The sequence below is a fragment of the Thalassophryne amazonica genome, chromosome 5 (genome assembly GCF_902500255.1).
Source record: "Thalassophryne amazonica chromosome 5, fThaAma1.1, whole genome shotgun sequence".
NCBI lineage: Eukaryota > Metazoa > Chordata > Actinopteri > Batrachoidiformes > Batrachoididae > Thalassophryne > Thalassophryne amazonica.
In genome coordinates, this window is record NC_047107.1 from 97195271 (window position 1) to 97267359 (window position 72089).

A 72089-nucleotide genomic window follows, 5' to 3' on the forward strand; every position below is an offset into this window, starting at 1 on the left:
CAGCACAAAATCACAACCAGGTACTGTTCTGCCAAGACAAAAGGTCTTGTGGGCATCATTCTTTTATGTACCTGATCATGATCAATCTTCCGCCCTGGTAATTGGTGATATAAAAATTCCTATTGTGATTTTATTTAGTCATTGCCTTTTTTGTGCTTATGCAATGGTGGCATGATGGAAACCAATGAGCTTATTGTAGAGGGAAGACAAGTGGCGATATCACACTTGTGAATCAGTACATGCAACATGTACAATGGTGGCTGATCAGTTCTCTCCCAAACAAAAATTTGAGAGCCATGTAATAAGAACTATACATTAAAATTCTAAGTTCTCATTTTTTAAAGCTGTCTGTACCAGTTCCTTAACTGAGCAACTAATTTATACATAGTTAACATGTACATGCTCACTTGCTCAACTAAAACTGACAAAATGTTTAGTGTAGCTTTAAAATAAAATAAATGACACAAAGATTTCATTCAGTCACTTTACTTGGACATTTACAAATATCCCACCTCGTTCATACAAGACCGTACAACACTTAAGTCACCACTGACGCTCCCAGAGATCACCTGCAATTCTCCCTGCTCATCAAGTCAGGTGTGCTAAGACAATCAACTGCTTGGAAACACCTTTGGCAATCATTCAGGTGCAGTCGCAACAGGTACATGGAAAATATGCAGGTCAGGTGATCTCCATGCATTGGGTTGGTGACCTCTGCTCCAAATAGCCCACAGTCAAAATAAATATTATTCAATTCAACTCAAATCCACCACCCTCCCATTTTTATCTGAAAATATTCAGTGAGCCAGCACAACAACAAAAAAGAAAGTTTAATATGATTTGGATTTGTGCTTTCATGTGTGTACAATCGGGATATTAATTTCCAGTTATTTTTTCAGTTTTCCATCTTCTTTGAGTTTCCATAGCATAAGCTCCATGCAGGCAGCAGCATCCTCAGCCGTGTCATGGCCACAAACTGGGAGGGGACAAAAATACAACATTTATACACAAGCATAATGTCAAGTATCAGCATCCAAATGCATTAAAGCAAAATATTGTAGTTTGACAGGTACAGTGGCTTCAGCTTTTTTCCAGAAATTTTCTAAGACTATAACCGATTATTTTATTGGATATGCTTTTGTTTCATACAGAACTTCAAAACTGCAAATTCTAAATGACAAACACTTGCAGAAAGTAGTTATCCCATGATGACCCACCACTCTCTTGGATGATCTTTCTGAGGTAATCTGCAGTGAGGCTGTTGAGGGTCAGCTTGTAGGGGGGACCCATACGGTGGGGAAAAACCACTGACGTATCCACCACTGTCTTATGTAGCAACTACAGTAAATAAGAACAGCACTTACTGGCAAGAGCGGGGGGTGCAAAAAAAAAACAAAAAAACAAAACAAAAACACACCAAAGTAACAATAACTCAGCTTTCAAATCTGCCATTGTAGGCCAAACTGATGCACACACCAACATGTGACCATGACACCTAAGCATTGGGTTCAGCTACTCAGCAATGGTAAGAAGCATTTTTAGAATCTGAAGTCTCGTAACCATGACCCTGCTTAAGAATCAAAGCATCATGTCCCTCTACGCCTACAACTTGTTCTAGCAGACATGGCTCAGTCTAGGCACACGTTTATAGTGTACATGTGGCAGTGGGCTGGGTCTGTACAAGGCTGATCCTTCTGCCATGACGTTAGATGCCTCAAATACCAGCATTTGGGTAACAGATCCTCCAGTTAACTGCAAACCAAGTGTTTGAGAGATCGCAAAGGTAGTTAATTAAGGGTAGACAAAGTATTGGAGCTGAAAGTCTCCAGGCAGGTACGCATTCTGTTCTTTTACCATTAGCAACAATCGGGTTTGCTGTGGGAGATAGATATCAGCTCAGTGGACTTAAGACTTTGCATTGCATTCTGGAAAAGGAAAGAAGGCACTATTCCCCAATTGCAGCATTGATAAACCCAGCAACTAGGGGGAAAAAAAGGCATGGAGACACCACCAATTTAACTTGGCTGTACGAGATTGGTGCTTTTGAGATGAAAGGATGGAATGGATGTTATTATCCAGGACTTGGGGTGGATCCAGTGACATACTGCATCAACACACGCCCACAGACCTGATTAATGCAAACATTGTGTTGTACAAAGTAATACTGTATTCAGCTGATGGTGGCAGGCTACATGTTATTTGTTTTAATGAGAAAATGTTAAACCCACCGGCTGTGACAGCGACACGCACTGGTACAATTCACTTCAAGTTATTAATATTCAGTTTCTGGCTGCTAAAAAGAGGGGCTTTTTTTTTTAAGCCTCAATGGGCAAAGATAGATTGCAACAGAAGACTCAAGCCCCCCCTCCCCCCCCCATCACCAACTGCACATTTGTGACATTTAGAGGTAGACAATGCTGCCAGGACATGGTGTGTTTTAGTCCTTGAGCTTCTTTCCTCACATGGTTGCAGCTTACACTCCAAATCCACGATAAAACAAAAGAAAGGTGATAAGACATGGGCCAGAAAGAAGCAGATAATTCTAATGCTACGTAAAATGCACCCAAATACTGTTCACATACACATGCGAGAACCGCTTTAGCTTCCATCTTACAGCTAAAATGCCATTTCATTGTGTTCATTAAACTTAATCATCCATCAAAATAAACGCTACAACGTTACCATCTATTACTGTAGTTTACAGGTTTTGCTGTAATAGCCAGTGTGATTCCCTCTCCCCCAACTGTCAGTTATGTTTGGGTGATTCTTTAACTATGGGCACTATTGGCCTTGTAAATGTAATTTCCACCACATCATTGCCTTACAATATAAAGTGCCTTGGGGCAACTGTTTGTTGTGATTTGGCGCTATATACATGTGCTCTGATGTCACTGTTTATCTCCATAGGAACTACCCAAACAATCTTTCAAACAAACTGTTTAAAGGGACATTACGGCAATAGTATGGGACAACTACATTTTGTTTTAAAAAAAAAAAAATCACAACAGTTGTATGACATTGAATACCCCAATTATGTTTTGATTATTTTACTGATATTTTAAAACATCAGAAAAAAAACATTTCTTTACCATTCATTTTTATCATTGAAGATCAAAAGTCTGGGTGTGGGACAAGCACAAAACGGTAATATTTGCATATAATGATGCTGAAAAAGGGTGAAAAAGCCATCATAGACTACTAGAACAAATTTCTTAACACACTTTCATTGTAAAGATAACTATAAGAGTATGAAATTTCCCCTTTTTTCCTGTTTTTCATACAATATGATCAAAGGACATAATAAGTGCCCGTAGTCTAAGAATCACCCGTTTATAAAGAGAAATTTGTTCTGTCAAAACATTCTGCATCCCAAAACCTGAGAATAAAACTAAAGAAATTTTAATTTTTATACATGAGTACTGGGATGTCAAAGCTCTTTGCCTTGCACAAACAAAATGCTGCCCACAAAAAATTAAAAAATATGATCATGCTTTTGTGACATTTATAAAATGTGTGGTTTTTTTTTAATATGAATTCTGAATTGCAAGTAAGAAATAAATGCTCACACTACCCGCTAAATAGTAACAAGCTGGTCAAATGTGCAGCAAGGTCAAGACTGTTTATTCATTTGAGAAGTTAACTTTAGGTGAAAATAAGATTGCTTTTTTGGTCAAACCAAAAAACTCAACTGACAGTTGTGCTACTTTGTTCCCAATTGGTCGTTTTGGTTCAACATGCGAGATACAACTTTTATGTAGCCCCTCTCCAAAACAAGACAGTAGCACACACTATTACACACTCTCGCGAGCGCCACAAAGTGGCTCTCATTATGGCCAAACAACTTTCCAGTTTCTGGGGATTCTGTGTTAGTACGCGCCTGCGGCCGACATGCTTGATGAATTCCTGTGCAAAAAGTAGTTCCCAGATAATTGTGATATATTCCAGTGAGATAATGGGTACATCTCATCTAAATCAATTCTAAAATTTACCAGTAATAAAATTATAAAGAGAACTGAAGTTTTGCAAATGGCCGTAATAAATATTTAAGAAACTTAAAGTTTATGAGCATTGTAAACACTGACACGATGGAGCTTGATGCGGAACAGTTCAGAAAGATACGATTGGAATGTTTTGATTACCATTTACAGCTGGCGATGAAAGACTTGGGTGTTAACTTCGTGTTTAAGTCAGAACAAGAAGCTGCATTTAAAGAGATCGATCTGGGAAGAGACACATTCGGTGTGTTGTTGCTCCAACTAGACCGGCACGCTGAACAGGGTGGTGAAAGTAGTCCGGCGAGGTCAATCTATGGGAGCGAGCCATCCCACAATACCAAAATAGCAGAGATGTCAGTCCGATGAGCAGGGTGACACTATTAGCTGATCATGTGACATGGTCACTTCCGCTTATTACTAGCTTGTTAGTTAGCCAACACTGCCTTGTATCTCAGCAGTCTATAGTATAAGGACAGCCCACATCACAGCTGAAACTTTGCCCAGAGCCAGTGACAAAAATGTCTATAATGATGAGCGAGTGTACAGCTTGCTTTGTGGTTTTCAGTATGGCAGCTGCTGGCTTCCATTAGGAAGACTATACTGGAGAAAAAGGGTCCAGTAAATTACTTAATGATCACCATGGTATTTACATACTTAAGAAGTCACCCAGAGAACAAAGCTTTTTCAAAACTCAATTGTATTTTAAGTAAAGTGCAGGTTCATTCATTTTTCTATACCCGCTTACTCCAATCAAGGGTTATGGGTTTGGGGCTGGAGCCTATACCAGCAGTCATGAGTCACAAGGCATAGTACACCCTGGACAGGATGGCAGCCTAACTCAGGGTAGTGCAGGTTCTATTTCTCCAATTTTAAAACTTAAGGTTTCTCAGTTTAATGAGATACCAATTCAACAATTTTGAAAGAAAGACTGTAAAAGCTACAGTTACCACAAGGAACTACAAATAGATCTGTACAGTGCTGTTTGTTAAGGCCCCCTTCACACATAGTACGAATTTGGTCAAATTACCGTGCAACACTTCAAATTAGCGAATCGCAAAAACATTGCACCGAGGGTCAGGCATGTACGATCCCACTGCGACGGTTTTATGCACGCTCGTGAAAGCAGCTGGAGCATGTGTAACCACATCTGGCAGCTGCTGTGGGGGGGAAAAAAACAAAAAAAAACCAGCTGGTACATCTGGAACCACATCGTGCCACTGCTGTGGGGGGAAGAAAGAAAAGAGGAGAAAAAAAAAAAATTCATGCCAGCCACAGGATTCGAACCTGCACTTTACTGATTGCTAGCCTAAAACCTTACCACTGCACTACCATCACTGGCCTGTAAATAATGCAGGAAAATGCCTGAAATCAAAGAGATTTGTGTATTAAAAAAATAAAACCACACATCAAAAAAAAAAAACCACACATCAAAAAACACAAACAAAAAAAAAACCCCACCACATTACATTGAATCCCTCTCAAGTATGAACGGTCTGTTCCACTGTAGATGACCCATGGTCACAGACGTACAGTCATGAAATGACATGGAGCAGTATGCTGTTATGTCCACATCTACTGGTCGAGCTGCAGGACAGACACTGCGTCATGTGGAACAGAGCTCACATGATGACGTGACATTCAGATCGCCCACTGTGTGGTATGATCTGACTGTCCACTGGGGCAGCCTGCCAATGTGCGCACACTCTCCGCAGCCCATCACAACAGCAATATGTTTTTATGTATGTCCACATGAAGACAGCAAGCAGACACGTCTCAGTGGACAGTTGAAACTTCATGTCCATCCACACACAGTACGTGTTTCCCAGCCGTAACATCCAGAAACAGAGATCCAACAGCAGTTGCTGTAGGCAGCCACACCCCATCAGCTCAGTGCACACACCAAATGTACATCCATACAGTAGTGTTCAGAATAATAGTAGTGCTATGTGACTAAAGATTAATCCAGGTTTTGAGTATATTTCTTTTTGTTACATGGGAAACAAGGTACCAGTAGATTCTCACAAATCCAACTAAACCAAGCATTCATGATATGGAAACTCTTAAGACAATGAAATTGGGCTATTAGTAAAAAAAAGTAGATGGATTTTGTGGACATTTGAATTTAATATTGAAAAGCCCATTTAGTGTACATTTTACATTATATCTCAATCAAAAGTGCCTCAATCACAGTCATTTATCTGTTATCAATTTACCTACACCACCAAAATTGGATGGAGGTTCCAATTTTATGCCTGTTTTCCAGTTATCAGTTGGAAACCAAGTGCCAAAAAGCAATGACAAATTGTACATAGCAAAGACAACCAATGTACTATGAAAATTATCTGAAATAGTAGTGCTATGTGACGAAAAAGATTAATCCAGGTTTTGAGTATATTTCTTATTGTTATATGAGTATATTTCTTATTGTTATATGGGAAACAAGGTACCAGTAGATTCAGTAGATTCTCACAAATCCAACAAGACCAAGCATTCATGATATGCACACTCTTAAGGCTATGAAATTGGGCTATTAAAAAAAAAAAAAAGTAGAAAAGGGGTGTTCACAATAATAGTAGTGTGGCATTCAGTCAGTGAGTTCGTCAATTTTGTGGAACAAACAGGTGTGAATCAGGTGTCCCCTATTTAAGGATGAAGCCAGCACCTGTTGAACATGCTTTTCTCTTTGAAAGCCTGAGGAAAATGGGACATTCAAGACATTGTTCAGAAGAACAGTGTAGTTTGATTAAAAAGTTGATTGGAGAGGGGAAAACTTATATGCAGATGCAAAATTTATAGGCTGATCAGCTCCAGGATGATCAAAGACAGTCTGGAGTTACCTGTAAGTGCTGTGACAGTTAGAAGACGCCTGTGTGAAGCTAATTTATTTGCAAGAATCCCCCGCAAAGTCCTGTTAAATAAAAGACGTGCAGAAGAGGTTACAATTTGCCCAAGAACACATCAACTGGCCTAAAGAGTAATGGAGGAATATTTTGTGGACTGATGAGTGTAAAATTGTTCTTTTGAGGTCCAAGGGCTGCAGACAGTTTGTGAGATGACCCCCAAACTCTGAATTCAAGCCACAGTTCACAGTGAAGACAGTGAAGCATGGTGATGCAAGGATCATGATATGGGCATGTTTCTCCTACTATGGTGTTGGGCCTATATATCGCATACCAGGTATCATGGATCAGTTTGGATATGTCAAAATACTTGAAGAGGTCATGTTACCTTATGCTGAAGAGGACATGCCCTTGAAATGGGTGTTTCAACAAGACAATGACCCCAAGCACACTAGTAAACGAGCAAAATCTTGGTTCCAAACCAACAAAATTAATGCTTTGCAGATGTGAAGAAGTCATGAAAAACTGTGGTTATACAACTAAATACTAGTTTAGTGATTCGCATGATTGCAAAAAAAGGAGTTTGAACATAATAGTTTTGAGTTTATAGTGTCAACAGCAGATGCTATTATTGTGAACACCCCCTTTTCTACTTTTACTAATAGCCAAATTTCATAGCCTTAAGAGTGTGCATATCAGGAATGCTTGGTTTTGTTGGATTTGTGAGAATCTACTGGTACCTTGTTTCCCATGTAACAATAAGAAATATACTCAAAACCTGGATTAATCTTTTTCGTCACATAGCACTACTATTATTCTGAACACTACTGTATATGCAAGTGCGCTCCCCAGCACGTTTATGGATGGGGAGGCGCAACACGCATGATTTACACACATGGCCTGTGTCTGCAGGGGGAGCTGACACTCTGGCACCTCACATGTGTTGCTGTTTTGCAAAGCCACACTCATAGGGGCACTTAGACAAATTTCACATCCCGCTCGAAAGTGACTGTCTGCTGACTGCTTTCATCCTAACAGTGTGACTGGCTGCACATTTTCTAAGTGCCAAGGGAGCTGTGTTGGATGTTCGTGTGTGTCAGCTGGAATTTGGCAGACACCTGCTGCGAGAGCGATTGAATGGGCTCTTACAGGGCACACTGTCTTTCAGCCGCTGGTGTGTGTGCAAATAGTTGTAGCAACATGTGTACGAGGCATTGGAGGCAGCTCCAATTTTACACAAATTGCATAAGTTTCCTGCTTCATGTGGAATTTGTCCACATTCGTACAATGTGTGAACGGGCCCTTAGCCATGTGATCTGCTTAACTTTTGTTAAAAAAAAAAAAAAAAAAAAAAAAAAAAAAAAAAAAAAGCAATCCATACTTCATATGAGCAACATTACACTTAATGGTAACAACTGCTGTGCAAATTCTGCAAACAGTGTAAGATTGAAAATAATCTTTTGTAAAGATCACCTTAAGGACACAGAGGTCAGCTTCCAGGCCATGTCCAATCAGAACAGTATCAGCATTGATGAAGGTCAGCAAGGTCTCTTGGACCTCTCTCAGTGAGACATGATTACCCATCATATCCTCCTCACAGATTCCTGAAAACCTGATACAGTCCCAGGTGTTGTCATGTCATTATCCCATCATTTGTGATAAGCATCAAATATTATGTAAGAGAAACAGTGACACTAACAGAATGCTTGGGGCAAAAGCAAAATTAAATTTCATTAGAGAACAACAAAAAGATATTTGTAGTAATATAGAACACTTGCTGTCTAAAACAGTTGTGGAAAAACATTATGTGCATGTTTGGGATAAAAAAAAAAAATTAGCATCTCAATACGTTACCTTGTGTTGTAGTCGATGACCTCATTGCTTGGTTGCACGAAGGTGTCATAGACAACATTCAGACTGGAGTTGACCACAGACACTCTTGATAGCTCCAAACCTTGAATAGTATAACACTAAAGACCAAAAACGTTCATGTACATTTATTGCCTCCCTAATTAATCAGTCTATAAAAGCCAAGACTGAAGAAAGACTAACATTCCAAGGGTGACAAATCATTTGTGTCAAGTTGAGCTAAGCTATTAATAAATCACCACTTCAGGGACACCCACTGTGTACACTTTCCATCTCTCATGGCTCTAATCACAGGTGACTGGCCAGGTCTGCTGTCTACCATCTGATTGGCTGAACAAACCTGATTGAGCCATTGAGCTGTGTGTGTTGGAAACACATGGGGTACTTCTCCGAGGATTAAGATTGAGTACAAGAGGAATTCTAGGATATCAAAGATTGCAATCAAACTAAACAGAACCACAGAACTACCTAAATCCTCCAGCTGGGTCCAATTTTTCTTTTCTTGAAGTAGAGAGTCTGACAATCCAAGGTTCCTAGGATCTGGTCTGAAATGGTGCCAATATAAATACATCAAATGGTAAATTGACGGCATTTATATAGTGCTTTCCATCTGCATCAGACACTCGAAGCGCTTTACACATCACTGACTCACATTCAGCCCGATAACAGGGGTGCAAGGTGCCCACTACACACCAGGTGCAACTAGGGGATTAAGGACCTTGCCCAAACGCTCTTAGTGATTTTCCAGTCAGGCTGGGATTTGAACAGAGGATTCTCTGGTCTCAAACCCAATGTCAATGTCAAATTTATTTACACTCAACAAAAATATAAACGCAACACTTTTGGTTTTGCTCCCATTTTGTATGAGATGAACTCAAAGATCTAAAACTTTTTCCACATACACAGTATCACCATTTCCCTCAAATATTGTTCACAAACCAGTCTAAATCTGTGATAGTGAGCACTTCTTTGCTGAGATAATCCATCCCACCTCACAGGTGTGCCATATCAAGATGCTGATTAGTGCACAGGTGTGCCTTAGACTGTCCACAATAAAAGGCCACTCTGAAAGGTGCAGTTTTGTTTTATTGGGGGGGGGGATACCAGTCAGTATCTGGTGTGACCACCATTTGCCTCATGCAGTGCAACACATCTCCTTTGCATAGAGTTGATCAGGTTGTCAATTGTGGCCTGTGGAATGTTGGTCCACTCCTTCAATGGCTGTGCGAAGTTGCTGGATATTGGCAGGAACTGGTACATGCTGTCATATACGCCGGTCCAGAGCATCCCAAACATGCTCAATGGGTGACATGTCCGGTGAGTATGCCGGCCATGCAAGAACTGGGACATTTTCAGCTTCCAAGAATTGTGTACAGATCCTTGCAACATGGGGCCGTGCATTATCCTGCTGCAACATGAGGTGATGTTCTTGGATGTATGCCACAACAATGGGCCTCAGGATCTCGTCACGGTATCTCTGTGCATTCAAAATGCCATCAATAAAATGCACCTGTGTTCTTCGTCCATAACAGACGCCTGCCCATACCATAACCCCATCGTCACCATGGGCCACTCGATCCACAACACTGACATCAGAAAACCGCTCACCCACACGATGCCACACACGCTGTCTGCCATCTGCCCTGAACAGCGTGAACCGGGATTCATCCGTGAAAAGAACACCTCTCCAACGTGCCAAACGCCAGCGAATGTGAGCATTTGCCCACTCAAGTCGGTTACGACGACGAACTGGAGTCAGGTCGAGACCCCAATGAGGACGACGAGCATGCAGATGAGCTTCCCTGAGACGGTTTCTGACAGTTTGTGCAGAAATTCTTTGGTTATGCAAACCGATTGTTTCAGCAGCTGTCCGAGTGGCTGGTCTCAGACGATTTTGGAGGTGAACATGCTGGATGTGGAGGTCCTGGGCTGGTGTGGTTACACATGGTCTGCAGTTGTAAGGCTGGTTGGATGTACTGCCAAATTCTCTGAAAAGCCTTTGGATACGGCTTATGGTAGAGAAATGAACATTCAATACATAAGCAACAGCTTTGGTTGACATTCCTGCTGTCAGCATGCCAATTGCAAGCTCCCTCAAATCTTGCGACATCTGTGGCATTGTGCTGTGTGATAAAACTGCACCTTTCAGAGTGGCCTTTTATTGTGGGCAGTCTAAGGCACACCTGTGCACTAATCATGGTGTCTAATCAGCATCTTGATATGGCACACCTGTGAGGTGGGATGGATTATCTCAGCAAAGGAGAAGTGCTCACTATCACAGATTTAGACTGGTTTGTGAACAATATTTGAGGGAAATGGTGATATTGTGTATGTGGAAAAAGTTTTAGATCTTTGAGTTTGTCTCATACAAAATGGGAGCAAAACCAAAAGTGTTGCGTTTATATTTTTGTTAAGTATATATAGCACATTTAATACAGAAAAACTGCCTAAAGTGCTGCACACACCCAAAAAATAGTAATAATGAAAAACACAACATGAACAAAATGGCTAAAATGATAATCATAACCAAATCAGGAATCGGCTAGCTTGAGTCAAAAGCCAGAGCAAACAAATTAGTTTTTAACCAAGACTTGATGTTTAAAGACGAGGCCATACGAACATTCAAAGGAAGCCCGTTCCAGAGTCTCAGCACTTCCAGAGTCAGTTGACTGGCCGATCTCATATTTCGACCTGGAGCATGAACCGACAGAAGCTCGGAGAGGTAGGAGGGAGCCAATCCATTTAAACATTTAAAAACCAACAACTTAAAATGAATCCTGTAACTGACTGGAAGCCAATGCAGAGAGGCCAGTACAGGAGTTATGTGGTCCCGCTTTCTGGTGCCTGTAAGCAACCGCACTGCAGCATTTTGGACCAATTGCAGACGATGAATGGACATTTGATCTAGCACACAATACAGGGAGTTACAATAGCCCAAACAACAGGTGACAAAAGCATGAATCACTCTCTCAAAGTCAGCCCAGGGCAAATAAGGTTTAACTTTACCCAGGAGATGAAGCTGAAAAAAGCTAGACTTGATTACAGAGTTAATTTCCTTTTCAAATTTACAGTAAAAGAACTGTCAATGATGACACCAAGATTCCACACAGACAGGTGGCAGTGGTTACTCAGCGAGCACAGAGCAGTGGCATCAAATGAGTTCCCAAATACCACAATTTCGGTTTTAGAGTCATTCAGATTAAGACAGTTACGGGTCAACCAGTCCTTCACTTCCTTCAAACAATTATTCAAAAGTTTAAAATTGTCTCTGCCCGGGAACAGCGGAAGATAAATTTGCAGATCATCTGCAAAGCAGTGAAAAGAAATATATTTTCAAAAAAAAAAAATGACCGAGTGGCAGCATATACAGAGAAAATAAAGGGCCCAAAATGGAACCCTGTGGTACTCCGCATTTTAGTGGGGCAACATTAGACGAATAAGGGCCAAGGTGCACAGCAAACGGCCGATTTTCCAAATAGGATGTAAACCAATGTAAGGCAGTACCTTTAATGCCAACATGGTTTTCAAGGCGCGACAACAGAATGTTATGGTCAATTGTGTCAAACGCTGCCGTTAAATCTAAAAGAATTAAAATAATAGAACGACCAGAATCAACAGTTAAAATTAAGTGCAGTTTTGGTGCTATGGCACAACTTAAAACCAGACTGAAATTTTTCAAAAATGCCATTACCCTCCAAGTAAGTTTGAATTTGTTTAAAAACCAAATTTTCCAATATTTTGGACAGAAAAGGCAACTTCGAAATCGGCCTATAATTTGCAGGGACTTCAGAATCCAAATTTTGCTTTTTAAGCAAGAGCTGAAAAACTGCATGCTTAAAAGAACTAGGGACACAGCCAGAAGTCTGATAGATTCATGATCTTCAGTAAATAAGGGCCAACCACATCAAATGCATATTTGAGCAGTTTGGGAGGAAGGCAATCAAGTGGACAGTTAGAGGGTCGGAGCTTCTGCACAGCAACAGACAGATCACAGAGTAATTTGCTCAAAAGCCATAGAACAGACTATGTTCATGGAGAGATTTGCCTCAAGAAGTAGAGGTTGAAGCCCTGATAGATATTTTATCAATAAAAAAAGTTAAGAAAGCTATCACACAATGTTTGAGAGTAAACAACACTGTTTAACTCCAGAGGATTCACTAATTTGTTTAAAACATTAAACAGGATGCGGGGTCTCAATATTTGACACAATTAAATTTGACATGTAATCAGCTTTCGCAGATTTGACTGTTCTCTGATAATTTGACAAACAGTCCCTTAAAATGTCCAATGACACACAAAGCTTATCCTTTTTCCACCTCTTTTCAGCCCTTCTACATTCTCACCTGGGAAGTGGTGTCATTTAACCAAGGCTCAGCTGCAGACTTAGTCTTTTGGATTTTCAAAGGCGCAAGCAGATCTAAAATAGAGATGCATTAAACATTTCCATAGTCTCTTCAACTGAGCTAGTTGACAAGTCCAAAGTTGGCACCATGGAAATAAATGCGCTCAAATTCCTCTGCCGTTGAAGAGTTAATTACGCGCCGTGTACGCGTCAGGGCGCACGGCACACATGGAGCACAAGACAATTTTACAGAAAATAAAACAGGAAAGTGGTCTGAAATCTGCGTTGTACAGAGGTCCTGAATGTAAACATTCATGCCATAAGAGAACAAGATCAAGAGAGTGCCCTTTCTCACGCGTGGGCCCAGTGACCACTGTGTAAGATTAAAAGAATCAACAGTATTTAAAAAGTCCTTGACCAGAGGCTTAGATTCACAGCAGACATGTATGTTAAAAATCACCAAACTATTAAAAAACGGTCACACATAAGTACAGTTTCAGCCACAAAGTCTGAGAAATCCGTAATAAAATCTTTGTTAAACTTAGGTCTATACACCAGCGCACACAGGACAGGCAAGTTACTCTAGCTCAATCAACTGCAACTCAAAACTGGAGAAAGCGCTTACCCCAAGTTGACAGCATTTAAGACTGGATTTAAACACCGAGGCTAACCCCCACCCTTTCCACAGGTACGGGGAGAGCTAACAAAAGAACAGTCTGGTGGAAGGAGCTCAGAAAAAGCCGAACACTCACCCGCACGAATCCAGGTCTCAGTCAAAAACAGTGTCCAAATGCAGAGAGTGGAAAAAGTCGTTTAAATATGAAAGGCTTATTTGCCAACGATCTAACATTTAGCAGAGCCAAACAAAGTGTGTCCTCCAACGAGCTGGCATACAGAGGTTTTCCTGGTTGACGCGGCGGCAACTGGCTTGAGATCCGCTAGTGTAGAGCCACTCCAAGGTCCACAGTGGCGCCTTCTGATACCTGGCGTCGGTACCACTGGGCAAAACAGGAACAAGCCACTGCTCCCTCCATATCGCTATTACAGGGCATCCATAATTGCCATTCTTTCGCAGGAAAGCTCTGATTTTCACCAACACTCCACCACGCTTACGCCTCCTATGTGGGTGTCTCCTCCGTGGCACAGCAAAAGGTGTAATATGCAGATTACTCGGAACAGACGCTAAGAGTGGCGGTGGGGGGGGGCATGGAAACTGTTGAAAATTACAGCTCTTCCAGAAAGCTTCATGTGACACCCGAATATTTAGTAATGTCTGGCGATCATACACAAGCAGAGCAGATCCATTTGAACAGCAGAACCAAATCCATGGAATGAACATTAAGAAAAATAGAGCAGGGAGACAGAGCACCGTGCACACTGCTGGCGCCATCTTGGAATGCCAGTGAATAGGAAAAGCACAATGCTTAACCACTAGACCATCACCCCCCTGCAAATTCAAACTGAAATGCATTTTACCCTATCTTGAATCAGAAGTTCAAGGTGCTTTACAATGAAACCTGCCCCTTCTCCTGTGGCATGCATGTGAAGCCCACTGACATGTGCTCTGATCTCTTGAATCACTAGACATCTGCAGATTCAAGAGTTGCTGCAATCCCCAAAATCTGACCCAGTAGCTGATAGTATTTGGGCCCAAATATGGCATGAGGTCATCAGACATTAGGGGACCAGTAAAGACTGCCATTAAAAACTACTGGTTTAAAGCAGTTTGTGACTTCACCTGCTTTGGCATTTTACAAGTTAATAGTGCATTGGAGCCGTGTTACTCAATGTAATGAGGACCTGGCAAACTGCCACAAGAACAATACCCCTGCCCAAAAAACAAAAAACAATATAGCCAGGGGGATACAGTTTCATGCACTGATCGTCACAGAAACCTTGATCAGAGCTACATATTACACTCCATTACTTCAGCTTGGCACAAGGCTTTGACAACCTACAACTGACTCCAAGGTACCTGCTAGTTACATAGTGAATTACTGTTTACAGTGGGCCACATGGTCATCTAGTGCAGAATTTTAATGGAATGGGAACATGCCAGTTCATAGCTTCTTGTTAGAAAGAGCTGCAGCTCAGATGAGTTTTTTTAATGTCACTAAAGGTTTACTCTTTAATATATAGCAAGGATTTTCTAATGTCCTGCATATTACAACAAGCAGTTATCTTAAACTTAATATTTTTTTACTTAATTTTATTACAGAGATTACAGCATGCCATAGGTATTAAAGGCACTGCGCTGGTTTGAATCATATTTATCTAATAGATTACAATTTGTTCATGTAAATGGCGAATCTTCTTCACAGACTAAGGTTAATTATGGAGTTCCACAAGGTTCTGTGCTAGGACCAGTTTTATTCACTTTATACATGCTTCCCTTAGGCAGTATTATTAGACGGCATTGCTTAAATTTTCATTGTTAGGCAGATGATACCCAGCTTTATCTATCCATGAAGCCAGAGGACACACACCAATTAGCTAAACTGCAGGATTGTCTTACAGACAAAGACATGGATGACCTCTAATTTCCTGCTTTTAAACTCAGATAAAACTGAAGTTATTGTACTTGGCCCCACAAATCTTAGAAACATGGTGTCTAACCAGATCCTTACTCTGGATGGCATTACCCTGACCTCTAGTAATACTGTGAGAAATCTTGGAGTCATTTTTGATCAGGATATGTCATTCAATGCGCATATCAAACAAATGTCGGACTGCTTTTTTGCATTTACGCAATATCTCTAAAATTAGAAAGGTCTTGTCTCAGAGTGATGCTGAAAAACTAATTCATGCATTTATTTCCTCTAGGCTGGACTATTGTAATTCATTATTATCAGGTTGTCCTAAAAGTTCCCTGAAAAGCCTTCAGTTAATTCAAAATGCTGCAGCTAGAGTACTGACAGGGACTAGAAGGAGAGAGCATCTCTCACCCATATTGGCCTCTCTTCATTGGCTTCCTGTTAATTCTAGAATAGAATTTAAAATTCTTCTTCTTACTTAAGGTTTTGAATAATCAGGTCCCATCTTATCTTAGGGACCTCATAGTACCATATCACCCCAATAGAGTGCTTCGCTCTCAGACTGCAGGCTTACTTGTAGTTCCTAGCATTTGTAAGAGTAGAATGGGAGGCAGAGCCTTCAGCTTTCAGGCTCCTCTCCTGTGGAACCAGCTCCCAATTCAGATCAGGGAGACAGACACACCCTCTACTTTTAAGATTAGGCTTAAAACTTTCCTTTTTGCTAAAGCTTATAGTTAGGGCTGGATCAGGTGACCCTGAACCATCCCTTAGTTATGCTGCTATAGACTTAGACTGCTGGGGGGTTCCCATGATGCACTGAGTGTTTCTTTCTCTTTTTGCTCTGTATGCACCACTCTGCATTTAATCATTAGTGATTGATCTCTGCTCCCCTCCACAGCATGTCTTTTTCCTGGTTCTCTCCCTCAGCCCCAACCAGTCCCAGCAGAAGACTGCCCCTCCCTGAGCCTGGTTCTGCTGGAGGTTTCTTCCTGTTAAAAGGGAGTTTTTCCTTCCCACTGTCGCCAAGTGCTTGCTCACAGGGGGTCGTTTTGACCGTTGGGGTTTTTACGTAATTATTGTATGGCCTTGCCTTACAATATAAAGCGCCTTGGGGCAACTGTTTGTGATTTGGCGCTATATAAATAAAATTGATTGAATTGATTAATTGGCAAATATCTTCTGATTTAAGTAGTCCAGGAACAAATGACTCTTTCCTGTTTTAGTCAAGCTTAATGCACATTAATTCAAGCTCATGGAGCAACTACTCCTTGCATTTAACCAGTCTTACTTACAAGTTAGACATTAACAACTAAGAGTAGTGGGAAGCTACAGTATGGCACCTGGAGGCCATCTCCTGGTCTGCACACTCTGCCATGGCACAGGGCTGGAACAGATTCTTAATATGCAAATCATAAGATTTATATCTGAAAAATCTGGCTGCATTGAAAACGCATATTTATGAGTATGAAAAAGAATCCTGTTGCAGTATTTTCAGCCCATTCTATAATCCCTTACTGCGCAAATTGTAGATTGCTCATACAAGTGTAAACATGACTACCATTTGTTCAATGAAGTCAGCAGCTGAAGTTTGCCAGTCTCAAAAAACAAGGCTGTAATGTCCTCAATGCAGAGATTTTTGAGGGGTGGGAGTTGTGCCATTTGTCCTTTCATTTAAAAATTAGGATCAACATCAGCACTCACTGCCAGCCTCACACTAATTTATTCATTTTATATAGCACCAAATCACAGTCGCCTCAAGGCGCTTCACAAAACAATAAAATTTTGAATTGAAAATGAATTAAAATATTAAAAATCATAGTAAGAGTAAAAAGCATAGTAGCATAATATGCCAGTATGCAAAAGGGAAAATAAGTGCGTCTTAAGTCTGGACTTGAAAGTCTCAACAGAATCTGTTTTATTGACACAGGGAAATCATTCCACAGAACAGGGGCACGATATGAGAAAGCTCTGTGACCCACAAACTTTTTATTCACCCTAGAGACACAAAGTAGTTCTGCATCCTGCAAACAAAGCCTGGGCCGGTACGTAGGGTTTAACTAGGTCAGCTAGGTAGGGAGGTGCCAGTCTGTGAACAATTTTATAGGCTAGTAGCAGAATCTTAAAAATCTGATCTCACAGGGACAGGAAGCCAGTGAAGAGATGCCAAAATGGGTGTAATGTGGTCAAACTTTCTGCTTCGTGTCAAAGGTCTGGCAGCAGCATTTTGAACCAATTGAAGAGCCCTAATGCTGGACTGTGGTAAACCAGAAAACAGAACATTGCAGTCGTCAATCTAGAAGAGAAACGCATGAATCAGGGTCTCAGCATCAGCCATAGACAGGATGGGATGAATCTTCACTATATTTTGCAGATGGAAGAAAGCAGTCCTCTAGAGTAGATTCTAATTTAACATCCTGATTCTCTGACTGAGCACCACGTCATTCTTGTCATGAGCTTCTGATCACCATGAACACAGAAAAAATAAATAAATAAATCTGTCAAATTCAAAACATTTGATTATATTTTTGCCCTTGTTCCCATGTTTTAAATGGCTTTGATCTGCAGGGACCAAACTGTTGCCAGTGATGTCTTAAAGATCACTTGATTAATTTCTGGGATGACCGCTTTAAATAACAATAACAAAAAATTCTCACCATTTCACAGTCTATAGCGTAAACGCCAGGGCAGGTTGTATCTGAAGAATCTCTTGTGCGAGTAGACACAAAGCCACCCATGTTGAAAGAATCATGGACATGCAACTAGAGCAGGAGGATAAAAGTTTCATTACTGATTAAAAAAAAAAAAAAAAAAAAGATCACAGGAGAGAATATCACTGCATGCTTCTATTCTTTGTTACTTTAAAGACTTGACATCCAGGTGTTCCCATGACTCCCTGGCAGCAGCTGTAGCGGGTCTCCACACCACCTGGTACTGAGAGGTCCAACACATGAGAATGTTCTGTCCAACTTGCATCATCACATTGATTATATAGCTACAGGAACATAAAACTAGGTGGTCTCACCTCTGTTCTCCACTCCTTTGCCATAGTGGTAGTTGCACTCCTCCTTACGGATGTGTTTCCCAGTTTGGCTCACAGAGTATGTCGCCCCACATCGACAGCAGATCCTCTTGTGGGCTTATGCCCAAAAAATAAAACATCACCACAGTGAAAGTGTGAACAGGAAATAAAGCTTACTGAAAGCAGGTAGATTAAGGGCGCCCTCTAGTGATTACACTATAAATAGTCTCCAATCAGCTGTAATGTTTTATAGCAAATTTTTATTGATTTTTTTTTTTATACTCACGATCAGTGTTTCCTTTATTATCAATAAACAGAACAGCAGCAGCAGGTTTCTCTGGGTGCTGCAGAGGATAGTTGTTCTCAATCAGCATTTCCTCAGTCAAAATATAATCTTTTAAACTCTCAAACAGTGCCACGTCACCTGCATGGGGGAGGAAAGATGCAAACAACATGTTATTGAATTTAATCATCATAAACTACAAGAAATTTGTGCTCACCGCTTCTCTTGAGCTTCTTCACATTAAGCGGAACACAGCCTTTGGATCTTTCGCCTTTTATGTCACTTTCATCTGTGCAAGTGTTGACATGTTCTAAGTTTTGTGCACAAGCATGATCAGTGACAGTATGGATTTATACCTGTTCTTGTACAGTATACCTTTAGCAGCAGTCACACTTTGGCTCTTCAACCTCTTCAATGCATTAACTGCAGCACTCAAGTATTTAAGTTTATTTATACTGCGATTATACACCGTCCTCTCTTCAGTGAGAGCCTGATGAACAGACAGACAACAGAAAATAAGAGCTGTAAAACAGTCTATAATCCAGAGAAAAAAATGTAGCCGAAAGCAAACTCAAGCAGGTACATTTTCAAAAGCGAGTACACAGCATGTGACTCCCCCAACCCCCCCATACACTTTCTACTAATAATCTGCAAACATGCAGGAGTGCAGTACAGAACAAACAAACAAAGGAAAAGGTGATGAAGCTGACCTTTTCAAAGGCATCCTTGACAGAGGTTGCAGTTTTCAGGAACTCTTCTGTAAACATGTTCACGTAACGCTGTCTGATGTCACGGGGAACTTTGTCTTTAGTCGCCTCACTCTGTTGCCGCTTCATTTTCTGCTTATTTTGTAACTGCAACAAATAAATAAAACTCAAAACTTCCTTAAGAATCCCAGTCTCATTACAAGTGGATATCAACTCTACTCAGTGACATGGCTGTAGCTGCAGTGTTTTTTTTGGGGGGGGGGGACCCCCTCCCCAATTGAGCAGCTGACCAAAGGTGTGATAAAATACAGGAAAGGGTTTCATACGCAAAGGCTGATTAATGTTGCTGCATTAAAAATAAGACTTGCATAAAAAGATGACAAGCGTATTTAGTATTCCAGATTGCAGAAAATCTGATGTCGATTTTTTTTTTTTTGTTTGTTTGTTTTTTTAAAGGTTTTCCAGTCACCCTGAAGCCAGAGATCCACCACTGAGTTAAAGCACAAGCAAATCATATTTTGATTCTTACCTTAGTAGCGGTTTGGGGTGCCTGAGGAGGGGCAGTGGGCGGGGCTGGCTGCGAGTGTGCCAATGCCACAACAGAGACAGCGGGCTTGCGTGCCAGAGCAGGAATGATCAGAGGTGGTGTCGTGTGGGATCTGTGCACTGTGGAAAGTGCAGGTGGGTAGTGCGTTTGTTTTGAAGAGACAGGGTTCATGTGCACTTGACTGATGGGACTTAACACAGACGCAACAGAAGCAGAACTTGAAGTCGCAGGCAGAGGAAAGGCGCCTTCTGGAAGGATCAAGTGCACATTGTTTCCAACTCCAATCACAGCAGTTCCCAAAGGTATGTAGTTGACATACGCTGCAGTGCAAGAGACAGGGGTGCAAGACAAAAAACACAAACAAAAAACTCATGCACAATAGAAATACCATACGTTAATTCTTCAAGTATCAAGTTAATATATGTGATGTCAGTTTCTGGTGTTTGTGTGAGAGGAGGAGGCTTAGTTATCCAACATAAGACTTTAAAAATCCCATAATTCTAATTGAACACCACTTTAAATGTGCTTCATTATAAAATACAGCAAAAACATTTAAGATGGCAATTAAGGAGGGAAAAAAGTAAATACAACAAAGTTATCCATCATGACTATAGGAAGCCAAAAATTAAGTCTTCAGCATTGCTTTTAAACCCTCAACTTTAACTCGACTGCATAATTGTAAACCATTTTTTTCCAATGCACTAAGTTAACTCAACTCCCTGCTGTTTGCTCATCAGCCTTCAGGAAAGTCATTGCCCTGCGATTGCATGGGATGCTGGCAAACTGCAAAGCAAGAGAAGTTTGCACTAGGGTGGTACAATTAAATTTTCAAGGTTCAGTCAAAATTGAATAAGCAACATTCATCTTGTCCTTTTATGGGGCAAGACTGAAAATGTTTTATAGGTGTGTATTCAAGAGGATACAAAAGCATCAATGTCTGAACATCCAGCACAGACAGAATGGGTCTAAATCGCTGCAATGTTACAAAATTAAAAAGTGGTACTGGTCCCACACAGAGCACTGTGTGGGACCGTTTTCGTCATCCCACTCCTGCCTGCTCTGAATTTTGGACCATTACCGCTCGCAACATGTTATACTCCTGCATGTTCCCACGATTTATATGTCCACTCCCATGAAAATGAGAATTTATTCCCGCACAATAAGAGATGCATTGATTTTGTGTCTTCCCCCTCCTGCAGGAGAAAACACATCATTTAGGCCATTTATAAAGAGATTCATGGGGTTGTTTCATTTCCCTGGCCTGTATGTCTTTTGATGCACTGGTCAGGAATAGCACTCCTATTTCACTGTTTTCATTTAGTTTAGCAACAGTTTCATATTCTATTCTCCTTTGTTGACTGTCATCCTATCGCTTCCAATGCCGCAGGTTTTTTGTTTAATTGCCTGTTCCCGCCCGCAGCAAAGTTCTAACCACCCGCTGTGACAACTACTTAGGACAGGCATGTACATCTGGAGGTCATCAGCATAATAGTGGGGGGAATCAATCCCATGGCTATGAATAGTCTAACCAAGAAGTGATATACCACAATAAAACAGCAGCCCTACACATATTTCATTGTTGAAAAATATCATGTTGTTGCACCATTATGAACAACAACGCAGTCTTCCCAGCAAACTTTCTGCCAATAAAGCACTAGACAAGAAATAGCCAAAATGATTTTCTGCTTCAGCAAAATGCTGTGATCAACAAAGTGCACCTAAATCCAATATCACCACCAATGGCGATTCTGTACCAATTCTATGCAAACAAACAGCAACAATCACTTTAATGAGCACAGTTTCTGTGGAATGATGTGCCCAACAAGCCAACTAAAGGTTGAGGGTAAACAAAGCATTTTTTAAGCTTACTTTTTAAATCTTAGTTATTAAACTGCTGTGCTTAATTGCTTACCTTTTGTTAGAGGAGTGGGCTTGCTTACTGAAGGTTGACACTGAGGAGCTATCACAGCCCGAGCCTCTTGTTTCTTCTGAAGACTAGCTGAAACAGCCTGTCCACTCTTAACAGCTGCGGTGTACATGGAGGCACTCTGCTGTATTTGCTGGATCCTGGTAGGGACAGAGGGCTGAGGGGCCAATCCTTGAACAGACTGACTACACAGGGGAACCAGCACCTGGGGCTGAGTTCTTTTTCTGGCAAGTAACTGGTGAAACAGGTTATTAAAAAAAAAAAAAAGCAAAATTAAAACCCTAGTTACATTTGTCAAGGAACAGCGCTAGACTGTTTTTGACAAAGTTAATCGCCTCAAATGCACTCTAGTTCTATATCCAAGTTCACATTAGTATTATAGGTCAGTGGTTCTCAATCTGTTTTACAATAAGTACCACCTTAGAAAATATTTGGTTTTCCAAGTATCACCATTACAACTGGAATTAAAATAGTTCAATTCAACTCAATTTATTTATATAGCACCAAATCACAACATAGCTGCCCCAAGGCACTTCACAAGTCTAAGGTCTAACCTTACCCACTCCTTGAGCAAGCACAATGGCAACAGTGGCTCCCTGGAAAAGTTAAAAGCATATGGGAAAAAAACTAGGCTACCATAGAGCAATTTGCACATCTTTACTTGTGGGATCTTGGTTACAATATAACAGCTGAAAATAGCAGGAAGCAGCATATACTGATGATTTAGATCCGTTTAAACTGAAGTTGACTGCTTAAAGCGTTTTTGCATTCGCCGTGGACCGCCTGTAACATTCAGGACCGTATCCGGCAGTAAAGAAGGACTGATTTCTCTCACATAGGCAAGGCAAGTTTATTTGTATGGCACATTTCTTGTCAAAAAAGCATTTAAAAATAGTACCCCACAAACAATAAAACAGTAGCTAAAAAGGTTAAAACAAGCAAAAACAGCTATAGAATTAAAGAACAACAAACAGATAAAAATGACTGATCATATACCAAGCTAAACAGGAATGTTTTAAGCCTAGTTTTAAAAACTGCCAGACTGGTGGTCTTCCTCGTATCCTCGGGTAAGTTGTTCCCATGGAGCTGTAGCTCCATGGTTGTTCCATACCTTGGGTGCATAATGCTGAATTGCAGCTTCACCATGTTTAGTCCTAACTCAGGGGACCAACAGAAAACCACTACCCAAGGTTCTCAAAGCCTGGGATGGTTCATAGGACACTAACGTGTCAGAAATGTATTTTGGTGCTAGACCGTAAAGCGATTTATATACCAACAGATCTATTTTAAAATCTATTCTCTGGGCCACTGGAAGCCAGGGCAGAGACCTGAGCACTGGACTCATATGGTCATACCTCCTGGCTCCAGTCAGGACTCGGGCAGCTGCATTTTGAATACACTGAAGATAACAGACAGCTCGTCTAGAGAGGCCAGTGAGTAGGCCGTTACAGTAATCTAGTCTACTAGAAACAAATTCAACCACTCTCTCCAAATCAGGGTTAGAAACTATATTTTTAATTTTGGCAATGTTTTTAAGATGGCAGAAGACTGTTATTTGGTTAACATGGATGTTTAAATTCAAGTCAGTCTATTATAACTCTTAAGTTTCTGGCCTGCATTTTGGCATTCAAGGAGCAGGCCTCAAAACGACTTCTAATATATTCTCCGTTTCTGTGGACGGAAAACAATACATTCAGTCTTGTCTTTTTCAGCAGAAGATAATTGTTTTGCATCGACACACTAATCTGTTCCATGCAGTTACAGAGCGATTCCATAGGCTCCTGTTCAACTGCCGTCAGTGACATGTAAATCTGAGTGTCATCTCCATAATTGTGGTAGGACACATTATTGCTACGAATTAGCTGACACAATGGGAGCATGTAGAAACTGAACTGGAGGGGTCCCAATATAGACCCGAGGAACACCACAGGTTAAGGCCATTTTATTGGAGACTCAGTTACCAATTCTACAAGATATGTTCTATCCTCAAGGTAGGACCTAAACCATTCAGGGGCTATTCCAGAGACGCTAATCTGTGGTACACACAGCATCAGTCCAGAATCTGCAGTGCATTTTTGACAGAGGGGGACAGAAGTTGTCAAAATGACTGCATGTTCTTGCAAACTAGAGCATGGATACCCGATCCAGGTCTGGCAGGTTGGGTTGCGTTTGGACAAATATTTTGAAATGATGCTCAGGTTGTGTCTGGTTCGGTCACATCAACACAAAGACACTGAATGTGCAGAACTTTTGTGAAACGATGTCATAGCCCTTCCTCTGTAACCTTAGCGTTAGTGTAATTTAACATACTTTTGTCTTGATGGCTCAACAGGATTTATTTTTATCATGAGCAGAATGTGAAGCAACACAGAGTAAACACAAAGTCTTATTCTGACCTGTTGCATCCTTTCAGACTGATTCATCACAGCCTGACCGAAATTGTTGTCCACATAACACGCCCTTGTTTTGGAAACAATTTAAATCCTTATCGTGGAAATTGAATAAATAAAGCTTAATAATTAATTGCCGTGCAAGTACATGCAATGACAGACCTATTACATGTGACATAACACGCATGTAGGAGATTTTTGTCACTTTATAATTATTCTGTCATGTTTGTTACAGCAGAAACTGATTTGTAGCTTATATTTCTATTATACAACTCTAAGGGCTGAGCCAGACTTTTATGAAGCATTTTTTTCATTTTGCTTCACTTTCAGCAGAGAGCGGCGTCAGATGGGCAAAATCCATGGCTCTTGCCTCGACTATACATTGGCAGGTGAAAAATCTGCACACATCACTTGAGCCATACTAATACGTTGAACATATGCCATTTCACAGGAGCATAATGTCATAAATGGTTGACAGTCATGAAAAGATCTACCAACAGGTCAACTTTATGCCTTGGCTATTTTGCACAAACCCACTGTGCTGCGTGCAGTACCTACCTCTGTGTGTTTGACTTCATGAGCCACCCTTTTCTTTGCCGTCAAAGGCTGGGGTTTCACACGTTCCTCCCAAGGATCCACAGTCACAGTGCTCTCCTAAGAATGGCATACAATAAGCTACTCACATTAAAGACTGTTAGTGCCAGAATACCTGAGGGACACTTACTGACACGTTGGCCTGCTCTGCACTGTTGTTCTCAGCGTTTGCCTCCATAAAGATCCTGTAGCATTCTTCCATTGTGTCACTTTCTGACATCTCCAGGTCAGAGTCATGACAATTCAGGTCTTCCTCTGAGCTGGAGTCAATTATAATAACATTTTCTGCTTTCTCCTCTGATACTGCAGCCAGTAGTCCTGCATCATCTGCCAAATGTTCCATGCTAGATGCAGCTGAGCAGCTGCCAGATTCTGCTCCTGCCACACAGCCATGAGGTTTTGTGGGGAAAACAGCACTTTTACTCTGCAATTTCCTTGATTCTTGCTGAAGCGCCAGTCCTGACTGTGCATCCTGTGCTGTAGACCAGTTAGAAGTACCAGTGTTCAGAGTAGACTGCTCCTTTTTCAGAGTTTGCACAGTGTGTTGTGTGCCCGAGCACAATGAGTTCACAGCTGGTGATTTATTTGGTGCAAGAGTCTGCTGCACTGGACTCACTTTCTTTGCACTACACAGGATCTCACACTGAGCCATTTCAACATTAAGGGTGTACCCTTCCTCTTCAATCACCAGGTTGAATTCTGGAGAGTCTCTACTGGCAGGAACACCTGCACCAAGTTCAGGATTTTTCACTGCCACCATTTCCTCAAGCTGAACACAAGTAGCTTTTTGAGGTTTCCATCTCAGGGCATCAGTTAAACTTTTATCAAGTCCAACACTGCCATTTATTTCAGCAAGTTTTGAAGGCAATTTGTCATCCACAGCCAGCATTTCTACTGATTTGTCCTTAAGTTCTCCCATCGCGTTCAGGGGCTTGTCAAATTGCGCTCTCTTTTTATCAGGTGAATGAGGTATGTCAATAATAAGGACACAATCTTCATTCGAATCATCGAGCAGGTCTGGAGATGTTTGAGGATGACGTGCCTGGCATGCAGGTGGCTTGTTTTTGTCATCACACACAACATCCCTTGTTCTTTTCAAGCTTTGTCGACTTTTCATTTTACCAGATGAACTGTAAGACCGTAGATTAGCAGAGAAGTTAGACAGAGGATCATATTCTAAGTCAGTCCTTGGTTTGGAATTGTCAACCACATACTTCCTTGCTCCAGAATCCGTTTCACTCAAACTTGTGCATGACTGCTGGCTATACAAACCCTCTGCGTTTTTACAGACTCTAGGAGACTTTAAAGTTGTGCTGTATTTCTGTGCAGTGTTCTTGCTATCAGTTTGTTCTGTCTGATAGAGTGACAGTCTTTTCTGCTCTTCTTCCACTTCATGCTTCACAGTTTCAATCTCTTTGTCAAGTCGCTCCAGCTCCTGGAAGCTTCCACAGACAGCAGACGAAGACCCATTTTGGACACCTGTAAAAAAAAAAAAAAAATCAAAGTAGACTCAGGTACAGCTGATATGGTGACTGCATTTATTTATAAAGAGTTGGGCCAAGTTGTCTGTAGTTTCTAGTATGAATATGCAAAGGAAGACTGATAAATGGGGGGCTGTTCTATCCATGCCCCAACAGTGAAAATTTTACATAAGTTGTATTACATATGCACTACAATTAATCCCTGGCAAACATCCATCCATCCATCGTCTTCCGCTTTATCCGGAGTCGGGTCGCGGGGGCAGCAGCTCAAGCAAAGCCGCCCAGACCTCCCCAAAAAAATATAATCAATCAGTTGTGACTTGTCAATAGAGGGCACTTTCCCCAGTTAGTCAAAAGAATAAAAAGTAACCTAGTTTCTATACAAATTGGTCTTTTGTATTTTATGCCGCCCACTTGTTTTTAAAAATTATTTTCCAAATTGTATTATTAATATGCATGTGAATATAGTTAGTTCATCTGTGTACTGCATGTACAGGAAATAAGCTTCTTAGGCATTTATGTTCTTATTTGCACAGCTATGCAGTCTCACATCACCCATATTTACAGTCCTCATTTTACATCTGTTCACAGGTGACCCAGTATAATGTGCTTGCAGTTCCAGGTGACCGATCTGCACATGCTCAGCAATTGTCAACATAAATACTGTGGAAAATTATGGTATTTTGATATAAATGTACATTATTCAGACCACCAACAACTAAGTTACATTGGATTTATCAGTGCATACGTTTTCTACAAAATCAGTGCAGTGCACACAAAGATCAGTCATCCAGAACCACCATGTAAAACTGGAACACAATCTGATACACCACTAGAAGGATTTTCCAGTTTGAACATTTGTTTGGTGGCAAGAGGATATGCCAGATCATCCTGCAAAGACTTGACAGAGGTCCCTTCACTTCAAACAGGTCAGTGATTTGACACTTCAGGCAGAATGGCTGCTTGAAAATGGCATTTCCAACAGCACACAATTTGTATCACAGGAAACAATTTTAATGTTAATCAATGTATTTGTTCTCACATTACTATGTAGCGAGCAAGCGGAAAACTTCGACGGCCTCACATGAAGCCCTACCAGAACCGCAAAATGTTTCAGTTCCCTGACTGTCCGCTTGCGGTTTACACCAAAACAGAGCACATTCCCATTGGAGTGCATGTTAAAATGGACAACTTCACAGCAGAAATAAAAATTTTAGTGAGGCAGGATAGAAAGAAAAAAAGTGCACCACATTTGGTACAGATATAGCTAAAGATGTTTAAAATAAACTTTGACATAGAGCCATCATTAATTTCCACCACAGCTGCCATGACAACCATTTTTTCAAAAACAAATATTTAAAAATTCGCCAATCATATTGAAAAATATACCACATTTGTCTCCAAAGTAAAAGGTCAAACAATGCTGACAGCCATTGGATTTTTGGTTTCAATAGTGTCATCCTTCATGACAACAGTACATGAAGTGAATTTTTTTCCAACTTAGTTTAAGATATTTTAAGTCAAAGTTCTGTAAATTTGGGGGCGTGGTCACTGAGTGACAACAGCTGAGCGTCTCAGCCTCTCACCGTGACTATAGGTCAGTGTCAGCATCTGGTAGCTGGGGTGGAGGGCTGTGTCCATTTTATTTGACGTATTTTGTTACAAACGCCTGGAATAACAGCCTGTTGTGTGGGGAAACACTAATGGAAATTCTCATTGGATTCATTATTGTATGCCAACGCCATAAGCACTTGGCAGCTCATGGTAGCTTCATCCCTTAGGTCCACTTAATGCATGATTGAGAAAATAAGTGGCTAATAATTTTTAATGTCCACACTAAAGCAAATCGTTAGGAGAACCACAACACAGTCCTCAAAAATATGATTTAATAAACACCCAAACTGAAATTTGCCTGCTAGCTTAGGTGGTCGGAATTGAGAGATGTGTGTTCAGGCTTCTTGCATCACACACTGATCCACCCCTTCACACACAAAGGAAATAATCATGAGTCATGGTGCCTTCTGCTGCCAACAAGGAAAACATCGAAGAGGTACATATACTGAACAAAAATATAAACATAGCACTTTTGTTTTTGTTCCCATTTTTCATGAGCTCAAACATCTAAAACATTTTCTATATGGGTGATTCTTTAACTACGGGCACTATTGGCCTTGTAAATGTAATTTCCACCACACCATTGCCTTACAATATAAAGCGCCTTGGGGCAACTGTTTGTTGTGATTTGGCACTATATACATGTGCTCTGATGTCACTGTTTATCTCCATAGAAACTACCCAAACAATCTTTCATACAAACTGTTTAAAGGGACATTACAGTGTTGTGGTGGAAATTACAACAATAGTGTGGGACAACTACATTTTGTTTAAAAAAAAATCACAACAGTTGTATGACACTGAATACCCCAATTATGTTTTGATTATTTTACTGATATTTTATTCAGAGATATTTTAAAACATTAGAAAAAAAACGTTTCTTTACCATTCATTTTTATCATTTAAGATCAAAAGTCTGGGTGTGGGACAAGCACAAAACGGCAATATTTGCATATAATGATGCTGAAAAAAGGTGAAAGAGTCATCATAGATTACTAGAACAAATTTCTTAACACACTTTCATTGTAAAGATAACTATAAAAGTGTGAAATTTCCTCTTTTTTCTGTTTTTCATACAATATGATCAAAGGACATAAGTGCCCGTGGTCTAAGAATCATCCATATACATAAAAGACCTATTTCGCTCAAATATTGTTCACACATCTGTCTAAATCTGTGTTAGTGAGTAGTGAGCGCTTCTTTACAGAGATAATCCACTTAAATAAATAGAAGACCATTTAAATGTTCAGTTTTGCTTTGGGGGGGAGGGGGTCAGAAAACCAGTCAGTATCTGGTGCGACCACCATATGCCTCACGCATCTTCGCATAGAGTTGATCAGCAGCCAGACGCCATCGAATATGAGCTTAATGCCTCTATAGTTTCTGCAGCTCTGCATATCAACTTTGTTCTTAAAAATAGGAACCAACACACTTAGTCTCTACTCCTCATGCATCCTCTCACTTTCCAAGATTTTATTAAACAATCTAGTTAGACACTCCACTGCTATCTCTCCTAAACATTTCCATGCTTCCACTGGAATGTCATCTGGACTGACTGCCTTTCCACTCTTCATCCTTTCTAATCTCTTGCACTTCTGATTTACTCTCTCCACATCATCCAGCATTTTCTTCAAATGTTGGGCAATAGCACTGATCATTGTTAAGCCAGGCCTTGATTGATCCGGTATGGAAATTTGATTTGTACTCTGCATGACTGTGTTGGCTTGTTCATTCATCAGGTCCTCAATATTCGCTCTGCCTTCTCAGCACACTGTTTGCTCATCAGCACATTACCACATCAATTACCACCCTAACCTGCTGCACATCCTTTCCAGCTCCCATTTTCTGGGAAGTCATTGCATGCCTTTTCCTGATCTTTTGCCACATCTCCTTGTACTCCTGTCTACTTTCTTCATCTCTCTGATTATCCCAATTCTTTCTTACCAACTTCTTTCTCCTTATGCTTTCCTGAATAGGAAGGAAGGAAAACAAGTCTCCTTGTTTTCCTTTGAAGAATATATTGTTTTATTTGAATGTGTTTTGAGATATGCATTAATCATTTGTGCTTCTTTCTCTAGAATCAGCTTATTGTTTTATTCTTTATTGAGCTAAAAATATTGTTTTAGTCAAATGTGTTTTGGGATATGCATTAACAATCTGTGCTTTTTTCTCTTTTATTCTTCATTGAGCTAAGGATGTATTGTGTTATTTGTGTTCAAGTGTTTCGAAGTGATCATTTACATTTTAATAGAGCTTCTTGCTGTAGAAAGATACTTTATTCATATGCGCATGATGATTAACAAATGTTAGTGCTCATTAAACATGTAATCAATAGCTAAGGTTAATCATGTGATATCCAAACGTCTAAATAGCTTTTGAGTTATGTTTAAATGCTGTGGAACTGTGTATTGTGTCAACCAAAATAAAGGTATGTTATGTTTATGATTATAGTTGCTTTGATTTTAAGATTTGCATTTGTTCAAATATTAGTTTAGTTTCTTAGCAAGCTGTTATGAAGATATGTTATTCATATAATCATTTTCAAAAAGTGTTGTAAATGTGATGTGTCCCTGTTTCGAAGAGGCCCTGGGGAGGAATTAATACAATAACATGCTTTTGGAGGGCGGTATGCATTTTCAGAGGCCCAACGTTCACGCCCAGAAAATGCATACCGCACGACAACAGCATGTTATTTGCATTATTATCACTTTTTACTGAGATAGACAACACGTAACGCGTACATAAAAAGATGGCTCACTTAACTTCTGTCTTGTCGGCTGGCGCGCGCGCTGCTGTTCAAATTCGGCAGTGCGTCCTCATCAAGCTGGCTGCTTTAGCTGCTGTTCATTGTCGTACTATCCATGAGAAAATCATCCGGAATATCCATATTGGGACCAAAACACACTTCTCGCCTTTTCATCTTTTCCTCTGCGGACAGTTCTTGGGCTGCGTGCGCTATGACGTCATTTGTTTACGCACAGCGGGCAGGTATAGCCAGGTAGCGTCGACGTGAATCTACTATACCGGCCCAGCAACGCCCCGGTAAAGTGATAATGATAAATATCTGTATGTTACAAACAGCATATGGAACAGGATGCCAAGATTAAACTTGATGCCTGGGTATGATTAGTCCTGTTTGTCAGAAGGTTCTGTAGTTTTGAGATGTGCAAATATTCTTGTGGTAGGGCCACATGATGTGACTTGCTGATAGTTCTACAGTTAGCTGTTGTTGCCCAAAACAATTTCTTATCAGTTATGGCTGCAACAAACAAATATTTGGATCATCGATGAATCTGATGGGGTTTCGACATGATTAATCGGATTAGCTGGGAATTTTTTGAAGATGTGCCAGGGAAACAATTTTTCTCTCCTTCCATCACTTTATGTAACAACAGAACATTATTTGAAAACTTAAAATACTTGAAAATCAACAAATTGTTAAATGTCCCTTGGCTGTTGAAATATAAAATAATAAAACAGTTTATAATAAAGAACAAAAATAATTATTTCAAATGGCATTGCTTTATCAAAGTGCTCAGTTGCCATAAAACAACACTGAAACATAAATGTTGTAAAATATATGGTAAAAAGAGGTATTTTTGTTGCTGCAAATGAGCAATTAGCATAACCAGTTAACCATAAAACCTAAATCAAAAACTGTAGCCTGACTCATACGTATGTGCAACATTCTCTGTATAACTTGTAAACTATGTGGTCATTTCACAATGACACATGTGACTCATGTTTCTTTCTCTAAAATTGTATTGTAGCATTATTAGTTATTACTACTATTATTATTGCTATTATTAATATATAAATAAAAATAAATTAAAAATTATAATTTGTAATACATTTGACTCCTTTACGACAACAAACGCTGAGCCATTATTATACAGAAAACAAATGCACAAACATGCTGAAATGCCAGCAGCTTAATGCTAACTTTAACACTGAAAACGCATTAGCATAAAATACATCTATCAACTGATTCAGAAGACCATAACAGGTCAGTTTAACATAAAAAAGGTAAATATTCCTCAGACATATGCTCTTTAGGGTTTTAGTGTGGAAAAATTAAGATAAAGGGAAATAAAACAAATGAAACCAATGAAGCACCAGCTTGAAGCACTCCTTCATTGGTTCATGATTCAAAGCAAAGCTCGGTTGATTATATGGAAGAAACTAAACGTTTGCGGTAAAACAAAGTTATTTAGCAACTATCGATGACTAAATTAGTTGGCAACTATTTTAATAATTGATTTAAATTAATTAACTCGATTTGTTGTTTCAGCTCTATCAGTCCAAGAACAGGTGTCACCTTAGGAGAAAAGAGGAAGAAAGAAGACTTCACAGTGCATGTGGGCAGGACCATGCCACGAAGTAGAGGAAGTAGAGTAGAGGGATCAAGACCACTCAGATGAAGAACAATGCCCAAGATTAGCATAAAAACTTTGTATTAGCATAGGGTATATATACAAGCCCAACCCACTGTTCGGGGTTCCTCCTTGCTGTCAGCTTGCTGGAACACCAGATAGATGGTTGGAAGCTTGCAGGTCCTGGGACCCTCAGAACGTCTGGGTATGGTTTTGTTTATCTCACTCATTCTGTAAAACTCAAATTCTGTGACATTTAAATTCTGTTTAATAAATCTCTGGGTGGTGGTCTAGCCCTCAGAGTAATTGTGTTTAAATTCAAATAGCTGGTCAAAACCTTTCAACTCAACGGACGCACGGGATAAGGGAAGCAGGGGAGAGCGAGGTCACTGGAGACCTAAATATCACTCCTTTCTAAAGTTTGAGTCAGTTATGAATTTATAGCATTGATTGTTGATAAATGAAGGATACTAGTTTGTATATATATATATATATATATATTTAATACACAGGGAAACAATCCCCCCGACACACACACACACACACACACACACACACACACACACACACACACACACACACACACACACACACACACAGAGTGTATGCACAACTCAAGCATCGTTGACTGGTGCTTGAGCACACCCTGCTGGTAATAGTTTGTTATAGCACTAGTTGTCAGTTACCTTTGAAATAAATATACAAAATAAAATAAACAGAAAACCGGCCGTCTTAAATGTTACCTCGAGCCGCCACTGCAATCTGAATATCAAATTTCATTCAAAATGTAAAGGCGTTAACTTCAACTTCAAACATAACTCTAAACTATGATAACGGTACAGTACAATACAAGTCACACACAAATTAGTTGACGAGCAAAACTGACCTGTAAAATCACTTCTCGGTAGTTTGTTCGAGGCACCGAGCGCATCTTCTGGGGTATGTTTGAACAAACAATAAGGCCGCTTACAAAATCCATATTTGAACAACGGACATGCTGCAGCAGAAAATAACCCAAACGAGGGAAACATCACAAAAACACGCGAGTCACGGTTCAAACGGCGCCTTCTACACACTGGTACCGCCCTCTCGAAACACGTACCGAAAATCGGAAAAGTTCGACTTAAGTGTCGAAGCTTATATCATTTTATGGAAGTGACGTCATTGATTGAACTTTGACTTCAGGTGTATAGCGTCAGTGTGATCGGTACTATGAGGTCACAAAAAAGAATAAATTACTTTAAAAGGGTGTAAACAAGAACCGCGTTATTTTTTTTATAGGAGCAGTTATGAAACCAAACAGACAAAAACAAACCATATTTACAAAGTTAACGTTCTGACACAGCTTACATAATAAGGACATCAAAGATCTAAAATACAACTGGGAGACATGCGGCCACGGACATGTTCTAAATGCAATTAAGATTTTTTTTTTAATCATCTAGAATAGATTGAGGGCCAAATTCAGTTGTCTACAACATCAAGGATAAACTATTTATACTAATTACTTATGTTTAGTTATATTAACGTATCATATTAATTATGTATTTTATGTGATTTATTTTATTTTATTGAGTCTGTGGGTTCGGCAATCAGGCGCATTGGTGGTTATTGTACTGCCACGTCGATAGGCGGCACTGCTGCACATAATAGCTGGTTTCATGACCGCCATTATTTCAAAAGAAGAGCGAAATCATGTTTACACGGGTACGTTTGTAGTTGCTTAATAACCACGTGTTACTATTTTATCGCGCACAAAACACCTACCCAACGTGTATGTGTGAAATGGAGAACGGTGACGAGGACGTGGAAGAGGATGGAAGCGAGTGGATGAGCAGTTTTACGGATTTAGCAGCATCATTTAGCCTAGCTGCTTCTGGTAAATGTAAGAACAGCAAGAGTGCTGTCATTGATAGAATCTAGATGCTAATATTTTGTTCATAAATGTTCTCTACCTCAGGTCCAAGCCTTAATACGACGTCACCAGTACTTACCAAAAGAGTCATTCTGCATTTTGATCTGGACTGCTTCTATGCCCAGGTGGAAATGATTAGAAACCCAGCACTGAGGAATGTTCCATTAGGTAAAATCATCTAACTGACTTATATGACCCAAGAGGTAAACTTATCTAACCCAAACATACATCTAACTATTGTTCAGTGGGCTGAGAACCACACATTTTCCTTCCTTAACCATAAATACCAGATAATCTCATTAAATGCATGTGTTTGAATAGAATAGAATAGAGCCTTTATTATCATTGTACATAAATACAGACAACAAAATTTGTCCTCTGCGTTTAACCCATCCTAATTGCAGTTAGACACAATCCAACCACTTGGAGTAGTTTGATAGACACTTTTATTCAGAACTGATTTACAAGTCAAAGACTCAAAAAGTGCTGTAGCAAACATAAGTTTCAGGTCCGCAGCACACAAACAGGAGGTACATATTCTGGGGTTAAAAAAAAAAATCACATTGAGGCTGTTCATCAATTCTATGTATGTTATACATTTTTGAATTAATCAAAAAGACACGCACATCCAAAATGTGTAAAATGACGTGCTGGATCAAGGTAAGCCAGATATGAAATTACAGCAAAGATCCACACCACTTAATCTGAATTTGTATACATATGAGTGCATGGTTTTACAGTTCATGTTGTGGTTACCATAATGTGCTCTTCTTTAGACAGTGCAGGTTGAAGCCATTGTAATTTATTTTGCAGTGTTTACTTTAACATTACTGTAGACCTGTCTTTTCAAATCCATGATAAATGTGTCCTTTTTTGTTCCGATGGTTGGGGTTAGGTACATAAAATCAATCAAAGTGCATGCATGCTTGTAACAATTTCTAGTTAATAGCTGAACATTCTGGCTTTGTGAAACATACTTCATAAATTAAATGTAATTATTTGAATGAATCTCATATTTCAAATCAAATGGAGTGGGGAAAAAAAAATCATTGAATCACTCAGTGGTGATGAAGAGTTATGGAATCACCAACAAAAAGAACCATAATTACTACATTGTTGCTTCATGCTTGGCTTTTATGACGGCCTGAATAATTCAACTTCACTAAGAAAAACAACCTGGGCCTTACATGTTCATGAACCAGTTTTCTTAATTTCCACAACAAATTTTCTGTTGGTTGAGGTCAGGACTGTTTGTTGGCCACATCATTGAATTTGTATGATTTTCCTGCAGAAACATTTAACAATCTTTGCTGTGTGACATCTGCATCATCGTTATCATCCTGACCCAATGTCTTCATCACCAAACTAGTTTTCAATCAATAAACATGAAAAGTATTAAATGTCATCTTGTGAACTTACTGTAAAAATGGTTGGCATCTGCTTAGTTGTGTGACATGTAAGTCCATATCAAAGATGAGTGGGGAAATTTGCTTATTTTCTTCAGGCAGTCATCTTTGTACAGTATGCTCTGTTACAACCCCAATTCCAATGAACGTTGTGTAAAATGTAAATAAAAACAGAATACAATGATTTGCAAATCCTCTTCAACCTATATTCAACTGAATACACCACAAAGACAAGATATTTAATGTTCAAACTGATAGACTTTTTTGTTTTTGTGCAAATATTTGCTCATTTTGAAATGGATGCCTGCAACACATTTCAAAAAAGTTGGGACAGGGCAACAAAAGACTGGGAAAGTTGATGTTTGCTCAAAGAACACCTAATTGGAAACAGGTGAATGTCATGATTGGGTATAAAAAAATAATTATCCTCAAAAGGCTCAGCCGTTCACAAGCAAAGATTGGTCGAGGATCACCACTTTGTGAACAACTGCATGAAAAAATAGTCCAACAGTTTAAGAACAATGTTTCTCAATGTTCAATTGCAAGGAATTTACGGATTCCATCATCTACAGTCCATAATATAATCAGAAGATTCAGAGAATCTGGAGAACTTTCTACACGTAAGCAGCAAGGCCAAAAACCAATATTGAATGCCTGTGACCTTCCATCCCTCAGGCGGCACTGCATTAAAAGCCGACATCATTGTGTAAAGGATCTTACCGTGTGGGCTCAGGAACACTTCAGAAAACCATTGTCAATTAACACAGTTCGTCGCTACATCTACAAGTGCAAGTTAAAACTCTACCATGCAAAGCGAAAGCCATACATCAACAACATCCAGAAACACTGCCGCCTTCTCTGGGCCCTAGCTCATTTGAAATGGACAGACGCAAAGTGGAAAAGTGGGCTGTGGTCTGATGAGTCCACATTTCAGATTGTTTTTGGAAATCATGGACGTTGTGCCCTCCGGACAAAAGAGGAAAAGGACCATCCAGATTGTTATCAGCACAAAGTTCAAAAGCCAGCATCTGTGATGGTATGGGGTGTGTTAGTGCCCATGGCACGGACAACTTACACATCTGTGTTGGCACCATCAATGCTGAAAGGTACATCCAGGTTTTGGAGCAACACATGCTGCCATCCAAGCAACATCTTTTCAGGGACGTCCCTGCTTATTTCAGCAAGACAAAGCCAAGCCACATTCTGCACGTGTTACAACAGCATGGGTTCGTAGTAAAAGAGTGCGGGTACTAGACTGGTCTGCCTGCAGTCCAGACCTGTCGCCCACTGAAAATGCGTGGCACATTATGAAGCACAAAATACGACAACGGAGACCCCGGACTGTTGAACAACTGAAGTCATACATCAAGCTTCAACAATTAGTGTCCTCAGTTCCCAAACACTTATTGAGTGTTGTTAGAAGGAAAGGTGATGTAACACAGTGGTAAACACACCACTGTACCAGCTTTTTTGCAGGCATCCATTTCAAAATGAGCAAATATTTGCACAAAAATAAAGTTTATCAGTTTGAACATTAAATATCTTGTCTTTGTGGTGTATTCAATTAAATATAGGTTGAAGAGGATTTGCACATCATTATATTCTGTTTTTATTTACATTTTACACAACGTCCCAACTTCACTGGAATTGGGGGTGTAGAATAACACCAGACAAAACCTATGGCATTATCTCCATCAGTGCAGATTCATTATTCATCACTGAATTTCACTTTCATTCAATTATTCACACTCCATGGTCACTTCTCTGAAGCCCACTATACCTTGCCTTCTTTTGTTTAGTCCTTGCTGTTGGTTTTTGTTTTAAATGTGTTAGATTTCTTTATTGGAGGAGCTTTATAATCATTTCTCTTCAGTTGAGAACTCTTGTTGGGCCATGTTTTCATTCAGTTAGTTCAGTCCAACAGTTTGTTAAGGTCTGTAACCACTCTCTTTAACTGCAGACTGATTTGCATTTTCAGACTTGTGCTAGTATTTGTTTGTGAAATGGCATTCATAAGGTGATTCCATAATCCTTTTTCCCTCGGCATAGTCTCAAAAAATATGCCATGCATTCAAAGAACCATGTGCAATTTGAGTTTTATTTCGCATAGCCAAAATATTCAGCAAGTGACCAACAATTGTTTTGTGTCATACATGGCTACCTGTACCATTTAAACGTTGTACATGTCAGCTGGAAATGGGGCGATACATAGAGCTGGATGAGACTCTTCACAGGTCCATGTCAGTAGTCTTTTTCAACATTCTGTGAGTCAAAAAAAGGAAAAAGGTGTAATTGTTATTATATTGCTGCAACGCTACACGTGCTCTGATTGGCTGATTACTGGTTGGATATTTTCCCATATCGGACTGGTTACCATGACAATCGGTCTGCAATGCGTATTTTCGTTACAAATCAGCAAGTTAAAAACACGATTAAAAAAACCAAGTCGGACATGAACCTACTCCATAAATATCTAAACAGCATCTGAAAAAACACAGACTGAAAGTTTACCAGCTAATGACCGGACCATCTGTTAAGGTAGTGGAGGTGAAGAAAGTGAACGAGCCCAACACCATCAACAGCATATTCAGGTGATACTGTGTATGTGTGTATATATATATATATATATATATATATATATATATATATCTCTCTCAGACCGAGGTGTTGACAGTACGGACCAAGCGTTAGCGAAAAACACTTTCTCGTACAGGCCTCTCACGCAGTTAATAATCCTTTAATATTATCAGAGTACTCTTGTTTCTTCTAATTAGGTATTCAGCAAAAGAACATCATGGTCACCTGTAACTATGTAGCAAGGGAACAGGGCATCACCAAGCTGATGTCCCTGTCCGATGCTAAGGAGAAATGTCCTCAGCTGGTGCTGGTTAATGGAGAAGATCTGACACCCTACAGGGAAATGTCCTACAAAGTAACAGGTGGGCTGGATTGCAAAAATTTCAGTTAAACAAAAAATTACTGCACTCTGACCAACAAATCTATTTTGTTGCAGGTGTCCTGCTGTTAATAAGTTAGGACTGATTTCTAAATGTTTCTCCAGCTATATTACCATTAAGACCTTATCAGCAGCACAAGTTGCATTTTGAATAAGGGTCAACCATCTCAGTCTCTTGATGTACATCAGTCTTATCTATTTGTTTTCTTTGACTGTGGGCATCTGCTTACCTTGCATTTTCTCTAATTGTCCTCCACACAGAGTTGCTGATGTCCTACTGTCCTTTGGTGGAGAGGCTTGGATTTGATGAGAACTTCATGGATGTCACTGAGATGGTGGAGAAAAGGCTCGCACAGGAACCACATTTAAGTAGCTGTTCATTCAAAGGACACGTCTACAACCATTCCAGTAAGTAACATTGATGGTTTGTGCAGTAGTATATGAGCACCTGGCACATTGAAAGTGAGAAATGAGTTGTGAAACATCTTTGAGAAAAACACTCCACATTTGCATTGAACATTTCCTTTTTCATTGCACGAAAACCACCAGTGCAGATGCTACGTGTCTGCTCGTCAAATGTGTTCTGTTATTCTTTGTCTCATCAGGTGCGGGCATAACAGCCAAAGATCATCCAAGGTTATCTTTAGGTTCCCACATCGCAGAAGAGCTAAGAGAAAAAATCTACAGCGAACTGGGCCTGACTGGTTGTGCTGGCATTGCCTCAAATAAGTTACTGGCAAAACTGGTTTCAGGCACCTTCAAACCCAATCAGCAAACCAGCTTGCTCCCAGAGAATGTCAGTGATCTTATGTGCAGTCTGAGCAGTCTCCGCCAAGTACCAGGTATTAATACGCAGTACAGCTACGATTCTGTAGTGTAGTTATTAAAGAATTCATCAACAGGTGTTTTCATACAGAAAACCATTAAATTATTATAATATTTTTTTTTAGATCTGACTTAAATGTGTTTCAGTTATTTGAGTACAAGCGTCTTTGTTAAACTCTGCTCATACAGTCTCAGTGTTCTTTTGGATTGTTTTTGGCTCATGTCCCTTGTATGCCTGCATGTACATTTGTTTGTCCATTGTGATATTAGGTGTGGGACACCAGACTGCAAAAAGGCTTCAAGCTCTTGGTTTGGTCAGTGTGAAGGAGCTGCACGTCTTCCCGATTGCTGACTTGGTGAGAGAGTTTGGAGGCCCCAGTGCGCATCGTTTGAAGAATCTGGCTCTTGGTATTGATGAGTCAGTCATCACCCCAACAGGGGCACCTCAGGTAGATTAGGATGTAAGGGTGTAACCTCATGATCTGATTACGATTCACCAGTCAACGATTCAAAGGTACAGCAATTGTCGATGCATCATGATTTACTGCATGTAGCTCCTTTCAGTAACTAATGGAAGTAGTAATAATTCCTATACAGGCTGTGAGGCAAATCAAGACTGTGTTCAAACCCCAGACACTGCAGTATGAAGCAGATGAGTCTATGACTCCTCCTGGATGGGATGCCAGTCCATCACAGGTTACTTCCCCAGCCAAGGCTGGTACCCATTTACAGCTGAATGGACTGGGACACTGCAGAGGAAATGTTTTGTCCAAGGACAAGACCGGTAGTGTGAAGCACAGGCCTGGAATCAAACCAAGATCTATGTATTGGTAGTCCCACTCCTAGCCCCCAGACCCAGATGATCTGGTTAATAACTGGTATTGCTAATAAATAATCAAAATATAGAATTAAATGAACACAAACAGTCAGTTAAATCTATTTTTTTTTCTTCCATTTCGAAAATTCTTTCAAAACAGACCTTAATGGCCTTGAAAACATTAGAAAGACTGTTTTTATTTGTTTAGACCCCTTTTGCACGCAGAGCTGCTTTCTTGAGTTTTTGTTATGTAAAGGTTCGGCATCACTCGCTCCTTGTGTTGAGGTCAGCGTGTCTATTCATCGCTCTGTACATCATGATATAGACTTATGAATGATTCCATGTTTTCAGATGTTGATAGTAAGACACATTTGTGCACTGTGAACCTGTCACTGTCTTTTGGCACAGCGTAAAAAAGGCATTAAAGCATAAAAAAAACAAATAAGCTGTTGAATTACACACATAAAGACTCCAGATCGATTAGAAAGTCAGTGGGACAGCACACTTTTGGTATTTTTTAATTACTAAATGTAATTTGAGTAGAAAAAGAGCAGTTGTATAAAGAAAAAAAAAACAATGTGAAAATTGACTTTCTCAAAACATGGTAGTTCTAAATAGTGTCACTTTCTGTAAAGTTACTATATTACTGTACTATATTATCAAATTTTCCATTAACTTAACTCAGTGTTAGAAATCAAATCAAATCAATTTTATTTATATAGCGCCAAATCACAACAAACAGTTGCCCCAAGGCGCTTTATATTGTAAGGCAAAGCCATAATAATTACGCCAATAATTAAGCCAATAATTACAGAAAAACCCCAATGGTCAAAATGACCCCCTGTGAGCAAGCACTTGGTGACAGTGGGAAGGAAAAACTCCCTTTTAACAGGAAGAAACCTCCAGCAGAACCAGGCTCAGGGAGGGGCAGTCTTCTGCTGGGACTGGTTGGGGCTGAGGGAGAGAACCAGGAAAAAGACATGCTGTGGAGGGGAGTAAAGATCAATCACTAATGATTAAATGCAGAGTGGTGCATACAGAGCAAAAAGAGAAAGAAACACTCAGTGCATCATGGGAACCCCCCAGCAGTCTAAGTCTATAGCAGCATAACTAAGGGATGGTTCAGGGTCACCTGATCCAGCCCTAAGTATAAGCTTTAGCAAAAAGGAAAGTTTTAAGCCTAATCTTAAAAGTAGAGGGGGTGTCTGTCTCCCTGATCTGAATTGGGAGCTGGTTCCACAGGAGAGGAGCCTGAAAGCTTAAGGCTCTGCCTCCCATTCTACTCTTAAAAACCCTAGGAACTACAAGTAAGCCTGCAGTCTGAGAGCGAAGCGCTCTATTGGGGTGATATGGTACTATGAGGTCCCTAAGATAAGATGGGACCTGATTATTCAAAACCTTATAAGTAAGAAGAAGAATTTTAAATTCTATTCTAGAATTAACAGGAAGCCAATGAAGAGAGGCCAATATGGGTGAAATATGCTGTCTCCTTCTAGTCCCCGTCAGTACTCTAGCTGCAGCATTTTGAATTAACTGAAGGCTTTTCAGGGAACTTTTAGGACAACCTGATAATAATGAATTACAATAGTCCAGCCTAGAGGAAATAAATGCATGAATTCGTTTTTCAGCATCACTCTGAGACAAGACCTTTCTAATTTTAGAGATACTGCGCAAATGCAAAAAAGCAGTCCTACATATTTGCTTAATATGCGCATTGAAGGACATATCCTGATCAAAAATGACTCCAAGATTTCTCACAGTATTACTAGAGGTCAGGGTAATGCCATCCAGAGTAAGGATCTGGTTAGACACCATGTTTCTAAGATTTATGGGGCCAAGTACAATAACTTCAGTTTTATCTGAGTTTAAAAGAAGAAGAGAAGTGTTCAGTACTTGTATTAGGTTTGTATGTATACAAAAATATGGATCAATTTTTATTTGTCAGTCATTCCGTTTCTTCACACAATGCTAAAATGGAATATTACAAGAGGACTTGCAGAGATTGTGGAAGGCATCATAAATATTTATCTTGATGTTGGTTTATAATTACTATAATTTTGTTTTACCTGCCAGGCATTGCTGCTTGATGCACCTCTGCTGGTTCCTTTGTGCAAATGTAACTCTGTGTGTAAATGGGTCATCAGCTGGAGACGACCAGTCATGGATGTTTTGGTCCTTTAACCCCAGTACACCTCCTGGTGGTCTCCATGTCACCCCTTGCTGATGCCCTAGGTGTCATCCAGCCCCCAGCTCCTATGTTTCCTCCTTAGCTACAGCCAGAAGCTGCCCTTCTCCACCTCGTCAACCAGTTCTTTGATGGCTTTCTGCTCCTGTGCATCCCATGTCGTGGAGTAGACGAGCAGTTGAGGACCCGACAAAGCCTGTACATTCCACTTTAATGGGGCATGTGATGGCTTTCCACCCAGCCTGCTTACACTCTGCTGCCAGGTCTGTGTACTTGGAATGCTTCCACTTACTGGCAGACTCCATAACCTCCTCCCATGGGACAGTGGTCTTCACCAGCAGGATGGCCTTGCTTGGCTCTGACCACATGATCAGGTCTGGCCGAAGTGATGTTTATATAATCTCCCTGGGGAACTGAAGCTTTTTTCCTCAGGTCGACCTTCGTGTTCCACTCACTGCCGGGTGACAGGAGTCTTGATGTTTCTCTCTGGTGGTAGGGGTGATGTTCTCTTTGGCCTTTGCAAATGGGCTTGGAAGTCTTGCTGGAGTAGGAGGTCTACTGTTATCCTCCTTTCTGCTCGAGTCTGCCAGCTTCCTCAACACCAGATCATGTCTCTACATATTGCAGCTTTGAGACAATGCTGCCTGGCAGCTCGAGGGGATATGTTGGAGGCTTGCATTGATGGTCCTTGTCACTTCATCGCCATCATGGCTCTCTGCTCTTCCTCGGAGGAGTTTGACCAGACAAGGGTGTGCTCATCCGTCCTGGACTCTACCAACTACCTTGTGGTGTTTCAGCCTGCTGATTGCCATGTCAAGCTCTTCCTGGGCTTTCCACTTCCTCCCTGTTCATATCTGGGAGCCAGCTGCTCTCACCAGCTGGTCAGTGGATTCCCTCAGCTCAAACACCATCTGAGTCTTCTCCTGCTTGTATCCCATGCTGATAGATCACGGTGGCAGTTGTAGCGTGTTCTTGCTGAAGAGGCCTACGTCTGACAGTCCCAGCCAGTTCTTGATGAACGAGTTTGCCAGCCTGTCCATCTTGTCTGCCACTGATGAAGGACTTCGCTCATCTTCAGAGGCCACATCACCCTCGAGTACAGTATAAATTTGGTAGCTCCATATTTTAAACTTGCTCAGGAGCTAGCTCTGATTGATCCTGGCCAGGCCATCTGTTATTTGTCCAAACTCTAAATTATGGTCTCACACTTGCATTAAAGTTTTACACATCTATTAGGAAGTTGTAAAAATCTTAAATTTAATAACACGGTGAAGTGTTTAGTTAATATATTGTAGAACAGGTGAAGAAAATCTTAATCTCTATGCAAAATTGTTTCATAGTTATGGGTGTTTTTTTTTTTTTTTTTTTTTTTTTTTTTTTTCTTTTGGCTTGCAAGTGAAGAGATTCAATGTTAAACTGCCTGCATTCTCAGTAACTGGCTCATTCCAAACACTCCATCACTGACTAGTTGAAAATGTAATTATTTCATTAGTCTTGAAATTTCGAGGGGCTGACTTATTCCTTCCAAATCAGTATTGTCTATAGTATGACTGCAACTACTTGACTTTTCCCCCCACAGTACAAAAGTAAAGATTTTAAGTCAACACTCTTCAGAATGATGAGTTCAGTGTTCTGTATGTGTACTTTTTTGTTTTCATTATGAGCACATTTTGTCTTTCAGTCTCTCAGTGATGAAGACTCCTTCAAAAAAATATCATCAACCAAAGATGTTTTGGAAAAAATTCAAGAACTTCTGAGCAGTCTCCTGGAGAGGTGGGTCTGCCTCCCAGGCTATTCTTTATACTGCGTTTATACATAGGCAGGACACAATGTTTCTGTGTAGGCTCTCAGTTGTCCAGGTGGTTTCCATAGTAGAGAAGCTTGAATCTTTGACTGGACTGGGTTGCTTGACGTGAGGACGTTTCGCTTCAAATCACAGAAGCTTCCTCAGCTAAAATTCTTGCTCTGGTGGTCTGACTTCTGTCTTGACTCTTGTAGAGAAGAATAATCAAGAAGTCACAAAAGCTGGAGTTTTAAACCTAACCAGACCCCTCCTACCGAGAGGCAGACTGCTATATGCTGGTGACTAAACAATAGCTCTAATTATCACCTATTGTGCTCTAGTTAACACCCTCCTAATGAGAGGGACAGCTGCCCTGCGATTTGAAGCGAAACGTCCTCGCATCAAGCAACCCAGTCCAGTCGAAGATTCAAGCTTCTCTACTATAGGCAGGACACGTTACGACAGTCATTTTTCTGTCATTCGTGGCACATTCCTGACATTCTTAACACGACTTAACGCATCTGAATAGGTTTCTTAACAGTGCGTGCAGGCACGTGATATTCGTGGAGCATGTTTTTGGCTGTCAAAAAAATCTTCCATGAATGTCACGCACCACCCTCGTAACCTCATGTTGTGGAGGTCGCAGCTGAGCATGTTGATACGTCTTGATTAGTGGTTATCCTTAATGGAACATGACAGCGTTCGTAGTGGTTCCTGTAATGGTTCTTCAGGGCTGTGAAAACTCTGCGGATCCGCGGGATTCCGTGGATTTCATCATGGGGAGGGGGGGCGGGGGTGTTAGTGTTGTACACTTTAATTGTGATCGTTACTGAGTTTTTAAAATGCTTATCGCAAAGCGTTCTTTTTTACGACATCATGCAAGTTTTATAAGTCCGCGGACACTGATCTGTGTGTTACTGATACAAATCAGTTTCCTCAGATTCACGGAGGAAAAATGCCACTCAAAGCCTGGCTGTTACGACAGTTGTAAAGCGGAACTGGTTGGTTGCTGCGGTGATACTGTGTGGTGACACTGTGTGGCTCCTGTGCGAAGCTTAGCTAAACGTAGCATGTGGACATCGCACACTTTTCGAACTTTCAGGTTTTTAAAAGAAGAATTTTGCAGCATGTCTCACAGAGTGACATCAGACAGAGCGAAGATGGCGAGAAAGACTGTTTGAAAAAGTCTGATAAGGACAAGAATCCGTGGAGTTGTTGCTGGCTTCATCAACACACCTGAAAGATAAACGGGAAAAGTGAACTGGTAAGAATTTTTTTCTCTCTGGAAAATAAACATTGTGCTGTTCAAACAGGATTTCAGAAAAGATTATGTGCCTTTTTTTTCTTTCTTTCATTGAAAAAAGACATTGTGGCTTTGAATGAATTTAGGCTACATGAATTTACACAGCAATAGACCTTATCAGAGTTCCGTGCGCGCAGGGGTTGATGGGATGCCGGTGTTACAAACAAACCCCCGTGCTTCACTCGCTTTGGCAAAACAGTTTAATATCGCTCATGAGCACACGCTCTTCAAGGACGTTTTGCATCTAAATCACACCAATTTGACAACGAAACAATATTCAGAAGCTTTTCTGGTAGGAAATGAAAAAGTGTGCAAGTGAAAAACTTCTTCAGGCAGGTAAAACTGGTCACCAGCCTGCACGAAAACAGGCGCATGAAAAAGCTTAATGTCACTGTAGTGGAGGAGGGATCACCAAGCACTAAAACAGGTAGAAAAATCATTAAGAAATAAGTTTTATTATCACATACCTGCTTTAGCTCATAGCCAAGTTGAAGTGTTGGGTTTGGGTGCAGTTCTGTGGGCTTCCCATCAGTAAAGTGTACACTGCAGACACAAGAATTATCCAGTTCTTTCCATAGCCAGAGCCCAGCTGCTTTCTGTTCACTTTTGTTCATTCTGCTCTCCTGGCTGGCTCAGTTAGGAATGGGAATAGCTAAAATGGCCTTGGGCAATCACAATCCCCAGATGCAAACCTGCAGTTGTGTAGTCCACACACACTCTGCTTCCATCTCGCAATAGATTATGTGCTATTCCCACAGTCTTTCACTGCACATATCCTGCTCATCTTGCCTCTACTACCAGTTGAGCATCTGCTGCTGGTCTGGGAGTTGTGTATCACTGAAGTCCAAGTGTTGAGAGAGAAATAAGCATGAATTGCTGATGTAAACAAAGCCTGATGCAACAAAAAGCAGTGCCTGACGTGCGCATACGTGGGTTTGTTTGTAACGATAGCGGCGACTGGAAGTGGATTCCTGACATGCGCACTCGGAACTTCCATATGGTCTATGTAAATTAGTTTTTATTAATGTACACTTTTTTCATGGGAAAAAAGACACTGTGGCTTTGAGTGGATTTACAGGAATTTACACAAGAATGTGTGGCTTTTTTACTATATGGTATGTTATTGATGTTTTACCCTGATTTTTAAAATATTCTACAATCTTTAGCTGTGGTTTTTGACATGGTTTAACAGTCTTTTCAGTCTTCATGAATTTCATGTAGTTTAATTGTTCTGAGTTAATGCATAATTTGGTTTACAATTAAAAGGAAAATCATTCCAGGTCCTACTTCCACGTCGTATTCTGTTATTTCAACATGATCATTGATGGTTCAAATGAAAGGTTGAATCTAGGATCATTTAAATATGCACTAATTTTGAGATTTGTTCTTCCAGGAGATGTTGAAAATGTATCAGTAGATGAAAATTTAATTTGGTTTCTGGGGCCCCGCAAGGCTCTAGACCCCGGCTCCTGGGGAGCTGCGCCCCCCCGACCCCCTGCAAATTTTCCTCAGATTTTACAATTTTCATTTCACAGCCCTGATCTTGGAGCCCATACTGTCACACGTCATTAAGAATTGTCACGAAAATTGTCAAGTTTTGACACAAATTGTAACGTGGTGTTACATTTCACTGTGTGCCACTACAAATCACTTCTCTCGTGTGCCCAATTAAACCCTGCTGCACCACATTCAGTTTTATTGCTGCAGTCTTGTTCAAATGCTCCTCAGCGCACTCCTGCAGGTGTTCCATCCCCTGTTGTGCCTGATGCTTGGGAAAATGAGTTTGAGCCAGAGGAGAGCTGTGTGCAGCCTGACATCTGGCTCAGTCCGTCTCCTCCGCCGCCTCCTTTCTGCGTAAATCAGTAGCTGACAGTAGCATGAATATGGGGGAAGGGGTGGGGGGGTATGGAGACAATTTGCCTGATTCACAACATAACTATGCATACTATGTTGTGTGTAAGAGCGTGCAACAGCACGGGGCATTATTCTTGAACGTGCATAATGATTCCTGATAATTTGCCAGCAAAACATGCCATTAATCGTAACACATGCTAACAGGTTGCAACAGTTCCTGAAGACTCCTGTCGCCTCTGCCCTGAATTGTTACATTTGTGATCAGCAGCCAAGGATGTATACATCGTGGCATTCGTGACTTGTCGTCATTATGTGTAAATGCAGCATTAGCACCTCAAACAACATTAGCCTTCATGTCTAAACTTAATTATCTGTTTGAAAACAAGGATGCACAAAGATGGCAGACAGCCTCAAACCTTCCGGCTAACCATTCGAAGATACTCGGCAACCAACAAGTGGTTTAGTCGTGAGAGCCGGCAGTGTCCAATTCCAAATCACACTGGACAGAAGATCACATCTGGTGAGTTTAGTCATCATACACACTGTGTGATTCCATCAAACTCCGAATTTCTCCATCACAGTAAAGATTTCTGATTTACTTGTACAACCCCAATTCCAATGAAGTTGGGATGTTGTGTGAAATGTAAATAAAAACAGAATACAATGATTTGCAAATCCTCTTCAACCTATATTCAATTGAGTACACCACAAAGACAAGATATTTAATGTTCAAACTGATAAACTTTATTGTTTTTGTGCAAATATTTGCTCATTTTTAAATGGATGCCTGCAACACATTTCAAAAAAGTTGGGACAGGGGCAACAAAAGACTGGGAAAGTTGATGAATCCTCAAAGAACACCTGTTTGGAACATTCCACAGGTGAACAGGTTAATTGGAAAGAGGTGAGCGTCATGATTGGGTATAAAAGGAGCATCCCCAAAAGGCTCAGCCATTCACAAGCAAAGATGGGGGGGATCGCCACTTTGTGAACAGCTGTGTGGAAAAAGTAGCCCAACAGTTTAAGAACAATGTTTCTCAACGTATTATTATCTACAGTATAATCAGAAGATTCAGAGAATCTGGAGAACTTTCTCCACATAAGCAGCAAGTCCGAAAACCCACATTGAATGCCCGTGACCTTCAATCCCTCAGGCTGCACTGCATTAAAAACTGACGTCATTGTGTAAAGTATCTTACCGCGTGGGTCCAGGAACACTTCAGAAAACCATTGTCAGTTAACACAGTTCCTCGCTACATCTACAAGTGCAACTTAAAACTCTACTATGCAAAGCAAAAGCCATACATCAACATCATCCAGAAATGCCGCCGCCTTCTCTGGGCCCAAACTCATTTCAAATGGACAGACGCAAAGTGGAAAAGTGTGCTGTGGTCTGATGAGTCCACATTTTTGAAATTGTTTTTGGAAATCATGGATGTTGTGTCCTCTGGACAAAAGAGGAAAAAGACCATCCAGACTGTTACCAGCGCAGGGATGCTTATTCGCCGTCTTTGGACGGTTTTCCCTCTTTTTGTAAATTCTTGCCGTCTAAAAGAAATGCAGGGCTGTGAAAAATCCGTGGATCCGCGAAATTCCCTGGATTTCATCATGGGGGGGAGGTGTTAGTGTTTTACTCTGTAATCATGATTGTCACTGAGTTTTTAAAATGTCTATCATAAAGTGTTCTTTTTTTTTTTTTTTACGACGTCGTGCAAGTTTTATAAGACCGCGGCAGTCCGCGGACACTGATACAAATCAGTGTCCTCGGAGAAGCAAAAGCCTGACTGTTGCGACAGTTGTAAAGCGAGACTGGTTGGTTGTTGCGGCGACGCTGTGTCTCCTGCACGAAGCGTTAGCTAAAGGTAGCATGTAGACATCGCAAACCTTTAGAGCTCTAAAGTTTTTAAAAGAAGACTTGTGCAGCATGTCTCTGTCACGGACCGACATCGGACAGAGAGAAGATGGCGAGAAAGATTGTTTGAAAAAGTCTGATAAGGACAAAAATCCATGGAATTGTTGCTGGCTTCATCAACACATCTGAAAGATAAAAGAAATGGGAAAAGTGAACTGTGCACTCAGGAAACACGGTAAGAATTTTTCTCTCTCTGGAAAATAAACATTGTGCTGTTCAAACAGGATTTTAGAAAAGATTATGTGACTTTTTTCATTAATCGAGATTTTCTTGCATTGGGAAAAAAGACTGGCTTTGAATGGATTTAGGCTGCATGAATTTACACAAGAATGTAAATGAGTTTTTATTAATGTAGACGTTTTTCATGGGAAAAAGACACAGTGGCTTTGAGTGGATTTACAGGAATTTACACAAGAATATGTGGCTTTTTTACTGTAAGGTATGTTAATAAATAAATTTCTGTATAAAATAAAAAATAAATTCAGGTTCAGATTCTTAGAGGTGTTTGGGCTCAGACTGAGATGATAATTTAAACAAATGTAACATTTTATTGTTGTGCATTATTGAATGAATAATAGTAATCAAGTGGATTCAGTATTATGGTATGATATTATGATATCTCTTTACCTTGTCTGAAAGCAGTTATGAAGTTATTTATAACATTTTAGTTGAAAGTTATGATTTTTAATTGCCTAGTCTTTGAGCCCAATCACAAACAAACTAAAGTTTTCGTGAAGATTTAGCTATATTTGTAAACTGTTGTCTTGTTATATTGTGTACATGCTCTTGGATGGCACAACATGCATTCAAAAGCCACATATTGTGCCATACTGCATGAGATCACAAGATAAATTTAACAGCTGTTTCAGGTCCAAATTTAGTCCAAAGAATGCACCAGAATGCACCACAGGGCACCCCCTTAGCTTTCCAAATGCCTATAGCATTTGGGGTAACTTGTGCTGTCTTGAATTTATAGATGAATCACATTGCTGTCTTTTTTTTTTTTGTCTATCTCTCCTAAGCATCCATGGGTATGTTAGTGCCCATGGCAGGGGCAACTTACACATCTGTGATGGCACCATCAATGCTGAAAGGTACATCCAGGTTTTGGAGCAACACATGCTGCCATCCAAGCAACGTCTTTTTCAGGGACGTCCCTACTTATTTCAGCAAGACGATGCCGAGCCACATTCTGCACGTGTTACAACAGCGTGGCTTCATAGTAAAAGAGTGCGGGTACTAGACTGGCCTGTCTGCAGTCCAGACCTGTCGCCCATTGAAAATGTGTGACGCATTATGAAGCGCAAAATATGACAACGGAGACCCTGGACTGTTGAACAACTGAAGTCGTACATCAAGCAAGAATGGGAAAGAATTCCACCTTCATAGCTTAAGCCCAAATGCTTATCGAGTGTTGTTAGAAGAAAAGGTGATGTAACACAGTGGTAAACATACCACTGTCCCAGCTTTTTTGAAACATGTTGCAGACATCCATTTCAAAATGAGCAAATATTTGCACAAAAACAAAGTTTATAAGTTTTGAATTTTAAATATCTTGTCTTTGTGGTGTATTAAATTGAATATAGGTTGAAGAGGATTTGCAAATCATTGTATTCTGTTTTTTATTTACATTTTACACAATGTCCCAACTTCGTTAGAATTGGGGTTGTAACAGTAACATGTGACAAGTTGAAGATGGTTGATTGGGTTTTGATACACTTAGTTGTATGTTTAGTGGTTAAGTAGGTAGAAAGCTGGCCCAAAGATCATGCATGGGCATTTGGTTTTGCTTGTCAGTGTCCTTGAACAAGACACTTTATCTGTCTCAGTTACTCATGCTGCTTGTGGACACGAGCCTTAGCTGGAAATACCCAACAACTGACTAGTGTCCCAAACAGGAGCAGTCACGGACTCAAATCAGCTTTGCAGTACAAACACTTGAGATTACATTACTCGTAAAGATTCAAATAAAAATGAGATTATCTAATGTCAATGTCATTTCCAGAAATGATATTTGTTGTACATGGATTAGGTATTCTTTTCTTTATTCAACAAATTTTCAGCAAAACCTCACAGACATGGCCTCAACAAACACAAAATCCAAGCATGCAGAGCAAACTAATGCTTCTACAGATGATCTCTGTCATTGATTCTTGCTTTTCTTGGTGTCTGCAGCATCCAGCTTTTCCCTCAGGGTGTTCCAGACACCAGAGATGTTTCATGTGTGTCTTAGAAATGATCTGTAGTGCGTCTCGGAGTGAATCAAATCTTTGCCAGCACCAAAAACTGCTATAAGTCTCTAATCCAGTGAACCTGAAAGGGTGGGGTTTTGCCTTTCGTTAAAACGTGATGCAAATTATTGGTTGAGTTAACAGGGTTTTAAAAAGGAATAGTTTGCATTGTGTGGCATGCTGTCACATATCATAGAATCCAGTGGATGTTGATCTTGTTTCTCCTTTGCTTTGGAGACCAAGCATTCAACACAGTTAAAACTATTCCATTTATCAATCCTATTAGCTCAACCAATAATTTGCATCACTTTTTTTTTTTTTTTTTTTTTTTTACCAAAATTGGAGCAACTTTAACTTTTGACCCCTGTACAAACTGAAACTGACCTTTGTCACCATTTTTACTGTTTTTTTTTTTGTTGTTTTGTTTTGTTTTTCTCCTTAATCCTATAACTCCAGAACATTCAGTCACAAATAGTCCAAACTATACCATTTTGGAATCTTTGATCAGACAAATAATATGGTATAGTTTTCAGTATGATTGGAGCATTTTTAAATTTTGACCCCTGTGTTATTCTTCAATTGACCCCAACCTGGCTGCCTATTGAAAATTTAGGTGGCTAGCATGCTTTTACAAAACAGTAATGTCTGAGGAGTATTTGTGCCAAATTTGGTGCTTGTTTCACCATATGAAAGATTCCTCTAAATATTCTGTTATCTGCTGCACTATTTGTGCACTCACTCGTGAACATGACCATTACTCTCAGTCATTAACTGGATATATAGAGCAGTAGAACCATCACAGTGATGATTTATAAAATGAATTCATATGTTACGATGTGTTGATGGCTCTTAATTTTCTCTAATACCTATCAGGACATATTGTTGATGCTGTTGTCCAGCTGCTTCCTTTGGCCATGAAGCTCTTCCATAAGATGATTGACAGCAGTGCATCCTTCCACCTCACTCTCATCAATGTGTGCTTCACCAACCTGCAGACCAAGGAACTCCCTGTCAGTGGAAAGGGCTCAATTACAGCTTTTTTCACGAAGGACACATCTCTCAGAAAATCACAAAATGTCTCTCAAAATCAGGTAGAGAATTTTAAAGCAGTATGTTGAGGTTTACCATTGCCACTTTGACAACACTATCTTGGAAGTGTTGTTTTATTATTTATTTGTATTTAGTTTTTTTTTTTTTTTTTGCTATTTTAAGACCTGTGCACAAGCACTGGTGTTTTTCAGCCTCGTGTGTCTCTCCATCTGTGTGTGAACAAAATAATATAAAGAGTTTTGATCACATTTGAACCATGTTAGGTGGAATAATTGACGATCAGCAAAACAAACAAAAAAACTCTTACAATATAAAAAAATTTTAACCAAATTTAAAATTCCTATATAAATGAGATGTTTTAGAATGGTTGTTCAGAGGATTGATTAAAAATACACCTATGGTTACTGTTAAACATCCATATGAAGTCATATATCACCTTTGCACTGGTCGCATGGCCTTTGACCTTGGGTCACCTTGAAAGGTCAAAGTTAGGGTCCAAACCTGATCTTAATATAATTTAACTCAATAAGTTTGGAGCTAATATAGATTAAACATGTTGGAAGGGTTTTCTGTTGGAAAAGGATAAAGTTGTGGCCACCCAGAATGTTGTGGTATCACTGAATCACAAAGAATGTTGTTGTTTTTTTTTTTTTTTGCATGGCATGTCAGATGCTGAATTTGAAGATGTGTGTGTGTGTTGCACTCTGAGTGCCCCGTCTCTTTTTTTTCTTGTGCTGCCACATGATAATGATCACTGATTTCCCTTCCTAGAAATAATTACTGTGCCTTTGTATTATACTCTGAAATTGTAAGAATCATTTGTGCTCCTCATTTATTCTCCAACAGGAAGGCTCCTCTCAAAGTGCGGAGAGTCATTGCACAGATCATCGATTCAGCACAGACTGCACGATTACTTCACCAAAGACAGACACTGAAGCAGATGCCAGCTGTAAGGCAGCATTACATGGATTCATAACCACACAGAGCTCAGTTGTTTGTGCAGGGTCACCCCAGCTTCCCAATGCATCATGTAGTACAGCGAGTTCAGACTGTGCTGAAGCCCAAAATACTCTAAAAAAGACATTGCCCCCATATGTTGACCCAGAAGTGTTCAGGCTCCTTCCAGAGGAAATCCAGAAGGAATTGTTAAGTGCTGGCTGTGCACACACCTTCCCTACCACTCTCAGGCAGACCTCCAGCCCATGTGCACCAACTGCAGTCTGTGATACCTCCAGTTTATCAAGAAGGACGTCTCTGCAGCACCCCACACCATTCACGCACACTTCACCATCTTCTGCCAACTCCCAAAATCCTAAAGACAGAAAAGCTGATGCCAAAAAATCTGATTTGTCTGACAGAGCGACGGCTGTGAATAAAGAGTGGCCTCCAGGCCCAAGTGGTTTTTCTGGAGAAATGACCATGAATGAGCAGGCTCTGTCATACCCCTCGTCTTGTGACTGTGAGTTCCCAGTAGATGTGGACCCTAAGGTGTTTTGTGAGCTTCCACCAGATGTCCAAAGGGAGTTGATGTCTGAATGGAAGCAACACAAGCCCGTCTTAAAGAGCGCCCCATTTAAGAAACCATGGAGGAGCTTACAGATCAGAGACAAGAAGACCGCTAGCAAAAACAGTCAGGCTAACAGTTTGCTGAAGTATTTCAAGCCCGGTTAATTAAAAAATGATTTTTTGTGAGTGAAGATAATTTGAGGTAGGTCAAATTAGATGTGTACATTCAAGACTGATGGAGAAAAATTAAATTCTGCATGCACAAGGTTTTTTTTATTAAACATTTTTAAAGTTTTGCATTGTTGATGTCTGTTTTAGGAATCTGTCAGCATAAAACTGTGCTGTATGATCACTGACCAGTTAACCATTAACGTTCGAGCACCCGCTAAATTCCGGTTTGCCTTTGATGCAGTGCATCTGGAAAGTATTCACAGCATTTTATGTTACAGCCTGATTTCAAACTGGATGAAATTCTTTTTTTTTTTTTTCCCCTCAAAATTCTACACAAAATACCCCATAATGACAATATGAAAAAAAAAATTTTTTGTTTTTTTTTTTAGATTTTTTGCAAATTTCTTAAAAAAAAACAAAACTAAGAAATCACATGTACATAAGTATTCACACCCTTTGCTCAGTACTTTTGTTGATGCACCTTTGGCAGCAATTACAGCCTCAAGTCTTTTTGAATATGATGCCACTCGCTTGGTGCATTTATCAGGTGCAACCAGTTTCCATTGATTATCTTTGAGATGTTTCTACAGTTTAATTGGAGTCCACCTGGGGTGAATTCAGTTGATTGGACATGATTTGTAAAGACACACACCTGTCTACATATGACATCCCACAGTTGACAGTGCACCTGGGGAAGGATACAGAAATATTTCTGCTGCTTTGAAAGTCCCAATAAGCAGAGTGGCCTCCATCATCCATAAATGGAAGAAGTTCGGATCCACCAGGGCTCTCCCGAGAGTCGGCCAGACGTCTAAACAGAGCGATTGGGTGAGAAGGGCTTTAGTTAGGGTGGTGACCAAGAACCTGATGGTCACTTTGTCAGACCTCCAGCATTCCTCTGTGGAGAGAGGAGAACCTTCCAGAAGGACAACCATCTCTGGAGCAATCCACCAATCAGGCCTGTATGGTAGAGTGGCCAGATGGAAGCCACTCATTAGTAAAAGGCACATAGCAGCCCACCTGGAGTTTGTCAAAAGGCACCTGAAGGACTTTCAGACCAAGAGAAACAAAATTCTCTGGTCTGATGAGACAAAGATTGAACTCTTTGGTGTGAATACCAGGCATTGTGTTTGGAGGAAACCAGGCACCATCAAGCATGGTGGTGGCAGCATCATGCTGTGGGGATGTTTTTCAGCAGCAGGCACTGGGAGACTAGTCAGGATTGAGAGAAAGATGAACGCAGCAATGTATAGAGACATCCTGAATGAAAACCTGCTCCAGAGCGCTTTTGACCTTAGACTGGGGTGGCGGCTCATCTTTGAGCGGGACAATGACCCTAAGTACACAGCCAAGATATCAAAGGGGCTTCAGGACAACTCTGAATGTCCTTGAGTGGCCCAGCCAGAGCCCAGACCTGAATCTATTGAACACCTCTGGAGAGATCTGAAAATGGCTGTGCACTGACGCTCCCCATCCAACCTGATGGAGCTTGAGAGGTGCTGCAAAGAGGAATGGGCAAAACTGTCCAAAGATGCACCAAGCTTGTGTCCTCATTCAAGAAAATGTGAGGCTGTAATTGCTGCCAAAGGTGCATCAACAAAGTATTGAGCAAAGGGTGTGAATACTTATGTACATGTGATTACTTAGTTTTTGGGGGATTTTTAAAATAAGTTTGTAAAAATTTCAAAAAAAGTACTTTTCATGTTGTCATTATGGGGTATTGTGAATAAAAGAATGAGGGGAAAACATGAATTTTATCCATTTTGGAATAAGGCTGCAACATAAAATGTGGACAAAGTGAAGCGCTGTCAGTACTTTCCGGATGCACCGTAGATCCTGTTGCATGTGCAAACCTCACCCATTTGCATGTTCCCACCCATAATTTTGTACACTGGGGTGAACAAATTAGAAATTCATGAAGGCAATTGCACTGAAAGGATAATCTGTGCCATTTTGGGCATTTGGAGGTGCTTCTGTGCGGCGGCATGTTGGCTGAGTGGTTTGCACTGATGCTTCACAGCAAGAAAGTCATGGGATTACTACTTACCTGGTTGTTTCTGTGTGGAGTTTGCATTTTCTTTCCATTTTTTGTGTGGGTTCCCTCTGGGTGCTCCGGCTTCCTCCTGCTTCCAGAACACACCGGTTGGGAACTCTAAACTGACCGTAGGTGTGTGTGCAGTTTTGAATGAATTTGTCTGTCCACATGTGGCGATGTGATGGCCTGGCATTCTGCCCAGGATGTACCCTGCCTCACACCCTATGACTGCTGGGATAGGCTCCAGCCCCCCTGTGACCTTTGATTGGATTAAGTGGGTATAGTGAATGAATCCTCAGTGTGCTATTTGTAAATCAGCATGCACTTTTTTGTTTGTTTTTGTGAATGCCAAGGTGTTTGCACAATTTTACACACACAAACCTTTAATAATTTAATCAGGTCATATCCTCAAACAGCGCTAGCAGATATGTTTGATTGTGATTCTTGATCATGTATGTGTCATCATCACAAGAACAGTAATTGCCATTAATTGTTTTGTATCACTGTTGCTGATTATTACCTCAATATTTCATTGGAGTAAAAAAAAATCATCTGCAGTATGTTGTTGCTCCATTATCATTAAATGTCAGTAATGTACAGTACTCTGACAGTTTGCTAAATACTGTATAATAACCATAGCAATGGAAATGATAAAGGCAGACTTATATAATAACAATAATAAAACCAAGCACACTATATTTATTAAAATACATATTTTAATTTGAATTTGATCAGATTAGTCTGACAAAGGAAGTAAATGCAATAAAAGCAGTTAACGGCTATTTTATTTTTCATTTTTACATTGCTTCTCCCTTGAATTGTGCTTGAAACGTGCACATTGTCATTGCATGTTCTGCCTGTATAAACCAGATTTTCCATTTGAGAAAATGTATTACACCTGGTCAATGGAGCATTTTACATATTTCAGAGTTCCTCTCAGTCACATACGGAGTGGCTTCAGTGGTGTCAGACTTGTGTCAAAGCAAGATCTGGATCCAATCTGGCTCCACTGTTTTGCCCCCAAGCAAATGAGATCAGCTGAAAGAGGTTGCCATATCAGTAGAAAACGGTTTAATTGCAGCTTTATATTCCAATTTGATTGATTTGAAACCATACTACTTGCTTTTGAGCCCCCTGAACATTGCAGGTTGAAACTCACCAACAAAAAGTCATTTTTGTTGTCTCCTGTAAACGTAGTCATAAATATTTTGATTACATTTCATGTAGGATCGTACGTAGGTCAGATATCCACAAGTCAGTGATCAGTGTGTTTGATTTCTGGTTGTGAGTCTTGCGACTGAGTCCTTGAACTAGACAATGAACACCAAATCTGTTTGAATTTCGCCCAGATTATCCCTACATATCAACCCCTCATTATCCCTGCAGAAAAAGATATAGAATAAAAAGGTCTTAGAACAAATGGGCCAAACAAGAATAAAATGTAGCCGGTGCCTTACGGCTCACTGTTTTGAAAGAAGGATTACGCTTTTCAGCCTCCACAAGTCCTGTACTTATTTGGAGAATTTCAATTGAAACACAAACGTACATTCATCAGCAGGGATCCAATCCACCTCTGAAAGCGCCTTTTTGCTCATGAAAACAAAGTCTGAGCACTGCCCTGCTTGGTTCTTGTTGGTCTTAAACTCCTCCCTGGATCACGTCACCCGGTGAAAGCTGTAGACACATTTTTGTGTTGCCAGCGTATCATGGTTGTGTTATTTAATTGTGACAGAGTGAAGCCCCTCTGAAAGAACATGATCACTTCGAACAGCTAAACTGGTAAGGTACTTTATTACTCTTTGTCAAGTTAAAACAGTCTCAATGTCCTCTGTGGTCATGTTGCTTCTGTTTGCTGTGCTGTAAGAGATTAGTTTTCTAGTTCTGCTCAGTTACAATCTCCAGAATTCAATTCTTTTAATAAGGCACCCGGGGTCTGACTCCAGTTTTATGGTTTGTGTCCTAGTTCCATGACTACCGCTATTTACTTGACATGTCCAAAAATGTTTGTTGACAAATTGCATGACAAATAAAAGGATTCTTCAGAACTGTTTGTGTGCATGGGGGGCAGCTCTGAACCATTAGACTCGAAAACTCAAACTCCCATGTTGTTTATAATGTAATAGCTGTCACACAGTTTTAATTTGTAAAGCTGATGTCAGTGAATGGTCCATAAGATGAGTTTTGTCTGCCAAACAGGCTGTGTTTTCCTGTGGAGGCATTTGCTCATGTGGAAACAGCTTGAGTCATGCGCCCGACCCGCTGTCTGATCCGCGCCTAATGAATGGGAGGGTTATGACGGCTTACTAAACCCTGCAGTCTTACTGAAACTATTTCACCTTTTTTCAAGTGTATTCACCCTGTAAATAATTAACTGTGGAATTAATTGAAGATCAAAGTTTTCTAGGCCTGTAGTAAAGTAGGTTCTCCTCTGTAGCAGGTTGAGCAGTCAGATTTACAATGGCCGACTGGGACTACGACTATCTGATCAAGCTGCTGGCTTTGGGGGACTCTGGGGTGGGAAAGACCACCTTCCTCTACAGATACACAGACAAGAAGTTCAACCGCAAGTTCACCACCACAGTGGGCATTGACTTCAGGGAGAAGAGAGTGGTGAGTGGTGTGCTGTATCGGATTATTTTAGGACACATTACAGTACAAGAACCAACAGGTTTTTTTGGTATTGGTGTAGGTGTACACAGGTACGGGTGCTGGCGGAACCACTGAGAGGAATTTCCGGGTCCACCTTCAGCTTTGGGACACAGCAGGGCAGGAGAGGTAACTCAGGTGTTTGAACTAAGTTTTTGTTTCTTCAACTTTTAGATTTATAAGTTGAATAATAAAAGCTGTATTCGTGCTTTCAGGTTCCGCAGCCTCACTACCGCGTTCTTCAGAGATGCCATGGGCTTTCTCCTGATGTTTGATTTGACCAATCAACAAAGCTTCCTCAATGTCAGGAAGTGGATGAGTATGTGTTGTCTTGGCAGCTTGCTCTGTTTATCAGCGTCAACTGAGCAAAACTCCGTGTTTGTCTGTTCAAGTGCTAACTACAGTCAGAGAACAGCTTGTGTTTTTTTTTTTGGGGGGGGGGGGGTGCGATACACCAATTTCACAATGGTAACAAGACATGAAATAGCTGTCCGTAAATGTACATTTATGTATGCTGTGTTTGAACATACCCATTCCCACTGTTTTAAGGCACCCGTCTTGATGTACAGTAGTGTTCAGAATAATAGTAGTGCTATGTGACTAAAAAGATTAATCCAGGTTTTGAGTATATTTCTTATTGTTACATGGGAAACAAGGTACCAGTAGATTCAGTAGATTCTCACAAATCCAACAAGACCAAGCATTCATGATATGCACACTCTTAAGGCTATGAAATTGGGCTATTAGTAAAAAAAACTAGAAAAGGGGGTGTTCACAATAATAGTAGCATCTCCTGTTGACGCTACAAACTCAAAACTATTATGTTCAAACTGCTTTTTTTAGCAATCCTGTGAATCACTAAACTAGTATTTAGTTGTATAACCACAGTTTTTCATGATTTCTTCACATCTGCAAGGCATTAATTTTGTTGGTTTGGAACCAAGATTTTGCTCGTTTACTAGTTTGCTTGGGGTCATTGTCTTGTTGAAACACCCATTTCAGGGGCATGTCCTCTTCAGCATAAGGCAACATGACCTCCTCAAGTATTTTGACATATCCAAACTGATCCATGATACCTGGTATGCGATATATAGGCCCAACACCATAGTAGGAGAAACATGCCCATATCATGATGCTTGCACCGGCATGCTTCATTGTCTTCACTGTGAACTGTGGCTTGAATTCAGAGTTTGGTGGTCGTCTCACAAACTGTCTGTGGCCCTTGGACCCAAAAAGAACAATTTTACTCTCATCAGTCCACAAAATATTTCTCCATTTCTCTTTAGGCCAGTTGATGTGTTCTTTGGCAAATTGTAATCTCTTCTGCACATGTCTTTTATTTAACAGAGGGACTTTGCGGGGGATTCTTGCAAATAAATTAGCTTCACACAGGCGTCTTCTAACTGTCACAGCACTTACAGGTAACTCCAGACTGTCTTTGATCATCCTGGAGCTGATCATTTGCCATTCTGGTTGTTCTTCTATCCATTTTGATGGTTGTTTTCCATTTTCTTCCACGCGTCTCTGGTTTTTTTTTTTTTTTGTCCATTTTAAAGCATTGGAGATCATTGTAGATGAACAGCCTATAATTTTTTGCACCTGCGTATACGTTTTCCCCTCTCCAACTTTTTAATCAAACTGCGCTGTTCTTCTGAACAATGTCTTGAACGTCCCATTTTCCTCAGGCTTTCAAAGAGAAAAGCATGTTCAACAGGTGCTGGCTTCATCCTTAAATAGGGGACACCTGATTCACACCACTTTGTTCCACAAAATTGACAAACTCACTGACTGAATGCCACACTACTATTATTGTGAACACCCCATTTTCTACCTTTTTTTTGTTTTTACTAATAGCCCAATTTCATAGCCTTAAGAGTGTGCATATCATGAATGCTTGGTCTTGTTGGATTTGTGAGAATCTACTGAATCTACTGGTACCTTGTTTCCCATGTAACAATAAGAAATATACTCAAAACCTGGATTAATCTTTTTAGTCACATAGCACTACTATTATTCTGAACACTACTGTATATTGACACAAGCCCTTGCATCCTTCGACAAGCTCACTTGCAAATGTTTGTTCGTTGTTTTATTTTTTTAAAACAAGTACCGTCCAGGCCTATCATCTGTACAGACCGTGCATCTTTTCTTATTTGTAATTCAGGGTGTGACCATATAATCAGATAAGCAGGTGATCTGGTGTGATTGGTGATAAGTTCTTTTAAAATCAGTTAATCAATATTAAAACATCTTACTCTAAAACTATATTGATCAAAAGTTAATCACCAAAGATACCTCCATGGTATTTCATCGAACATGCCCACATGAGTGCATATGTGTCATGATTTAGGGAACACTGGTGCTGGACATAAAATTGAAAAATGCGCTTGTTGGAAACTAACGCTGCAGCTTTGCGCTGTAAAATCTGGGCTTAAGTGTGAAATTGTAGTTTCATGTTTACTCTTATCTGTTAACATTACATGGTTCACAAATATTGTTGTGTTTGTGAGTTCAGGCCAGCTACAGGCTAATGCATACTGTGATAGCCCAGACATTGTGCTGGTGGGCACCAAGGCAGAGCTCCGGGACCTGAGGGATGTCCATGCCAGACAGGCCAGAGATCTAGCAGACAGATACGGGTGAGGCATCTACTTGTCTTTTGTGCATCATTGTTATTACTGATGTGGAGGGGAGAACTTCTTCTTTCTGGGAGTCACACAGTCTGCCATCCCCACAACAACTCACACACTTCACATACATTAATGATCAGTTAATGAGATTGAAGTAAATGGTAAATGGACTGCATTTATATAGCGCTTTTCCATCTGCATCAGACACTCAAAGCGTTTTACAGTAATGCCTCACATTCACCCCGATGTCAGGGTGCTGCCGTACAAGGTACTCACTACACACCGGGAGCAACTAGGGGATTAAGGACCTTGCCCAAGGGCCCAGAGTGATTTTCCAGTCAGGCTGGGATTTGAACTGAGGATCCTCTGGTCTCAAGCCCAACACTTAACCACTGGACCATCACCTTCCCACTAATTACTAATTCAAAATGCTGCTGTGCTTTATTGGGAGCATTTATAGCCACAGGAAATCTAGGTGGTCACCTAGGGCCCCATCTGCAAGGACAATACAAAATGGGGACAACTAGAGTGGCTACATTCTAAGAGTGGAGACATTCAGTGTCCCAGGGTTTTGACTGACAGGCTTCATATTTTTTCCAACTCCAGAGTGATTGGACATTGATCACATTGTAAATTAAACACATGGATGCATAGGTTTACTCTCCAGACAGTTTCAAAATGATGGAATATTCTGCATATGCATGCAGAAATTGATCTGAAATGGATAAAATGTATAGATGTCCTCCAGATAGACAGGAAAAAATATGGGAAAATAATGTCAAGAATTGATAGAAAGGAATGACCACCTCATGTCTCTGTCAGGCATGTTCATGTTCAAGACTATGCATCATGTTTAGATTCTGTCCCTAGGAAAAAAATTTAAAAAACAATTGCCTGAAGAAGACCTCACAGTCAAAATGTTGCATTTGCTTTTTTAGTCAATTAAAAGATTTTGGGAGCTCTATACTGGTGTGCGGATTTTCCATCTTTTTTTGTTAGGTTCTGTCCCTACTTTTCAGACTTTGATATTATAATTATGCATGTAAAAAATAATCTTTTTTCTTAATTAATTTTAAAGCCAACAGTTAATTAAACTCTACTGAGCTCATCAGTGCCAGGCCAGAAATATGTATTTTTAACAGTAAATACTACCATCCATTTTCTATACCTGCTTACTCCAGTTCACATTCACACACCGATCTCAGAGTGCTGCCATGCAAGGCACTCATGACACACCGGGAGCAATTTGGGGATTAAGAACCTTGGCCAAGGGCCTTTAATGATTTTACAGTCAGGCTGGGGTTTGAACTGATATATATATATATATATATATATATATATATATATATATATATATATATATATATATATATATATATATATATATATATATATTTGCAAAAATCTAAAAACAAATTCACATTGTCATTATGGGGTGTTGTGTGTAGAATTTTGAGGGAAAAAATGAATTTCATCTCGTTTGGAATAAGGCTGTAACATAACAAAATGTGGAAAAAGTGAATCACTGAATAATTTCTGGACCTACACACCCCAAGGGGGTTGGTGGTGCCCTGATGGAGATCTGATTGATCTTTCCTGGGGTGCCAGAATCATGAAAAATGCCACTGTTTATTCCTGGAGTTCACACTTTGATGATTTACTGTGCATCTTCACCAGTAACAGTTGATCTGAAGGTAATGCAAAATGAATGAACCTTGGGTCAAGAATAATCCAATAACTGGGAGTTATCGGAGACAACAGTAATCTGATCGGACATGTTTACATACACTTCAGTAATGTGATAATCAGAAAAACCTGGTTTACATGATTTCAGTTCCTTAGGCTGATTTCTTCTTTTGTAGTGGAGAAAGGAGAAAGGACCAACGGAGCAACAGCATGGAACTGTAGTTCCAGACAGCATACAGACAGCATGGAACTACAGTTCCATGCTGTCTGTATATATACGATGTCTATTAGAAAAGTATCCGACCTTATTATTTTTTTCAAAAACCATATGGATTTGAATCACGTGTGATTGCGTCAGACAAGCTTGAACCCTCTTGCGCATGCGTGAGTTTTTCCATGCCTGTCGGTTGCGTCATTCGCCTGTGAGCAGGCTTTGAGTTAGGAGTGGTCCAGCCTCCTCATCGTTGTTTCATTGCCAGGAAATGGCGGAATGATTTGGGCTTTTTTTCCCATCAGAATTTTTTCTTAAACTGTTAGAGACTGGCAGCTGGAAACCATTCGAAAAATTTATCTGGCTTTCGGTGAAAATGTTACGGGCTTGGTAGAGAATAAGGAGTATTACTGTCGCTTTAAGGACGGCCCCTAGCGGCTGTGGGGCGCACCGCGCTCCGAAGCCGCCATCGACAGGCTGAACGACCATTTCATTTCTAAACAGATGGCTGTCTGGATCCGTGACCATCGTTTGCCATTTCTCTGGTTATCACAAGAGCTGGACATCAATCATTTTCCGGCAGATTTCACTTTTAACAAGAGAGCCGTCCTTAAAGCGACAGTAACACTCCTTATTCTCTACCAAGCCCGTAACATTTTCACCGTAAGCCAGATAAATTTTTCTAATGGTTTCCAGCTGCCAGTCTCTAACAGTTTAAGAAAAAATTCTGATGGGAAAAAAAGCCCAAATCATTCCACCATTTCCTGGCAATGAAACAACGACGATGGGGCTGGACCACTCCTCACTCAAAGCCTGCTCACAGGCGAATGACGCAACCGACAGGCGTGGAAAAACTCACACGTGCACGAGGGTTCAAGCTTGTCTGACGCAATCACACGTGATTCAAATCCATATGGTTTCTGAAAAAATAATAAGGTCGGATACTTTTCTAATAGACCTTGTATATATACGAGGTCTCTTAGATAATAAACCGACCCTTTTATTTTTTTTTTTAACTATATGGATTTGAATGACATGCGATTACACCAATCATGCTTGAACCCTTGTGCGCATGCGTTTTTCACGCATGTCGGTGACATCATTTCCCTGTGGGCAGGCCTTGAGTGAGATGTGGTCCCGCCCTCTCGGCTGAATTCCTTTGTTTCACAAGCTGCTCGAGACGGCGCGCGTTGCTTTATCAAAATTTTTTCTGGACCTGTGAGGAATATCCGAGTGGACACTATTCGAGAAATTAAGATGGTTTTCTGTGAAAAGTTTAACGGCTGATGAGAGATTATGGGGTGTTTCTGTCGGTGTAAGGACTTCCCACGGAGCGGGACGTCCTGCAGCGCTTCCAGGCGCTGTCGTCGGCTTAATTAAGGCTTAATTCACCCAGGACATTGTGAGAGAACAGAGAAGATTCAGAAGAGGCCGGCATGAGGAATTTATGCGGACATTCCACTGTTTAAGGACATTTTTTTAATGAAAGACGTGCGCGCAAATTCGCCGAGTCGTTTCCGTGACGACTCGGCAAATCTGTGTGCGCCGCGACAGGAAAAACACCTCCGTGTTGAAAACCATTTGTAGAATTCAGGCGGCTTTTAATGGCTTTCAACAAGTGAGTAACTGAGAAATTGTTTAACAGCTTGGGCATGTTCCAACTTGCCCGTTAAGATTTCCAACGGAGGTGTTTTTCCTGCCGCGACCCCCCGCGGTCGGGTCCAGCCCGACATGCGACTCTGCCCGCACGTTCTTTCATTACAAAATGACCGTTAACAATGGAATGTCCGAATAAACTCCTCATGCCGACTTCTTCTGAAAGTTCTCTGTTCTCTGACGACTTACTGCATCAACAGAGCCTGAAATGTGGAAGTTTTCAACTTGAAACGGCGAGACGCTGCCGCCTCGAAGCGCAGATCGCCGTCAGGCGCCGTGGACCGTCCTTAAAGCGACACTACCAGACCAAAATCTCTCATCAGCCGTTAAAATTTTTACCGAAAACCAGCTGAATTTATTGAATGGTGTCCACTCAGTTGTGCCTTACAGTTTTGAAAAAATTTTTATCAAACAAAGCAACAGTCTCTGAGCCATTCCTAAACAATGAAAAAAATCGACGAGCGGGTGGACGACTCCTCACTCAAAGACTGCCCACAGGCGAATGACGTAACCGACAGGCGTGAAAAAACTCTGGCATGCCCACGAGGGTTCAAGCATGTCTGATGTAATCACACGTGATTCAAATCCATATGGTTTTTGAAAAAATAATAAGGTCGGATACTTTTCTAATAGACCTCGTACATACATACATACATACATATATATATATATATAATATATATATATATATATATATATATATATATATATATATTATATACACTCAACAAAAATATAAACGCAACACTTTTGGTTTTGCTCCCATTTTGTATGAGATGAACTCAAAGATCTAAAACTTTTTCCACATACACAATATCACCATTTCCCTCAAATATTGTTCACAAACCAGTCTAAATCTGTGATAGTGAGCACTTCTCCTTTTCTGAGATAATCCATCCCACCTCACAGGTGTGCCATATCAAGATGCTGATTAGACACCATGATTAGTGCACAGGTGTGTCTTAGACTGCCCACAATAAAAGGCCACTCTGAAAGGTGCAGTTTTATCACACAGCACAATGCCACAGATGTCGCAAGATTTGAGGGAGCGTGCAATTGGCATGCTGACAGTAGGAATGTCAACCAGAGCTGTTGCTCGTGTATTGAATGTTCATTTCTCTACCATAAGCCCTCTCCAAAGGCGTTTCAGAGAATTTGGCAGTACATCCAACCAGCCTCACAACCGCAGACCACGTGTAACCACACCAGCCCAGGACCTCCACATCCAGCATGTTCACCTCCAAGATCGTCTCAGACCAGCCACTCGGACAGCTGCTGAAACAATCGGTTTGCATAACCAAAGAATTTCTGCACAAACTGTCAGAAACCGTCTCAGGGAAGCTCATCTGCATGCTCGTCGTCCTCATCGGGATGTCGACCTGACTCCAGTGACTTGAGTGGGCAAATGCTCACATTCGCTGGCGTTTGGCACGTTGGAGAGGTGTTCTCTTCATGGATGAATCCCGGTTCACACTGTCCAGGGTAGATGGCAGACAGCGTGTGTGGCGTCGTGTGGGTGAGCGGTTTTCTGATGTCAATGCTGTGGATCGAGTGGCCCATGGTGGCGGTGGGGTTATGGTATGGGCAGGCGTCTGTTATGGACGAAGAACACAGGTGCATTTTATTGATGGCATTTTGAATGCACAGAGATACCGTGAGGAGATCCTGAGGTCCATTGTTGTGCCATACATCCAAGAACATCACCTCATGTTGCAGCAGGATAATGCACGGCCCCATGTTGCAAGGATCTGTACACAATTTTTGGAAGCTGAAATGTCCCAGTTCTTGCATGGCCGGCATACTCACCGGACATGTCACCCATTGAGCATGTTTGGGATGCTCTGGACCGGCGTATACGACAGCGTGTACCAGTTCCTGCCAATATCCAGCAACTTCGCACAGCCATTGAAGAGGAGTGGACCAACATTCCACAGGCCACAATTGACAACCTGATCAACTCTATGCGAAGATGTGTTGCACTGCATGAGGCAAATGGTGGTCACACCAGATACTGACTGGTATCCCCCCCAATAAAACAAAACTGCACCTTTCAGAGTGGCCTTTTATTGTGGACAGTCTAAGGCACACCTGTGCACTAATCATGGTGTCTAATCAGCATCTTGATATGGCACACCTGTGAGGTGGGATGGATTATCTCAGCAAAGGAGAAGTGCTCACTATCACAGATTTAGACTGGTTTGTGAACAATATTTGAGGGAAATGATGATATTGTGTATGTGGAAAAAGTTTTAGATCTTTGAGTTCATCTCATACAAAATGGGAGCAAAACCAAAAGTGTTGCATTTATATTTTTGTTGAGTGTATATACACACACAGTATGTATGTGCATATATACACACACAGTATGTATGTGCATATATGCATGTAAACTGCATAGATCGCCAACAGATTTGCTCTTTAGAATGCTGAAACAGTACATAAGAGACTGAAGCACTTAAACAGAAAGGTGTTTCTGCATCCTGGCAAATTTTTTTTGGACACACAACAGACTCTCAAGGGCTGTCATCTTGTGTAAGGGACCCGGCTGGATGCGCGTTTGGAGTAAGGACTGGTGGGAGACAGTGGTGCTCAAGTGGAGAGAGAGCTCCAGAATGTCTCAGAGAGCATTCATGGAACTTTGTGATCTGATGAAGGATGGTGTGGGACAACAGTGCATCCCACTGTACCTCTGGAAATGCGAGTGGCAGTTGCTTTAACACATATGCAGATGTAATATAACAAAATAAATCAGATTAATGTTATACATGTACCGAAGAAATTGGACTATTGGGGAGAAATCTCTGTGTGTTAATCTGATTTCTTATAATCAGATAATGCTCATTATTTGATAAGGCATCGCTTTTTGCTGTTTACATCAACACTGGGCTCAGTGACATCAAGTTTTAATTTATTTATTCCAATTCAAGATCACACACTGCCTGTGATTATTTGTTGTATTTGTTTAAATCCATTCTGTATTTGTTAATTCCAATTTACAGCATTGACTCATTTGAATTTGATGCAAGTTTTATTTATTTATTTATTTATTTGTCCCATGCATTGTACATTTTTTTGGTTAAGTGCAGTGTGCTGCTGTGTTCATGGGTCACCGACTGAAAATCTGAGTGTTGACAGATTTGGCTCTTGTGGCCGTCTCTCAGTGCTCTTTAGCACAGTCTGAGGTGCATCATGCAAGTGAAACAGAGGAGCATCCAACAAATTAAGGGCTTGTAATAAGTCACTTCTGCTAATTAATCGTGGGTGTGTTTTGGGTGAAAACCTGGTGAAAGCCCCAAAATGTGGTCCCTATGGACTCAAAAATGAAAATTACAGTAGAAAAGTCGTGTAACATATCAAATGAAGACTTTTATTCTGTGAATTTTAGAAATGTATATATTTGATAAATCCAAACAAAAGTCTCAATCAATGTACTGAAATGCCTACATTCTTAGAAAATACACTTTTATTGATAAATCATTCTTTCAAAGCCATTTTTTGTCAGCACATAAAATAAAATTAGGCCTTTTCTAACATGGTAACATTCTTATTTTGGACAAACTAGATGCTTGAATATTAGTCTGGAGGCATTTTGCACATCATGTAGAAATAATTCACTGACATGTATTTTCACACTGACAGTCTGTAGACTGTATTTTTACAAAACAGGTGTAGTTTTCACATTTTTTTTACAAAAGCTTCATCTGTAGTTACTTTTATAGTGCAGCGGATAAGAGAATATTTAGAGGGGAATCCTGCAAATGGCGATAAAAGCATCAAATTCGGCAGAAATGCTCCTCAGACAATCCTCCTTTTGAAAAAAACGATTGGCCACTTGAATTTTCAATCGGTGGTCAGGTAGGGGTCAATTGAAGAATTACACAGAGGTCAAAATTAAAAGATGCTCCAATCATATTGAAAAATATTCCACATCATTTACTTAATCATAAAGATTCCAAAAAGGTATAGTTTGGACTATCTGTGACTGAATTCTATGGAGTTACGGGATAAAAACAGCAAGAATGGTGACAAAGCTCAGTTTCATTTTGTACAGGGGTCAAAAGTTAAAGTTGCTCCAATTTTGGTAAAAAGCGATGCAAATTACTAGTTGAGTTAACATGGTTTTAAAAAGGAATAGTTTGGACCATGTATCATCCTTACTTATCACGTTACGGGGTAACATATGTCACATGTCATAGAATCCAATAGACATAGACCTTGTTTGACCTTTACTTTGGAGACCAAACATTCAACACTGTCAAAACTATTCCATTTATTAATCCCATTAGCTCAACCAATAATTTGCATCACTTTTTACCAAAATTGGAGCAACTTTAACTTTTGACCCCTGCACAAAATGACACTGACCTTTGTCACCATTCTTGCTGTTTTTATCCCATAACTCCATAGAATTCAATCACAGATAGTCCAAACTATACCTTTTTGGAATCTTTATGATTAGGCAAATAATGTGGAATATTTTTCAATATGATTGGAGCATCTTTTAATTTTGACCTCTGTGTAATTCTTCAATTGACCCCTACCTGACCACCGATTGAAAAGTCAAGTGGCCAATCATTTTTTTCAAAGAGATGTGTCTAAGGAGTATTTCTGCTGAATTTGATGCTTTTTTCAGCATTTGCATGATTGTTTCACTTATCTGCTGCACTATTACTGCTATTTCAGGTTAAATACATAAATTGGGATTGTTTTACCTACAGTGAAGGATCAAGGTCTTAAGTTTACTTTCACCATGCAAAAACCCAGTAGGGGCGTTCACTGTGTTTTTACCCTGTTGGTAATTTCATGTGTACTCTCAAGGTGACAGAACTGAGGCAGTCGGGGTTTGTTTGATATGTGATTGTGAGGATGAAGAGCACTAATGTGTGACCCCGTGTGTGAGTGCAAGAGGAGTACAGTGCACCAACCCTGCACCTGACCACCACACCACATTTTTAGATCAACACGCCCTCTTAGGTGCACAGATGAATGTGACCTAAACAACGTGGCCACTGAGTAGGAAAATGACACTAATCAATGGTATTTGAGCTGTGCTGTGTCTGTGCTGCTTTACATCGGATGTAAGATGGGGCCCAGCAAACACTTCACAACAAATGATCTCTGCTCAACACAAACATCCACCCCTCTGTCGTTTCGTTATTTCATCCATTGTATTTTATTTATTTTTTTCAAATTATTTCTAAGACACTCTTCTGTCCCGTCTCATCAGCATCCCCTACTTTGAGACGAGTGCAGTGACGGGTGTTGATGTGGACAAGGCTGTGTCCTCCCTGCTGGGCCTGGTCATGAAGAGGATGGAACAGAGCACCTACGGGGGGCAGAGCTCTGAACCCAACGGCAGCCCTACTGCCAGCTACGAGGTGGCGGAGGCCCCGGCCAGGAGGTGGTGTGCCTGCTGATGGTACTGTTTTATATCTGTAAACGAGTGCATCTTCAAACTAATAGTTTAGTTTATCGACATTTAGCAGAAGTTTCAGCCTGCATATTTTTCAACTCGTTTTTTTTTTTTTTTATGACATGAACTGTGATCCATTTAAATATTAAAATATTGTAAAGTAAAATAAAGTTGTTTACTACTTTCATATGTTTAAAAATGATTGTGTGCACATAAATGTTTTGGTAAATATACTGCAAAATTTTTATCTGCTCATGTAAAGCTACAGTGTGTAGGATTTAGTGCCATCTGGTGGTGAGGTTGCAGATTGCAGACAATTTTGTTTTCCCTTTGCATCTTCACTTCTTTGGTGACGGGTATTTATGCTCTCTTGCTTTCTCCTGTGATCCTGTATTCCACAAAAAAATGAGGGATTTCAAACTTGTTAGTCTGCACTAGCAACCAGTAGACCGTGTATAGGGGAGCAGCCACTCATTTCTCTGCTTTTTTTTTCTTTAGTCTTCTGGCCACGCTGTTAAATGCAAAAGATGGATCAAGTATGTGCCTTTTCTGCAACTGTATCAACATGGTGGTGCAACATGGCAACTTCCATGAGGGGGCCTGCTCATATGTAGATATGAAGAAATCACTCTAAGCTCATGTAAACACATCAGTTTGTTGTAGATAATTATGCACCAATGAAAGGATGGTTATAAATGTTATATACCATTTCTGCTAATAAATACCCCTAAACCCTGCACGCCATAGCTTTAACAAGATCCTAAATGTTGATCTTAATTCTTAAACACATTTATCAAATTCTTAATTATTTTCCTAAAACATTCAATTAAATATCTAGTACTGTATTTAATATTTTGTAAATGTTTATATAAATATTAAACTAAATATTAAGGGTATACGCAAATATTTATGTATTTTGTTACATATTTAACTTTTAAATAAAATGTTAACTATATTATTAAATATATAGCATGTTATTTACTGAAATATTTAGGTTTTTCATATGCAAATATTTAGTATACATTTAAATTACATTAGATTTTAGGTAATATTTGGTTGAATGTAACAAAATATTTAAATCAAATCAAATCAATTTTATTTATATAGCGCCAAATCACAACAAACAGTTGCCCCAAGGTGCTTTATATTGTAAGGCAAAAGCCTTACAATAATTACAGAAAAACCCCAACGGTCAAAACGACCCCCTGTAAGCATTTAGAAAAATATTTAGTATACCAAGCTGAATCTTTAGTGAAAACTTTAGCGAAATACTTCATTATTTAAATGCCAAATTAAATATTTAACTGGATTTTTTTTTTTTTGACATTTTGCTACACATTTAACTACAACCCTTTTCAAACATAAGCAGTAAAGAATAACTTT

At 40.2% G+C, this 72089-nt stretch overlaps 3 protein-coding genes across 3 annotated transcripts; 2 read left to right on the forward strand and 1 right to left on the reverse strand.

The window, feature by feature from the left end:
* Window positions 1-535: 535 nt before the first annotated feature.
* Window positions 536-33572, reverse strand: LOC117510998 (RNA exonuclease 1 homolog). The gene is made up of 16 exons (XM_034170930.1): window positions 33402-33572; window positions 25178-26526; window positions 25012-25107; window positions 22049-22298; window positions 20119-20456; window positions 19593-19736; window positions 19258-19372; window positions 19100-19171; window positions 18886-19023; window positions 18603-18716; window positions 18438-18511; window positions 18235-18339; window positions 8690-8805; window positions 8309-8447; window positions 1218-1338; window positions 536-976 (listed from the first exon to the last, which is right to left on the reverse strand). Exons 1-16 carry the CDS (start codon window positions 33544-33546, stop codon window positions 888-890), a joined length of 3405 nt encoding a protein of 1134 aa, XP_034026821.1. The 5' UTR covers window positions 33547-33572; the 3' UTR covers window positions 536-887.
* A 477-nt stretch (window positions 33573-34049) lies between these two features.
* poli (polymerase (DNA directed) iota) lies at window positions 34050-54604 on the forward strand. Its single transcript, XM_034170931.1, has 10 exons — window positions 34050-34394; window positions 34476-34598; window positions 38611-38775; window positions 39054-39200; window positions 39398-39634; window positions 39888-40066; window positions 44301-44392; window positions 47946-48079; window positions 52576-52793; window positions 53599-54604. The coding sequence occupies exons 1-10, from the start codon at window positions 34292-34294 to the stop codon at window positions 54421-54423; spliced, it is 2223 nt and encodes a 740-aa protein (XP_034026822.1). The 5' UTR covers window positions 34050-34291; the 3' UTR covers window positions 54424-54604.
* A 3769-nt stretch (window positions 54605-58373) lies between these two features.
* On the forward strand, window positions 58374-71931 carry LOC117511003 (ras-related protein Rab-27B-like). Its single transcript, XM_034170936.1, has 5 exons — window positions 58374-59074; window positions 59154-59239; window positions 59326-59429; window positions 61626-61749; window positions 70521-71931. The coding sequence occupies exons 1-5, from the start codon at window positions 58922-58924 to the stop codon at window positions 70708-70710; spliced, it is 657 nt and encodes a 218-aa protein (XP_034026827.1). The 5' UTR covers window positions 58374-58921; the 3' UTR covers window positions 70711-71931.
* The last annotated feature ends 158 nt before the right edge of the window (window positions 71932-72089 follow it).

What these genes read in the sequence shown, in the direction of transcription:
- poli (XM_034170931.1), top strand. Translation starts at nt 34,292, where the DNA reads ATGTGTGAAATGGAGAACGGTGACGAGGACGTGGAAGAGGATGGAAGC. An exon ending in AATGTCCTACAAAGTAACAG is followed by an intron (nt 38,776 to 39,053) that starts GTGGGCTGGATT and finishes TCCTCCACACAG; the next exon opens with AGTTGCTGATGTCCTACTGT. An exon ending in CTGAGCAGTCTCCTGGAGAG is followed by an intron (nt 44,393 to 47,945) that starts GTGGGTCTGCCT and finishes TTTGAAAACAAG; the next exon opens with GATGCACAAAGATGGCAGAC.
- LOC117511003 (XM_034170936.1), top strand. Translation starts at nt 58,922, where the DNA reads ATGGCCGACTGGGACTACGACTATCTGATCAAGCTGCTGGCTTTGGGG. An exon ending in ACTTCAGGGAGAAGAGAGTG is followed by an intron (nt 59,075 to 59,153) that starts GTGAGTGGTGTG and finishes GTATTGGTGTAG; the next exon opens with GTGTACACAGGTACGGGTGC. An exon ending in GACACAGCAGGGCAGGAGAG is followed by an intron (nt 59,240 to 59,325) that starts GTAACTCAGGTG and finishes TCGTGCTTTCAG; the next exon opens with GTTCCGCAGCCTCACTACCG.
- LOC117510998 (XM_034170930.1), bottom strand. Translation starts at nt 33,546, where the DNA reads ATGTTTCCCTCGTTTGGGTTATTTTCTGCTGCAGCATGTCCGTTGTTC. An exon ending in CAGAGCAGGCCAACGTGTCA is followed by an intron (nt 25,108 to 25,177) that starts GTAAGTGTCCCT and finishes TGCCATTCTTAG; the next exon opens with GAGAGCACTGTGACTGTGGA. An exon ending in CACCCCAAACCGCTACTAAG is followed by an intron (nt 19,737 to 20,118) that starts GTAAGAATCAAA and finishes TATTTGTTGCAG; the next exon opens with TTACAAAATAAGCAGAAAAT.